This window comes from Erigeron canadensis, chromosome 5, assembly GCF_010389155.1.
Source record: "Erigeron canadensis isolate Cc75 chromosome 5, C_canadensis_v1, whole genome shotgun sequence".
NCBI classification, from domain to species: domain Eukaryota; kingdom Viridiplantae; phylum Streptophyta; class Magnoliopsida; order Asterales; family Asteraceae; genus Erigeron; species Erigeron canadensis.
In genome coordinates, this window is record NC_057765.1 from 10,362,528 (window position 1) to 10,434,616 (window position 72,089).

Here is a 72,089-nt window from a genome sequence, read left to right on the forward strand (position 1 = left end):
AGTACATTGATCATCTTTTCCTTAGAGTCAAATATGTCGTATATTGGGATAGTTATTTTTAGTATTTATGTTTGGTGATCGTGTATTATACCCTATTGGGCTTTAAAAAAACTTTGTTTTTTACGGATTATTCCAAGTAATATACTTTCATGTTTTTATTTAAATAAACTTTCGTGTTTGGTTTGCAATTATCATCGTCTTCTCACCTCCCATGTTTTATATTGTCATCATCACCAGGCTAGTTGATCTAAAGCGAATTGTTATTGTTTGAATAATGGAGGTTTTAAACATAAGGAAAGAGCGTAAGTCAAGATGTTACTTTATCCAACCTGCTTTATGAACTTTTGCACTTTAATCATAGACAAATGATATTGTTTACTTAAAGCTGCATAAAGCAAAAAGGTCATCCTCATAATCAGTGTAAAGCATTGTAAAGACTTTAAATTGATGCTCTCTAGTTTCTATCCGAGTAGAATGTCAACTGGGCTTCGCTGCCATTGTCATTCTCTATCTTCCACTTGTTGTCTTCGAATTCAATTGGAATGTCTTCAGGTTTGATCAGATCTCAATTGGAGGAAGTCTTCCGTTGCATTAACTGTACATCGCAACTGGACTTCAATATATTTCTGGACAAATCTTCTGGTCTCTAGATGCGACTGAAGACTGGCTAATTTCAGTCGAAACTGGACCTAACACATCAAAATGGTGTGAATTTTTTTGCACAACCCACCACCAACCAAGACACCAAAAGGATGCAAACTTTTGATGCAACACTCTTTACCATTGTATTTTGCTCCATATTGCTGTAATGCTACCACACCAAAATCTCATATAATTCACTTTATTATTATATAACTAATATATATATATATATATATATATATATATATATATGTATACATATAAGAAATATTATATTTCAAAACATATAAATATTTGGTATATAAATGCGCTCATTAGGGCAGCTTCAATGAATGTTGAGGAATAACTTGTTATTAAGTATAAAAGTCTTTAAGAGACTGTCTGGTTCACGAAATGTTTTTGAAATAATTGAAAATTGTTGGAGAAATTGAAATGTGAAGGAATTGAAATCTCAAAGTTTTACAATATGTTATTTATTTGGTGGACAGAAGTTAATGGAATCCAGTTAAATGCTATGGAATTTAAATTTTAGTAAATGACAAAGTTATCCTTTGTTAAGCGTTTATAATTTCTTTTTCATTTCAAACATTATAGGTTGTATTTGGTATGGATCATCTTATACAATAACAATAATAAAATAATAATAATAATATAGATCGATATATGTGCAGGCACTAAAAAATCGCTACAATTCAACTTCTCCACCTTCAACTTTTTTCTTTAATCAATTTTTTTTTCTACTGTCCTTTCTTTAATTATACCAAACAAGATCTTTTATTCATGAAACAAAGATCTTTAATTACAAATAATTGTTTAACATAACAATACAACGATGAAGAGATTTGAATTCCCTTGGCCCCCAATCATACGAAACGGTGGTGGCCAAAAAATATAAGCAACAGTGTTAAGGAAGTAGTTAGTCAGTGGCTCGGGTGGTTGGTGGCGGTGGTTGGCGACGGTTCAACAATAGATGTCGACAGAGATAGAACACTCAAGCGAAGGTTCGTATACTTTGAATGGTTTTTTTAGTCAAATTGTTTCAATTCCATTAGAATGGAAAACTTTCGATTGGTTTAATGAATTTATTCCGAATTCTGTATTTTAAAGAATTTGAAGGAATGTTTTAAATTCCAATTCCATCATTTTAACCAACCAAAGAAGAGAAATAATGAACTTTAGATTCCAATTACATCTGGAACACCCCAACAAGGCGGAATCATGAGGGTTACATACCAAGCACAACACGATATGGAAATTAAGTAGAGACAATTCTAGATGCATTAAAAGGATTGGAAATCCATACAAATCATTTAATTTCAAATACCGGATCATACAAAAATGCATAAGGAGCACGCCCATCAAACGTTTACAAAATAATAGTTCAAAAGATGGTAAATGATCCTAAGCATAACCCATAATCGGGAATTATGAATCGTGGATCCATGAAGTCAAAGTCCAATCCTAGCTCAAACAAGCAATTAATCATCCAATACATCTTTGGTTAACCTGTTCACCTGAAAAGTTTACTAAAACGTGTCAACATAAAGTTGGTGAGTTCGTAGGGTTAAACAGTTAAAATCATAGTTTCGGGATAACAACCATTATTGATATACAAGGATTAATAACGTTCAATAACGTGGGCTCAACAACCCATTACGTGGATATAGAAATACCCATAAGGTGGATATAGAAATACCCATAACATAGATTCAATAATCCATAACGTGGATATAGAGATACCCATAATGTGGATATAGAAATACCCATAATGTGGATTGAAAAGTCCATAACGTGGATATAGAGATACCCATAACGTGGATTTAACAATCCATAACGTGGATATACAGATACCCATAACGTGGATTTAACAACCCATAATGAGAACATGTATGCATAATAAACATTTCAATGCACAACCACATAACGTTATACATCACATATAAACGTTCAATAACACGCAACACAAGCAAACAATTAGGTTACTAATATCTCGTTTCTTATCATAATCAATCATATCAACCGACAAGCATTTAACAAACGAGTACACTTTCTACCCCAAATAAAGTAAATGTAGGGGCTACGAAACTCACATTTGCCTTAAGCGTTTGTAGTAGGTGACTAAGTGGGTAAGCGGGGAGCACAACGATCACGACCTAATTCTATCCTTAGTGCAGGGTTTGTTTATATAAATTAATTAACTTTAAGGGATATGTATGTTTATCCCATTGCTATCCATGGTGTAAACTGATGATTTTTGGCATTATCAAAATTTTCTGTATTTATTTGATATGAAGAATTATTAATGTTTGTGTTACTTAAAAAAATGAGAAAATAGATTAGACTAGCTAGGTGGGGACTTTTTGTACCAAATTGGCTACAAGTTATGAGGATTAATGTGTTTTTTAACCAATCAAGTGCATCATAAATTATGGTGGAATAATGTTTTTTTTATAGGAGCCAGTTACGTGTTTTTGCAACCGTGTTGGAACTGGTGATATTTCGTTTGGCGTCACAGGTACAAAGTTGCTGATTTTTCATTAGTTTCGTGTAGAGGTGGTGATCACTAATCAAGTGGTGGCTCAAGTAGATTATTCTGCCATGTTACTTGGGCCTCAATTTAGACCAATAGGTTGTAACATCAATTCTCATTCTTCATTTTCAATTCCTTTTACAACATGTATGTATTTTATGCTACCGCAAGTTATCGGTGTTTGTCATTAATGCAAAGTAGAGCCGGCAATACTGACCCAAAAATAATTGATTGGGCGATTCTAGATCACTTTTCATGATCTATGGGTGTGATTGGGTGGGGGTAATTATCCAAGCGGGTCAATTTGGATTAAATTGGGCAAAGATAAAAGTATGAACGGGTCAGAATGGGTGGTGGTGAAGATTTTCCGATCAATATTTTTCAGTGGGGGAAAGTTTTTTAGAAAGAGAAACTGTGTAATGAGCAAGAAATGGTGATGAAAAAAAAGAAGGGGGGGTGAAGGTCGGTCGTGTTTGAGGATGAAGATGATCTATTGCTATTTCCAGATTTAAAATTATTAAGTATAAAGATTGTTTACTTTGGTAAGTTGTACTTTATGAAGTAAAATCTGTAAATCAATTTAATAAGAAACGAATTCATAAAGGAAGTGTAAACTTTTGGACACAACTATTTTCTTTTTGCAAATTTTATTAATCTATACTATCTATATAAACAAACTATCCTTAAAAATTTAACACTTTACCTTTAAAATTTCTAATTTATCTTTTTAATCTATATTAACATCAAACACTTTATCCTTGAAATTTCAAAAACACCCTTACAAAAAAACCTTACGCGTGTCTCTTCCTTCCCTGAAATTGCTCACATAGTATACCAAAAACACACACATATATTACTGAATTTAATAATCAATCAACATAAAAAACGCTCACTCTAAAACAATAATGGCGGTTTGCACTTTCAGCCGGACTAAGAAACACTTAAGTTGAATCATACATTCATGTAATAACACGGTACCACTACTTAACCAGCGTTTTTTTTATGCCTCGCCGCATCGCGCGGGTACAAAGCTAGTATATATATAGAGGTTTCAGGTAAAAAAAACAAGTATATATTAAATTAAAACAAATAAAAAAATAGGTTTCTCTTCATTGAAAATACTGTGCATCATGAAAATCATTGTGAATCAAATGTTTCGTGAATCTTCGTACATCAAATTAACCATGATCTAAGGGTCAAGATCTTATCCTATATGTTTTACTTTAATACTTATTTTATAATACCCAACCCTTATATATATATATATAGATATATATATATATTTTTTGAGAACCATTTTTGTTCATTATTTTGAGAACCATTTTTTTTGTAAGAACTATAACAACTCTTAAATTATATATTTGTTCATATGTTTTTTTTGTTCATTCATATGTGAAATGATATTAAAATGTATGTTGTAGAAGAAACTTTTTGAAAAACATTCAAAATAGCCTTTTATGAACTTGGGAATGAATTTGTTCATTCACATGTGACAAACGATTATATATAAGGTTTTGAAAAAAAATATTTTTTTGCAACATATATTTTTATAACGTTTCACATGTGAATGAACAAAAAAAACATGTGATCCAATATAAAATTTAGGAGTTTTGACGTTTCACTTATTAAAAACGTACTAATTTCAGGTTAAAAAATGTTATGAAATAGTGAACAATGGGGGAGGGATGAAGGGATACAAGCTCTAGTTTTTGATGTTTTTTAAGGAAAACGTTTTCTACTCCACATGTCATATAGCGCAAGTCGTTCCACCCTTCAAAATCCACCCATTTCCAACTTTTTTCAAATGCAATTTTTTCTACGCCATATGGCGCAAGTCGCCCTTCTTCCCCCAACCTCCACTCATTTTAGTGTTAGGCTGAAGGAGTGGGAGAAGAAAAAGGGCGAACCACACGCCACATGAGCAAGTTTGCTTCGGGTTCGCCTGGAACACCGCACCCATTAGGGGAACCGGTGTCTAAGCAACCCTCACGACTCGCCCTCTTTTCTTTTGACCAACTCACATATCAACAACAATTCTGGCGTCTAATCTTCACCGCTGTATTTTACAACCGTAAGATTCAATAAAACTATTATTGAATCTTTACTTTCTCTATTGTGCACGCATGTTTTAGAGAAACCAACAACCACACTTTCTTTTATCTTTATATGATAACTTTTTCGTATTTTGTTTTATATATATTTATTTTTCCTTACCCGTTAAAAACCAAAAAAAGATGATGAAAAAAGAAAATGTTGCACATTTGTATTCAAATCCCGGATCAAGAACAAAGAACCACGAACCCGGTATGGTGGGAGGGTCGGCACCGACGACCACCGCCTGGTCATGTTTGGGGTTCGACGTAGGTTGCTCATAACCTATGCTCTAATATTAAAACCAAAAGTTCACCATATTGAAAGAGTTCTCATGAATTGAATAATAATGAGGGTTTCATATATGTTCCTTCGTTAATACAAAAACAACAAAAACGTAATTTGTTTATATCTTTTTGCTTAAGTAAAGATAACAATTTTTTATACTTACATATATATATATATATAAAGTTATATTTGTAGTCAAATGTTCATTTGAAAACTATAATTTTCTTTAAACCAAAATAATTAATGACTAAAAACTTAAAACAATGTATTCATAATTGTCTACCACCACCACCACCATCTCTCTCTCTATATATATATATATATCTCTTTCTATCTCTCTCTTTTTCTCTGCTCCCTCTCCGTTCCTCCGGCAGTACCACGACGGAACCATGACAGTAAAGGTAGCGCCCGTACTGTATCAAACCACCACACTATCTTTTGGATCGTCGTTCATCAAATCCACACCGGTCTCATATGCGTCGGGCTTTCAAGTCCCTTTTTATAAATGTCTCAAGGTAGGCTATTGAGAAGGGTGAAACCTATCTGAACAATGCAACCGTTCGATTCAGGGATTCGCTCGTGCCAACTCTCAGGACGAAAAATGAAAATTCATCTTACATCCATACTTTTTTTCTTCTTTCTACTCTTTTTTCTCCCACTAAATAATTAAACATCATAATAACCACAATCTCTATAATCACTATGTTTATCAAGAAAAAGAAAGTGAGATCAAGAAAAAGAAACGTGGTGATGTTAGCGGATATGGTGGCGGTGATGGTGGTGATAGTGACGTCTTCGGCTGCAACTTCGGCTTACAACATCAGCGGATAATATCCACACAACAAAAGGATTACAAAAAATGATTTGTTTTATCTAAAATAAAATAAAAATGGATCTTCAAGATTCTAAATCTTGTAGACTACAAAAACTCGTTTTTTTCCTTCCTCTAGATCTTGTAAGTTCATGCTAAAAGAGTATGCCCTTTGATCTTCTGTTGATTTTCATTTTGCCCATATATCTACAGATATTTATAATTATGGTTTATTTTTGTAATGAGTTGGATGGATGGAATTGGGGACGACTATCTGGAAACAAAAAACAAACAATATATTCATTGTAGTTGTTTATTTCCTATATATATGATTTGTGTGTGATTTCTGAGTTGTTTTAGATTTTGATGTACCTATAGATTTTATATATTTATATATATATATATAAATATTTTAGGTAAAATAAAACAAGTATATATTAAATTAAAATAAATAAAAAAATAGGTTTCTGTTCATTGAAAATACTATGCATCATGAAAATCATTGTGAATCAAATGTTTCGTGAATCTTCGTGCATCAGATTAACCATGATCTAAGGGTCAAGATCTTATCCTATATGTTTTACTTTAATACTTATTTTATAATATTCAACCCTTATATATATAATATATATATATATATATATAGAGAGAGAGAGAGTTTCCTTATTTTGAGAACCATTTTTTTTAAGAACTATAACAACTCTTAAATTATATATTTGTTCACATATTTTTTTTGTTCATTCATATGTAAAATGATATAAAAATGTATGTTGTAGAAGAAACTTTTTGAAAAACATTCAAAGTAGCCTTTTATGAACTTGTGAATGAATTTGTTCACATTTTTTATTCACATGTGACAAACGACTATATATAAGGTTTTGAAAAAAAAATTTCTCTTGCAACATATATTTTTATAACGTTTCACATATGAATGAACAAAAAAAACATGTGATCCAATATAAAATTTAGGAGTTTTCACGGTTATTAAAAAAAATGGGTTCTCAAAATAAGGGTCCCTATATGTATATATATATATATATGGGGTGGGTTATTTATAGTACATGCACTAAAAAAGGTAAAAAAAAGTACATGTGTAAGTTAACTTACTTCCTTCTTCTCCAGCGAGATTGCCGCCGCCGACTACCACCATGATCATTTCCGACCACCACCATGATCCTCCGGTGATGGCGACCATCTCCGGCGAGACTTACACATGTGTAAGTTAACTATACATAACTTACACACGTGTAAGTCTCGCCGGAAATGGTCGCCGTCGCCGGAGGATCATGGTGGTAGTCGGAGATGATCATGGTAGCGGTGGTGGTGGTCGAAGATGGAAGTAAGAAGGAAGAAGAAGAAAGTAAGTTAACTTAAACATGTAATTTTTGTATTTTTTTAATGTTTGTACTAAAATTAATTTTCTCCATATATATATATATACATATATATTTCGTCGGACTTTGACCGCTACTCAGACAATTGATTTTTAGAGTTTGATTTATAGGTTATCGAGGAAGATGAATACATCAGCAGATGGATTATTATAAAAATAGGGTTTTATTTTTTTTGGTTTTTATTTAATAAATAAAGTAAGTTGCAATTTTCATCTCTAAACATGTCACGTTTTTTGAGTCCCTTAGGTGTAACGAGAAAATGACATTAATACCCTCACGTGTTAGCATGTGCGTACGTTAATGGCCAAAAACGAACGCCATATAAGGGAAGGACCTTGATTGCAAAATTTTGTTAACTTTAAGGTAAAAATTGATATTTTTTACTTAAGGGACGAAAAATTAAAAACGTATTAATTTCAGGTTAAAAAATGTAATTTACTCTTTATTCTTCCAAAATATTTTTCCAACCTCTTGTTAGTAATTTTAGCAAATATAATTCACTATTCATTTTTGTGGTGTAAAAGGGTAAATTATAGTTTTAGTCCTTAAAGTTGTTGATAGAGCAATACATAATAGATTGGATATACTACCGTAATTATAAAGAAAAATTTGATTATTTGAGTCCAACAAACAGCTTTCCATGGAAGAACATAAGTTGCAATTTAGATCCCCGTGATTCCGTGAACGGCTTTTAAAAAGTGATTCCAGAGAAAATGGTGCTGACGATGTCTTGCATGCCATCTTAAATAATTGTTTTTTCTATATGTAAACTCTGATTTACATTTTTTATATGTACATTTTTTAATATGTATATTGTTTGACATCTATCTAATGAAGTTATATAAAACAAATATCCATTAAACTTTAAAATAATTATATCACCTCATTTTATATCAATTACTTTTGCATTTACAACCAAATTGCTACAGACGTCACCGGTCACCACAATTATCGCCGCCACCACCACTTAGAGTCACCGCATTATGCAAGTACCTTTTATATTAATTACAGTCTAGTTTGGATGTCAAACATAGTTTTTAAAATTATTTGTTCTCTAAATACCCTACAATAATTGCAATAATTAAGATGATTATTATACATTATATTCATATTCTTATAATAATTATTCATATTCCCAGAATAATTAATGAGAGTGATTGAATGTTATATTATATATAAACAAATAGTAATTAAGTGTTGGTTGAATTTTAATTTTAAATTGGTGCAGACGTTTCATGACGTTGTTAATCATAAAATACGAGGCCACCTATGAGTTGGTTGCAAAAGTCGACCAAAATGTGTATTTTGGGACATATGCCATATATTCTAAGTATAAAGGCATAAACAACCTTAACAATAACAAATTCAACCACCAACAAAAACACATTTAACAAATGGCAGAAATCAACACCCCTTTCACCTTTACTGTCTGGAGACGTGCACCAGTGCTTATCCGCCCCACTAAGCACAACAAAGGTGAACTAAAGCTTCTATCTGACATTGATGATCAAGACGGGTATCGGAATCAAATACCAGTGATTATGTTCTATCGTGGTAATCCTAAAATGAGAAATTATGATCCGGTGAGTGTGATCAAGGAGGCACTAGCAAAGGTTCTAGTCTTTTATTATCCGTTTGCTGGCCGACTCAAGGAAGGTCCTGCGAGGAAACTTATGGTGGATTGCACAGGCGAAGGTGTGTTATTTGTTGAAGCTGATGCAAATGTAACATTGGATCAATTTGGAGAGGCACTCGTTCCACCATTTCCTTGTTTTGATGAGCTGCTTTATGATGTTCCTAAATCTTCTGGCATCCTCAACTCGCCATTGCTACTTATTCAGGTGATTTTTTTTCTTGTTAATGCTATAAAATATTAACCTATATTTCATATATCTCTGTTGTGAAAATGTACAAATTTATTCTCATGCTCGACTTGTTGTCCCTTTTTAAACAAAGTTTCCATTTCATTACCCGCTATTGTTGACAAATTATATATCATATTACAACATATTTCTTGGCTTTTGAAACCTGGAAAGCAAATTAAAGTAAAAGTATGTATAGTCTCCGGTTTTAAAGATATATAATTAATTGAGACATGATTTTACATTGTAACTTTTTTTCAAATAATATGGTAGGTGACACGACTTTTATGTGGAGGTTTCATCTTTGCTTTACGACTCAACCACACCATGAGTGACGCATTTGGAATCGTTCAATTTATGAGAGCATTAGGTGAAATGGCACGGGGTGCATCATCACCATCAACTTTGCCTGTGTGGCAAAGGGAATTCCTAAATGCAAGGAATCCACCACGTGTGACATGTACTAATCATGCATTTGATGAAATCATAGACACCAACACGGATATAACCACACGAATGAATAGTATGGTTTTAAAACCTTTTTTCTTTGGGCCGATTGAGCTGTCAAACTTACGTAAATTTGTTCCGAAACACCTGAAATCTTGCTCTACTTTTGATGTGGTAACGGCTTGTCTATGGCATTGTCGTACCATGGCTCTCCAGCTAGATCCTAAAGAGGAGGCTCGGATTGCATTTGTTGTCAGTGCGCGTACCAAATTTAGTCCCCCCCTTCCAAAAGGATATTATGGAAATTGTATTGCCATTACCGTTGCCATTTCCACGGTCTTTGAGCTATTAAACAAACCCTTCAGTCATACATTAGAGATTGTGATGAAGGCTAAAACTTGTGTCAACGAAGAGTACATGAGATCTCTTGCTGACATGTTAGTAATCAAAGGACGACCCAATGTCACAATTTTTCAAAATAATATATTTTTTGTTAATGACTTAACACTTGCTAGATTTGATGTTGTTGACTTTGGGTGGGGGAAGCCGAAATATGGAGGGCCAGGAACAACAGGCCCTCTTGATTCTGGATTCTATTTTCCATATACAAACGCTAAGGGAGAGTATGGAATTGTGGTACCCATATATTTGCCGAGTGTTGCGATGGAAAACTTTGTCAAAGAGATGAATAAGATGTTGGCTGATCGAGATAATAATTTACATGCTCCTTCCAAACTATAAATTCCACGTTTTGGTTCAAATGGATATAACCAACTCCTTTTATTGTTTATAGATTGGTGACTAAGTAAGTGAACATGATGATGAATTTTAATATATGGGGTTTGTATTATATCGGTACTTGGAAAATGCAAATTAGAAGGCTACATTTTTATTTTTTCTTATGATGGAACTCAAGTTTTTTGTTTTCCAATTAATAAAAAGTGTTTGTATAATAAGTATGTGTTTTTATTTTACTTTTATGCTTGACTAATTGACAAATAGTGAGAAAGAGGCGATGAAATAAGAATTTTTACTATGTAAAGGAATTTATAATTGAAATGACATTTGTTGTTGATCAACTTATACATTAAGTATTTATTCCCTCCATTTTTTCAACTTTAAATAGTTGAAAATATCAAAATACTCGTGTCACTTATTCATTATACCCTTAGAAGAAATACTCGTGTCACTTATTCATAACCACTCATTTTTTCCTCTTTATTCAAATCTCAACCAATTATTTTTTTTTCTTCTCCATAAATCATTTTATTCCTCTAGTTCATTCAAAATCTTTTATCTCAAAAATCAGACATCGATAAATTATAAGAATTATATGGGTGTTCTTAAAATTTTATGCTCTTTCATTAGAGATGTCATTCGATACACTTTCGACGAAGTTTTAAATTCGAGGACGGAGCCCGTACGGCTAAAGCTCTTGGCTATCACACTCTATGAATGTAACATCCTGAACTTTTTAATTAACGATTGACTTGAGTCGTTAAGTCAACACAACGTGTCCGTTAAGTCTCTAGGAGATATAATGTTTATGTGTGATTAATGTGCGTTATGTGTAAGGTTTTAAAGCCTTAATGATTCATGTGTTAATGTGTTTAATATGATTAAATGAGATTAAAGTGTTAGTAACTATTCCTGTTAAGTCGTTTAAGCCTTAGATGTGAAGATGTAAAGTTAAGGGGCTTAAGTGTAAGCTTTAGAAAGTTGGTCCAGCTGATTAGGGTTCCTTTAGCCCTAATCATAATCAAAAATATCAGTTGTTGGCTTCTCCAAACCGTTCCTCCCCCTCTCCATTCGATTTCTTTGCAAAATTCTTCAAAACGTGTGATTTCGGGTGTGTTTGATCAAGTCTTTTGCATCCTTCTTGCAATCTACAGGTACTAAAGGTATAATAACATTGATTTTATATCATTTCAATCATATAATCAGATCCATAACTGATCTAGGTCACTAGAGGATCAATTGATGTCATAAACGAGTGTTTTGATCGATTCAGTAACCTAAAACGTTTGTTATTGTGATGCAAATAAAGTAGGCGTTAATCAATGATTTTATTGCATCATTATGGTCTTAAAATGGTAAATTTTGAGGCCCAAAAGTTGTTCATAAGGTTAGGAATCGTTTGGGATATATTTGGTTAAGTTTTGGAGGTTAAACAAGGTGATTTGTGCAGAAACCGGGTTTCATGCGCCGTAGTCACTAAATTGCGACGCAGTTTAAATCCAATGACTTTAACTGCTACGCAGTTTTGGCCACTGCGACGCATTTATGACAAAATTTTAAAATGGTCGTAACTTTTGAACCGTAACTCCGTTTTTGACAAATAAGCTATCCACGGAATAGTGAGAAAGTCTACTTTCTCATGGTAATATTTTTAAAAGATGATTGTGATGTCAAGTTTCTAGAAAGGTTAACTTAGTGAGTGAATGCCGAGTTTCGTCGAGTTATGTAAGCTCTAAAGTATTAATCGAATGTCCGATGCATCAAGACTTGTCATGGGTCATGTCTATAGATATTTAGGCTTGATTCATGAACATAAGTAAGTAGGTACTTGTTTAGCTCATTATGTCGTTTAATGATTATAGGTAGTCGGGAATACTTGCAAAGCTCGGTAACTTACGTTATCATTTGTTGTGTGCTTCAACAAGGTAAGATACACTACTTTGACACGCTGAGGGTTCAACAAAAAACATAGTTTTCATAAAATAACTTCCCCTAATGATATCTTATTTGATTATGGTTATTCGAGAGTATACGGGAGGAGATATGGGCTATGTAGATGTATATCGATGCCTAAAATGCTACCCCAAAGATATGTGATGATATGATATGACATGATATGATATGAAATGCTATGAAATGCTTTAAGATGTTATGAAATATGATATAATATGATATGTATTGTTATGAGATAATAGATGATATGCGAAGATATACGATATGAAATGAAAGACGATATGAAATGGCTTTTGATATGTGATGAACTATATGTGCATGTGTAGATGTGAAATGTGATGATTGCATGGCTTGTACATCTAGTTCACTAGACTTTGTAAGTTGCCATGACACGTGCACGTTTAAGGGCCTAAACGTTAATGTGAATTGATGTGATGTGATATATGTTAATGTTCAAGCTATTTTACAGAGATGAAAGTGTTAAGCTTAACCCGTACATTCTTTGCCAGGGTTGTACTATATGTGCATGTGTAGATGTGAAATGTGATGATTGCATGGCTTGTACATCTAGTTCACTAGACTTTGTAAGTTGCCATGACACGTGCACGTTTAAGGGCCCAAACGTTAATGTGAATTGATGTGATGTGATATGTGTTAATGTTCGAGCTATTTTACAGAGATGAAAGTGTTAAGCTTAACCCATACATGCCTTTTCCAGGGTTGTGTGTTTGATGTGGTTGTTTGGGTGGCTCCTTGCAACGAGGTACAACGTGAAGAGTTGTAACACCCGTCATTTAAAAACCTGGATTTTCAAAAACTTTCGCCTAACGACGTTTACTAATAGCGGAAAAGGATCTCATATAAATCTGCCCATCCGTAACCGGATGAAACATTTGAAAACATTTGGTGTTACTAAATATATCATCGAAATAATAAAAGAAAATCCAAGTCTTGGCACCAAAATAAATGCCCAGCATTATTACATAGTCTTTATTCATAATATCGTAAATTAAGTAGCCAAACAAAAGGCTAAGGGTAGTTTAAGCATCAAGATCATAAACGCTATCGTCTTTAATGTCTCTACCCATCCTCACCAAGCTATCCTTTCTCTAGCTCCAAACTCATCTAATCTGATGACACAACATTTTCAAAGAGTAAGTGTTAGCTAATAAGTTAGCTAAGTAAGAATAGCATATTTGAAAACAATTGCCAATTAGATATATTAACAAAATCATATCACCGTTATATGTTAATATCACATGAGCATCATAAACATCATAAACATAAGAAATATCATGAATATCATAAGCATCATATAGTATAACACATCAGGAATTTATCATAGTCCTAAAGGAGTCTATCATCATAAAGCTTTACTTTTCATCTTTCTTTACTTTCTTTATTTCTTTACTTTTCTTTTGCCTAGACGTAGGCTATGTGACATAAGCCACACATACTTAGGGATGTGTGGTTGTGTGTAGGCGATCATAGACCATACAGGGAGTCCTCACACCCGACATGCTGGGTAACCAATAAGGGGTCCATCGGCGTCGTTAAGGAAAGACAGAGTCATTTCCATCTGAATAAACTGTTTATGCCTTTACGCATTGGTGGTTAGTTACTCCACGCGAAATAAACAAACATAACTATGCCACAAGGAGCAACTCAAGTAACCACGTACGCACTAGCTTTACAACTAGCACGGGTTAAGCTTAACACAACTTTAAATATGCTCGAGACGTCTTTATTACATTAGTTTAGGCTACACTTTCACTTAAACTAATCACTTTTATCTTTACTTTATATTAACGTAGGCTACACTTTTACCTAAGTTAATCACATATCAACTTTACTTTAGGACCCTTAACGTGCATGTGAACATGGCAGTCCTAATCAAAGGACTAGTGACTAGGTGATCAAGCTACACATGTATTCATATCATAAAAATGTCACCATTTCGTGTTCACATATCAAAAGTATAACATTATATCATGATCATTTAGCTTAAGCATAGCATCGTATCATGATCACATAACATAAACATGACATCATATCATACTCACATTTCATAAGCATATCCTCATTCCATAATATGGGAACTTACCTTATGCCATTGCAACTTGCATATACATGTTATTCATCATAGAAAGGTAAGAATCATATCCCATATCAACCTCCCATAACCCCTTTACCTATCTTTTAATCATACATAAACGTTTGAAAGGTTTTACTTATGAAAAACGTGTTTTGTTGTACCACCAGATGACAAAAGATGTTATCTTACCTTGGTACAACTTATGAACCTATTATGAGTTGATTATAGTGCTTGCAAAGTGCTCTGGACTACCTAGAATGAGTACAACATCGATCTATAAGCTAAACGAAATATTTTGTACAACCTGAGCATCTGGTGCGTCGCACCTCCCTAGTGGTGCGTCGCACCAATCATATAGAAAATTCAGATCAGGTACAGGTGTGCCGCACCAACCCTTGGTGCGTCGCATATTGGCCAGTGGTGCGCCGTACCTGAGGTGCCGACCAGCAAACTCAATTTTGAAATTGCTCTAAACGATTCCCATTCAATCTCAAACCCTTAACCCGACCTGGGGACATAAGATTGACCTCTTTAACAACACTTTTGATGACTTTAATCCATCAATCAACCCTTTAATCCTTTACAACATAAATCAATCAATGAATCACCCGAATAACATGAAATCGGTAACCGTTTAATTAATTAACCCAACCCAAAACCCCATGGCCTGGATTGAATTCTCATCAATGACTCATAAGATCAGATTTCAAGGAGAAGATTACCTATATTACCTGTAGAAGACTTAGGGGATTTATAATCTTAGCAAAACTTAATCAATACAACACGAAACAATGAAATCTTGGAGGGAACTTTGCTTTGGAGAGGGAGGGGATCGGCTGGGGTTTCTCACGCACAAGAGCAAAGATTTTATGACAATAGGGGAGCCTAAATGCCTTCTAACCCCTGGCCATCAACCCTTTAAGTTACACTTAAGACCCCTCAACTTATGAACTTGACTTTCTTAGCTTAAACTTCTATCGGGAGTCTTAACATTCTAACAAGCACTTATTTACTCAACTTTACTTCAATTACTTTCATTAATCATCATATTAAACATATCATAATAAACACATATGCATTTATTCACATAATCCCATATAGGGCACAATAACATAACGGACCTAACGTTAACTAACGAAAAGTCAAATAGTCAAACATAAAATGTTTGAGATGTTACAAGAGTAGTACGGGAGGTCTTACTAACCCCACTTGTCTTGTGCATACGGATTACTCTGAGTGTGACTTATGTCACACTTATAAAGATGTATATGATATATGTGAGGAGTGGCTTGCCATTCCTTAACAACATTGATGTACAGCCATAAGGTTTGTCCATCTAGTCGGGTGTGACTTATGTCACACTTATAAAGATGTATACGATATATGTGATGAGTGACTTATGTCACACCTAAAGTAAGTGACTTATGTCACGCTATACGATGATGCTTATATGTTATATGTGAAGTAAAAGATGACTAGGCACATCTAGGGTGATTCAACCTATTATGATGATATTTGATGCGATGATATGTTATGGATGATGTGATGCTTTGATGTGATATGTGCCTTGACGATTTAAATGACTTTCATATAATGTTTTAAATGGACAAAAGCTTTATAAAGTAAGTGTTATCTTACTTAGCTAATTCGTTAGCTAACACTTGTTTCTTGAAATGTGTTGCTCCCTCAGGTTTAGCAAGCTTGAGCTAGATGATGATTAAAGTGCAAGGCATGAGTAGATTGGATTTGAGGATGACTATAGTTTACCCATAGTGGCTGCTCATTCTAGACATTTGTTTTATGTTAAGATGTTTATGCCTTGAATTGATATTGTGGCCAGTTGTTTAATGTTGGGCAACCGATGCGTTTCCAATTGAAGTTATTTTGATGATATTGCTAGTGACACCATTTAATAAATGAACCAAATGTGTTGGTACTTTCTCTCGTTATAAAGCAAATAGCCCCTTCTAACATTTTAAGTTCAACATTTATTTTCCCAAAATGTCTCTCGTATCTATTCTATATATCTATATCTATAATACATTATAAAATAAGAGCACCTTTTTTCAAATTCTCAAAAGATGATTGGAGTACCGAATATACTCATCTTATTTATTTACTAATTTAAACATCTCTACCTAATATACCTATAATACCCTTAAATATCAACTACTCATTTTTCACCCTCTCCTCAAATCTCAACCACTCATTTTTTTTTTCTCTCCTCTATAAATCATTTTATTCATCTAATTCATTCAAAATCTTTTATCTCAAAAATCGTATATCTATAAATTATAAAAATTGTATGGGTGTTCTTAATATTTCGTGCTCTTTCATTAGAGATGTCATTCGATATACTTTTGATGAATTTTTAAATCCAAGGGCGGAGCCCATACGGCTAAGGCATTTGGCTATCACACTCTATGATTTATCACCTTCTACGACCTATCACCCCACCATCTCACCGTCACAACGCGTGGGTACTTTCTCTCGTTTACCTAAAATAATTATAATACTCTCTCTCCTCAAATCTCAACCACTCATTTTTAATCTCTTTGTTAAGTCGAAAATCGACCAAGTAAGATTTGTTCAAAAATAGCTGAAGTTCAGTGAATAATACTTGTACAGAATTCTGAAGCCAGTCAGAATTAATTCACTGAAGCTTCACTTCAGTTCAAGATCAACCCAATCTGAAAAGCCTTGATTCTGAAGTCGGAGACTGAAGACTGAAGGAAGAGAAACCTCTCAGAAGCAGAGCTCAGAGAAGATTCTACCAGATCGAAGACTGAAGCATCTCAGTGTAAAAGTACTTACAACAATTTTACACTGATTACGAGGAAGCCCTTTTACTTTTCCATTCTTTACCTGGATAATAACATTATCTAGGAAAGCTTTTTGGTTAAGTCAAATGGTTGTGAATAAAGTGTGAACAGTCACATCAAAGTGACTTTTACACTTAACCTTAAAATACACGATTTAAGGAATCTTGTTGATTTCCTTAAATGTGTCTCAACCACGTATTGTACAGACAAGTCCACATCAGCATAGACTTTGTCTATAAATACAAGACTTCTCACAAATTGCATAATGTTGGAACTTTCTGTAACAACCCTCAATTTCTAATTAGGATTACTTACTTATATTTATCTAGGTATCTATCCCTAGAGGTTTATTAAGATAATCGACCTTCTAGACATTTAAGACAAGTGGTAATTGCCTCTAGTTTAACAGAATACCAAAAGATAGCTAGTTGATTTAGAAATGCCATTAACAATAACTATAATTATACAAGACAAACTCAAAGAGATTGAGTAATAACAACCTTACAAGTATGGAAACTAAACAATCAAGCATCTAAGAAGGCAAACAAATCAACATTTCAACTAATAACAATGTGCGTCAATAAAATTTACAATTCAATTACATATGTGTATATACATACATACACGACATACATATATATACAACTTTCACATAAGTCTCAAAGTTATGGGAAATACATTACAACTTAAAATATACATATATGTGTACATAAACTCTTGTAAAATTCACCAATCAACATACAACTAACCCACTTATTCTTACACTTAGACATAAATATACATCATATATACATATACATACACATAAACACTAGTTAGGACTTAAACCCAACACATACCACTTGGGTTAGCCAATGAATTCACTCCTAACCCACTACACCACCCCACACAACCAATTAGCTCACTCCTAGCTTCTTTTCTTCCTCTAAATCATGTGCTCTCTCCCCCTCCCTCTCTCATTTTCAGATTTTTCTCTCAAACCAACACACACACATGCAAGAACACTCTCTCCAAGTCTCTCAAATATTCTGCACTTCTTCCTCTTCATTTTTGGTTTAAACAAGGTAAAATGGAGCTTGAATAAAACTAATCTAATGCAATAATAAGTTCCCTTGATCATCCAACAACTAGAGTCATGAATGAGGGAAGCATGTAGTCGATTTGGAGGCAACAAGGTCACGAAATCAGCCCTCTAAGAGGCTGATCGAACAGCAGCAGAAACAGGAGCAAAACAAGCTCAATCTTCTTCCTTTCTTTTAATTTTTGATCATCAAAGGGTACCCAACTTGTTCCTTTGTTTGTTCATCATCCTTTCTTACATTTTGTAGCTCACATTCCCTTCTTTTCAAGCTTGCTACAGCCAACAAACAACTCTTGGGCAGCCATCAAGAACAAGACCCAACAACACTCTTGATCTTCTTGTTTTGATCTGCAAAGGTTGTTAGCTTCAACTCTCTTGAATCTCACCTTACTAATCCTTCATTTCTTAAACTAAAAACACATAGATCTATGCATGAATGCACATTTAAAATACTGATTTTAAAGAAAGAATTAAGAATGAAAGAGATAATAATGAGTTTAGTGTAAAAGTGTTAGATCATCACATGCATGTTAAGATTTGCACTAGTTTTGGTTGATTTTGATTTGGGATATGAGATGGATGAATGATGACTTTGAATTTGATAAGAAATATGTGTATTTGGTGTTAAAATCATAGGAAAAGGAGTATCAAACATGTTAGAGGTGAAATAAAGTTTAAATTAAGCAAGAAAGCCTATTGGTGAGTTGATATAATCAAGAACAATCTGACAGAATTAATCTTCTGTCTTGTAACGGGTAAACTGGGCATGTGAAGGCATTTTCAAGCAAAACTTTCAAAATAAAAGTTGTAGAGGAATGAGATAAGAATAACCACCAACTAGAATTACACAAAAATACTGAACCAAACGAAAGATATGATTTTTCTACTGAAATTGGTCAAAACTGTAATTTTGTCTGAATATTTTGTGAGCTTTGACAATTTTTATCTCCTAAACCAAAATGCTCCAGGAGGTCATACTTAGTGGAAAGTAATTTCAATGTATCCATGACTTAAAATAAATTTGTGGTATTTTTCTGAAGGTCATATCATTAAGAACTTTTATAAAACATTTCTAGTCGCACAACAGCAACCATTCTGACCAGTTTTAGTTTGGAAATTTTTAGAGGTAGCAAACAATGTCTAAAAATTAAGTAAAAATTTACAAAATTATAAGACATATATAGGTTGCTACACAAAAATCAGGAAGGTTCAAATAATTCGTCTTGACCCCAAAATAGTAGCTAACATTTCGTAAAAATAAAGTATAAAACAGAAAATTTGTAAGTAATCTTATAAATGACATAATGGACTATGTAATGAACTAAGGGCCTGTTTGTTTTTTTAACTATTAAGTGACTGAATTGATTAAGTGACTGAATAGATAAATAATGTCTGTATGGATTAAGTCAATACAGTTGTTTTTTGTTTATTAAGTCGGGAAAACAAACAATTTTGATGACTTAATGGATTAAGTTTTTTTGATTAAGTCATGACTTAATTTATTAAGTCCCAAACAAACACCACCTAAGAACCATAATGGGCAAACCCGGCCCAAATAACCAACCCATAAAACCACAAATCAGTAGGCCCACCTAGTCTAATAAGGTATATGGCCCAATAACCAATATAACCCATTAAGCACATAACCCAAATAAGGTGAAGCCCAACAACTAATGTAAGCCCAAAACATTTCAAAACCCATGACACTTTGGGCCTAATTGATAATGGCCCATAACACTTAAACGAATTTCATGAACCAAGTAATCGCAAGACAAATCGATAAATATACGAGTTGAAGATAAGTGTAATCAAAATAAACCAAAGATAATTAAGTGAGATAACCATAAGTAATTATGTTAGCCAAACTATATATTGACATCACAAATGCTAATTCGTGCTAAAGTTGGTTACACATCAAATGATGAATAAGGATAATATAACTTAATATGGCATTTATATATGATAACCTAATATGCCAAGTGAAACCACAAATGAAGTCAAGTTACCAAGAACCTAACAACTTATAACTACGCATGTAATAAAAGTAACCTTTTACACCATCAATCTCTACAACCAAAACGATGCGAGTGTTACCAATATACTTGGATCCCACAATTGAGAGCAACATAATGAAAATGACATTTTTAAGTGATGGCTTAAGATAGGAACTTACGTATATTAGTCCTATCGTAGGGATAGTCTTGGCTTGAAATATGATGGAGGAACATAATGGATATATGGTCAAGGAAGCTATAGATGGGAAATACCCATTTTGGATAGATGAGTATAATATGCGGCATATCAAGGTGAGTCATTGCCCCCTTTCAAACTATATTATGTGTTTAACTATCGGGGTGAAAAGCATGATATATAAATTAAATTGCTTTTATATATATGTATATGAAATGATTCTTGATATAATTATTATGAAATGAATTTGTTTCGTATGTTCAAGATGATAAATGTTTTATGATGAGCTTGAGTTCTGTCAACCCGTTTTCTTTCGGTACACTACTACTTACTCCGAAAGTGGAGGCCTGTAGTTAGAGAGTTGCGCAACTAGGTTGGTTGTCTTTGTGACGACCCCCACTTCCAGTCCGACCATAGTGGTGCTCTAGCTACCTTATATTTAAATGGTCGTCTCCATGGCACGACCCTATTATTATTAATACGGCACTTGATGGACAGCTTGTGCCATGAAATGAATTATATATATATTGTTGGACTTGATAAAATGGTAGTAGTAGTGGCTGAAGCATTTACTCATCAAAATTATGTAAATTATGCCTTTGTGGCTAAATGAAATTGATATTGAATTATGCCCTTGTGGCTAAGTGAAATTGATATTAATATTGTTGATATTTGGAAATTGTTTGACCATACGGATTGGGTATCGTCCCTCATATGATATCTTGAAAGACGTTGAAATTGGTGATATTGAAATGATTTTGGTAACCGAATGATTTTGGTATGATATACGATTAATCGATTTATATACTTTTTCTCTCATGATGATTTGACAAATGAGAACCTGAAATTTTACTATGGATTTTTCCAAGTCTTGATATGACATTATGGTATTTGGAAACTTGATAACATGATATGAAAATTTTGTCGGTCATATGGTTTGGATATTTCGAAATGTAATAGTAATCGGTTTTCTAAGTATTAAAACGGTGATGTACCAAGATTTATATAAAAACCTATGCACTCACCAACTACGTTTTTGTAGTTGACACTTTTTCTTCATGCTTTTCAGGAAATAAGCTTAAGCATTGAGGATTTATATGCTTCATGATTATTTGCATTGCACTTTGGAGTCAAAGATCAAACCTTGTGATAGGCAATGGAATCCGCCTTGATCATTGTAGTTTACTATTTCATGTGCTTGTTATTTGGTTCGTGGACTTAATATCCAAGTATGGTGGACGCATTTGTACTTAGAAATTGGTTCACATGTTTGTACATTGTAAATTCTTTTTATCAAATAAAGCTATGGTGAATGTTATTTATAATCCTTTGTTTTGAATACTCGACTTTCTGTACATCTCATTGTTCCGCCTTAGTTGGGGTGTTACACTTTCGACATTGCAACTTGTGAGATATACTCTAAGTAATTCTTACGAGTATTTCGAAGTTATTAGATCACTTGTATTTCAAAGTTGTTTAGATATTTTCACACTTATGATTATCTTTGTTCTGCAACAACCTTTTTATTTGTTTATATCAATAAATCAAATACATTGAAAAGTACATCGTGTCTCAATGTCAAATACTTGATTATATATATTATTTATATAATTTCAGCACTTTAGTTTCCTGCATTTACTTTCAGTTGTTTACTTCATTGTTTCATATCCATAATCTGGATCGCACTCTCTACTGGTCAATTTCCAGTTTAGTGTTGCTTACCAATCGGGTTTACTTGATATAAGTGTAGTCACCGTTATTTGGGACTCACATTTGGTATCAGAGAAGAAGGTTTGAACTATCAAACCTAGATCTGTTGTGATGGCTAACCCTGAAAACAATGAAGGATCTAACCCTAATTCTAACCCTAATAACAATATCTCACCCCTAATATCAACAACAATATACCTCTGCACAATGTCCTTATCCATTTTCCAAACAATCATATTCCAAAATTTGATGGCGACAGTGATTCCTTCATAACATGGAAAACATGCATGTTGAAGTATATTGTTGGTGTGGAAAGACATTTGACCACCATTTTGAAAGAAGGTCCCTTTGTTCCTATGAATGTTTCAACTATGGTCAGAAATGCTGATGGGACCTAAGCAGACACCTAAGGAGAAGGATCACTGGTTAGAAGAAGATCATAGGCTGGTAGATCTTGATACTAAGCTTCAGAATATGATTCTCTTTGCAGTTCCTGAAGATTTAAAACCCACTCTTGTCAGTCTTGAAAACTCTAAATTAATGTGGGAGGAACTAATGACACAGTTTGAAGGAACCAAAGAAACTGTTGTTACAAGAAAAGTTGCTTTAAACAAGAAATATGAAGCTTTCTTTGCATTTCCAAATGAAACTTTAACTCAAAGTTATATTAGATTTACAAATTTGGTTAATAAACTGAAAGCTTTGGGTGTCGAAAAAGATAAAGAAATCTTGTTGGAGAAATTTTGTGACATTTTACCTTCAAAATAGGAAAACTTGATTTTGGTTTTAAGACAGGGAAAAACCTTGTACAGTCACACTCTTGCTTCCTCTTATAGAGCCTTCAGATATATTGAAGAGAATAAAGCTGAGAGAGTTGTGGCTGACCAAGATGTGAAAAATCATGCCTCTACCAGTTCTGGTGTTGTTCAGTATTCTAAGCCACATGGAACTGCTTTACTATCTTCTGAGAGTGAGAAATCTGATTCAGTGAAGAAGATGGTGAATGAACTGATGAAAACTGGTAATTTTGATTTAGCATCTAATGAATGTGATGAAGATGACAATGATGATCTTTTTGCCATGTTGGCCAAAACGTTCAATCGTTTTATGGCCAAATCTAATCGATCTGGCAAACAATTTGCTTCTGGCACATCCATTGACAAGTCCAATATTGAATGCTTTAAGTGTGGGAAGAAAGGACATTTTATGAAGGATTGCAGATTTAGTCAACCCTCATCATCACATTCTACCCCTAATCATTCTATCTTTCAGAAATCTGATGAAAGCTATAAGGTGAAATACAAGAAGCTGAAAGCCCATATAGCTTTCATGGCTCAAGAAAATTCCAACAACAATAGTTGCATGGTCGCTGATGAAAAATGGGAAGATTCTGATGAGTCTTCCATATGATGAAAAAGAAGTAAAAGACATGTGCTTCATGGCTCGTGAGGATCAAGGTCATTTGGTCAATTCTGATGTTGAATCTGGTCGTTGGGTGGATATAATCATTGAGAGTAATGAAGAACAAAAACTGGATCTTTTAGTTCTTTTGGAAGCAGATATTTCATTTATGGAGACTGTGCGTTTAGAAAGTTTAAAAATGTTTGAAAACAATGCCTCTTAACTGAACGCCAGTTAGGCCAGACTAAAACAACTAAAAGATGTTCAGTTGGCCCTAAAAAGTTATTAGTCTTTAGTAGCCAAACTGGAAGTTGAAAAAGAAGAACTGAAAATGATTCTTGAAAAAGAACAAAAAATAATTAAATCATGGATGAAATCTCCAAACCTAGATGCTGCAATTAAAAACACTTTTGCAAATCAAAGAATAACATATGAATCTGGTGATCTTCATCTAGCATCTATAATAACTGATTTAGATGCTCTTCCAAAACAAATGCTACCTGAAATAATTTTTAAAGAAATTTGCAAAACAAAGACTGTGACTGAACAGACCTAGGAACAATCTGAGGGCAAATCTGAAGCAGGTTAGACCAATGCTTCAGAAAAGAAGACAAAATTCAAGAAGTCATTCCCTCAGTCTTCATCTCAGGTTCCAAAAGGCCAGAAGAAGAATAAAAATGTCTCCCCCACTGAGCCATCTACCTCAGATTCTGATAGGGCTCAGGTGTCTAAAGAAGAATCTATTTTGTTAAGGTTGGAAAGCCAATTTTAGTTGTTGGCTAGACAAGTGCAAAGCTGCAATGCACGCTTAAAGAATGTTGAAAGCACTCCCCTACAACCCTAACAAAATGCTAAACCTTTTTCTAAACAAATTAAGCAAAAATCTGAAAAGAAAAAGGTTGAAACTCCTATCAAACAAACTATTTTTGTGTCATCTGAAATGATGACTGAGATTCCTTTTGATCCTTCTATTCCTCCTGAAACAAAGAAATCTGAGACTGCTAAGGGAGAGTCTAGTGAACCCATCAAAAGATGGGTTCCCAAAAAGAACTAATTTTTGTGTGTGTGCAGGGAGACCGAAAGAAGTATATATGGTATATGGACAGTGCTGCTGGCAGAATCATGACTGGTAATAAAACTCTGCTAGAGGAATATAGGGTGCAAGAGGGGCCCTCAATAACATTTGGAAATGATGGAAGTGGACAAACTGAGGGATATGGTGTTCTGAATAATGGTCAAGTCAAATTCACAAAAGTTGCATATGTGAATGGTTTGAAATATAACCTGATCAGTGTCAGTCAATTTTTTGATGATGGCTTCAAGGTTTTATTTGATGTTTCTCAAGGCACCATATTCTACAGAGATTGGAAGGTAGTGTTGGTTGCACTAAGAAAAGGGAACATTTATGTCATTGATATGGAAAGTTCACCCAGTGAACAATGCTTCTATACAAAGGCAGATGAGGACACAAACTGGCTATGGTACAAGAGGTTATCCCATCTGAACTTCAAAAACATTAATAACTTGTCAAGAAAACAACTTGCTGATGGGATCCCTCCATTATCTTTCAATAAAGATAAGCCATGCTCAGGCTGTGAAATGGGAAAGAAGAAGAGAGCATCTTTTAAAACCAAGCAAAATTTCAATATCACTGAACCTCTTCATATGCTTCACATGGATCTCTTTGGTCCTATGAATGTTCAGACCAGAGCAGGAAAGAAGTACACTCTTGTAGTTGTGGAGGAATATTCAATATATTGTTGGGTAATCTTCCTCGGATCCAAAAGTGAAACTACTGCTGAGACCATTGCCCTCATCAAACAAATTGAACTCAAACACAAGCGAAAAGTTTTTCAGCTCAGAAGTGACAATGGCAATGAATTCAGAATTACCACTTTGGAGTCCTTCTGCACTGAAACTGGCATATCTCAGAACTTCTCCTTAGCTCACACACCAGAGCAGAATGGTGTTGTTGAAAGAAAGAATTGTACGCTAATACAAGCTGCTAGAAGTATGTTCAATGAATCTGGTCTTCCCAAGAGTTTCTGGGCTGAAGCTGTGGCAACTGCTTGCTACACTTAGAACAGATCGGTGTATATCAAAAGACACAAGAAGACTACCTATGAAGTCTTCAGAAATAGAAAGCCCAACATTGGATATTTCCATGTATTTGGATGTCCAGTGTACATTCTGAACGATTCCAGTCAGCTTGGAAAATTTGATGGAAAAGCTGATGAGGGTTACTTCTTAGGACATTCAACCATTCGCAAGGCCTTTCGAGTCTACAACAAAAGACTTGACAAGGTTGATGAGTCAATTCATGTTACCTTTGAAGAATCAAATTCTGCAAACTTCAATAAACCAGTCTCTGCACCACCCTCAGAAAATCCAATCAGTTTTGGTGAATCTGATCCAGCAGTTCAATCTGATCAGTCACTAGAACATGTTTCTGAACATCAGAGTTCAGAACCAGTTAAAATTGCACCAAGCAACATTCCATTTTATCCTTTAGTTAGTTTTAAACTACCTTCTGAACTAACTATTGGATCAAATGTATGTGCTGCTTCTCCTCGAATATCAGTTTCAATTGAAATACCCCAGAATGAAGAATTTCATGATGCAAATCATGATCTACAAGAAGAAGAAGATGGTGAGATTGAAATAATCTCTTCTGAAGCTCCTTCTGAAGTAAATCAAAGAAGTTCTTGCACTAATATCATTGTTCATCCTGGTCATTACTCTAAATGGACACAATCACATCCAATTGAACAAAGTATTGGAGATCTAAGTAGAGGGGTTCAGACCAGAATAGCCACAAGCGATCAATGCTTCAATGTCAGCTTCTTGTCACTGATAAAACCGAAGAAAATTGATAAGGCTAGGGATGTGTGGGAACTTGTTCCATGTCCTAACAATCTGAAGAAGGATCCAATAGGGACAAGATGGGTCTTCAGAAACAAGATGGATGAAGATGGACGTGTAATTCAAAACAAAGCCAGACTTGTTGCAAAGGGTTACTCACTAGAAGAAAATGTAGATTTCGATGAAACTTTTGCTCCAGTTGCTAGACTAGAAGCTATCAGAATTTTCTTAGCTTTTGCTGCTCATCACAAGTTCAAAGTCTATCAGATGGAAGTTAAAAGTGCCTTTCTGAATGGTGAATTAGAAGAAGTTGTTTATGTATATCAGCCACCAGGAATAGATAACACCTTCTGAAGCCATTCAGAATTAATTCACTGAAGCTTCACTTTAGTAAGATTTGTTCAGAAGTAGCTTCAAGTAAGATTTGTTCAGAAATAGTTGAAGTTCAGTGAATAATACTTGTACAGAATTCTGAAGCCATTCAGAATTAATTCACTGAAGCTTCACTTCAATTCAAGATCAACCTAATCTGAAAGCATTCATTCTGAGGTCGAAGACTGAAGACTGAAGGAAGAGAATCATCTTAGAAGCAGAGTTCAAAGAAGATTCTACCAGATTGAAGACTAAAGCATCTCAGTGTAAAAGTACTTACAACACTTTTACATTGATTACGAGGAAACCTTTTTACTTTTCCATTCTCTACCTGTATAATAACATTATCTAGGATAGCTTTTTGGTTAAGTCAAATGGTTGGAAATAAAGTGTGAACAGTCACATCAAAGTGACTTTTACACTTAACCTTAAAATACACGATTTAAGGAATCTTGTTGATTTCCTTAAATGTGTCCCAACCACGTATTTTACGGACAAGTCCACATTAGCATGGACTTTGTCTATAAATACAAGGCTTCTCACAAATTGCAAAATGTTGGAACTTTCGACATTGCAACTTGTGAGATATACTCTAAGTAATTCTTACGAGTATTTCCAAGTTATTAGATCACTTGTATTTCAAGGTTGTTTAGATATTTTCACACTTGTGATTATCTTTGTTTCGCAACAACCTTTGTATTTGTTTATATCGATAAATCAAATACTTTGAAAAATACATCATGTCTCAATGTCAAATAATTGATTATATATATTATTTATATAGTTTCAGCACTTTAGTTTCCTGCATTTACTTTCAGTTATTTACTTCATTGTTTCATATTTATAATCAGGATCGCACTCTCAACTGGTCAATTTCCAGTTTAGTGTTGCTTGCCAGTCGGGTTTACTTGATATAAGTGTTAGTCATCGTTATTTGGCACTCACACTCCTTCCTCCATATATCTTTTTATTACTCTTATTCATTTAAAATCTTTTATTACAAAACCGTATATCGATAAATTATAAAAAACAATTTATGGGCGTTCTTAAAATTTCATGTTCTTTCATTAAAGAGGTTATTCAATATACTTATGATGAATTTTTTAAATCGATGGCGAATCCTGTATAGCTAAGGGCGGAGCCCGTCTCAACCCATCACCGCCACCGCCATTACATCAGCACCTCGCCTTCACCTACATTACCGCCGCAACATGCGAGTACCTTTCTCTTGTTTTAGTATAACTTACTTAAGTGCTTACAATTTTCATAAATAAATAAAATGAGCACGACAATAGTCAATAACATATAGTAACTTGCTTAGTTTTTACCTCGTAAATAGATTAAAACATCTATCATATTGATCTTGATCAATTCTTTTATACGCATCTAGTTAGTTGAAATACTTTGTTAACTAGGGTTCGTAAAATTATTTCTTAGATTGGTCTTTCTGGTTTCAAAGATAAATAATCTTACCTGGTGAATCGGTCGATTTAAACTTTTATAAAGCATCATGATGAGTTGGCTAAATTGATTAACTAATTGTCTTAATTTTCTAATTGTTATTATTCTTGCACACAATGTGTTTGTCAAAATGGTTGAATGAGTATAATTGAATAAGTGTTTGCCTTTTCTTGTTCTTCAAAATGTAGACAACTTCTCTTTCTTGCATGACCGAACATCATCCAGTTGATATTGGTTTAATTGTGAGTTAAATGCAAGATTGCTTTACGTGGTTTGCTCATTTTTGCAATGGGGTCCCTTTACAAGTTCACACGATATGTGTGGTTAACGAAATGTGCGAAAAAATTACAATTTTTTATTAAACGACGTGTTAGTTGGTTAGTGGTTCGAACCCTCGCAGTGACATTCAAGCATGCAGTATTGTTAGAGGTTGGAACCGAAGACACCCCTAGAGACTAAGGGTGCGATAACACGGTCCGCACACGTCTCAAGAGGTAAATGCCCAATTTATAGTTCTCATATACTCGATTATAATTACTAGGTCATAATTTCGCTTTGCCTTCTGTTGGTTGTCTTTATAGCATGGCGCATGTAATCTTTTTTATTCTTCTTCCTAACCACTCTATCGTTTCTCCTTGTTAACAATAATTTTCCTTTTATTGGTCATTTAAAGGGGAAAAAAAAGAATTGAATTTTGTTCCCAAAATGCGAAGGAATAAATTTTTGTAGAACATTTAGTTTTCAAATTTGTGCCATCACTTAAAATGGTAGTCCATTAATTGTGCAGTAGACTTTAAGTCATCTTTTTAATTGGTCATCATAATTGCTTATGTGGGGAAGTTGTAAAATGTTTTTCGCAGTTAATTATTTTGGATGAACAAAGTTAATGTCCAGTCTTAAGTATTTGTGTGATGTAATACCCTTCAAAGATTATGCAGTTTTTTTAGTGACCAGGTCCATTAATTTTGGTTCGGCTATATGGTAGTTTATAGTCAAGTAGTTGGTTAATTTTGGTCAAGTAATATGTGTGGTCCAAGTCTTCAATCGTTTTTGCGTGGAATGTTTAAACTAGTTGGTTTGAATGTGTATGTTTTTAGTTGTGTTGTTTTAAATGTTTACACTCCGTTCTGAATTCATTACTATACCTTAGTCTTTACACTCTATGCTGGTGAACACCTCATGTAAAGTCTGAACAACTCTTAACATTGTGTGCGGCTGAAAGTTGTGTCCAGTATGAACTAAGTGCAGTCTTAACATTGTGTGCAGTATAAACTAACTGCAGTCTTAACAATGTGTGTGGTATGAGCATTGTATGTGGTCCGAAGAATGTGTTGTCTTAAAAAGATTACAGAGTAGAATTGTTAGATTGATTAGTTCAAATAACTATTTAGTGGGATGGTTATTTCTCTAATAAATGTCAAAAATTAACGTTAGTATATCCCCATTGTTATTTGGTTATTTTCAATAGTTTGTTTCTGGGACCGAGCCATATATATTCTTAGGAGGGGGCAAAATAAAAAATAAAAATACTAATTCGCGTATTTCAAAAACAGGAACATTTGGTACTCGACCCAAAAATATAAATTGACTCTTAAAATAAAAAGTCAAAAACAAAATATAAAAACATAATATTACAACAATAAATATAAACATTGTTAATATAATATAATTAGTTTATAATATATAACTAACCATCAAAGTTTTAACCTTGAGTTATGTAAGTTTATTTATGCTACTAGTCTTCAGACCCGTCCGATGGACGAGAAGTTTCAAAAAACAGCTTTTAACTTTCGTTTTAGTACGTATATGTAGATTAGATTGTAGAATATATGGAACACATAAATTTTGTTTCAACCAAATAAAAAACATATAATTAAAAAAAACTATAAGGTGGAATGATGATAAATAAAATGCAAATAATCCAATGAAATGAATACCGAAAATGGATCATGAACGATCAATTAACATGCCGTTAGATGGTATCCTTGTACGAACATTACGAATAGGTGGTTGATCATCCGTAACGATTTGATGCAGTTGTGGAGTCGTGGCTCTCCTCTGTATCTTTAGAGTCAAAATGTTTTTTCTTATCTTTCTCGCGGTTGCAGCTGTTTGTTTCTCGCCGTGTCCTCAGTATTCAGTTCAAGGAATTGGTTGAGTTAGCACACATAGGCATCCCAAAGTGTGCAGTCAATTTGCATACTACTAAGCAAATTATAAGAAAGTCAATGTTAATGCACAATACATAATGGATACACAACAGATGATTACATATAAAGAGAATTGGAGATTGAAATGTATTCTGAATCTTCAAGCCTTAGTACTCGTCTTTTGTTGTTTTTGTTATTTGCATATACACGGCCTTAGCAGCTTACTGGCATGAGAAGATGGAAAAATGTGATTTTATTGCATATCAAGTATAATATTCTGCCTTCATCCTCCTTTTGATGCAAAACAAAAGCTCACACACTTTAGGATGAAAACTAATATGCATAAGCCTCAAATTGCTTTTCAAAACACATGACAAATCCTTTTTATAATGACATAGCTTTTTGAAGTTTGAGACTTTTAGTTGATAAAGTAAATTCATCTATAGGTAGTAAAATTCGTAGCCTATAATATAGTGTTGTAGAAATACACTAAATTTAACCCCTTTGGCTTATGTGTGCTGACTGTCAACACATTTAGCATATCCAAGGGCTTTTTTAGCACTTCTATAATCAATATACGTACATAAGAATGAGCAATATATAAAGCAATAATGAAACTGAAAAATCAGCATCATCAGCTTATCAATGAAGGGTCAAACATGATCACGACTACAAATGGAACCCTAATCCTTTTATTCCCTAGTTTTTTCAATACACATAACTTGAATTGAAATTCAGCCATAAACATCCAAAGCAATGATAGTAAAGAAAAAATTGCATTATCAAAACATATCAATAAAGCATAAACTAAGAAACGAAAATATACTTAACGGGTAAAAAAACATGCTTATAGACTCATCGTTTCTCATTCAGGCATTATAGCAAACACTTTGTGAGCATTCAACCCCTTAGCATAAAATTCATCCATAAGTGATACCAAATATTGTTCACCTAAGTATTTCCTCCAACAACATGTCGCGAGCATCATCTCCATCAACAACAATACCGATTTAGGGTTTTTAATGGTTTATAGTAATTGTATGCATAATCAAACGTAAAATAAATTGGATGGAGAACAAAGAATAATAAGTGACTGAATGTTTTGAAGAGGATTTCAATAAAGTAATAGGTTGAATCGTTGAGAAGAGGTTGAAGAAGAAAGATTGAAAGAAAGTTTTAGTTCTAATGGTTTTTTTGTATTAGGTCAGAGAAGGGGCTCCACTTATATTTTTTATTTTTTTTGGTAAAAAGAAACGTGGAAAATAAAATAGAGGGATGGGCGGAAATCTAGTCTCAGGAGGGGCTCTGGTGGCTCCAAGTACTTCTTCAGCCTCCTGTTTTAGTATAGTTATAGATGTTAGCTATAATAAAATAAAGATATAATAAATAATTTAAAAATAATAATAATAATTCTTATAATAATAATAATAATAATAATAATAATAATATGATTAAAAGCTTCCCTCGTGGTATGTCTTGTGGTCGGGATGGGTTACGTGCTCAACACCTGTTAGACTGTTTAAATGGTGCTGCTGTGGCAATTTTCAAGGAGTTAGACGCTTCCATCATCCAAGTAGTTAATCTTTTTCTTGATGGTAAATTCCCCATGACCTTAGGTGAGTATATTGCTAGTCCCCCTCTCACCACGTTGATCAAACCCAGGGGAGGTATCCGTCCTTTTGTTGTTGGGACAGTTTTGAGGTGTTTAGTTTCCAAGGTTTGTGCTGTTATGATTGGAAACTCTCTGGATGGGTACTAAAATGAACTACAATTCAGTGTTGGGGTTTCTGGGGGAGGAGAGGCTATTTGTAACACCCCGAGCTAGGCTCGAAATGTACTGAAAAGCATGACACAAAATGGAATTATCATACAACGAGACTATATCAATTTAAAGGATTCCATGAACCCAACAACTAGAATACAAAGTCACAAAAGCATACAGAGCATACAACCATCAAAAGTTTACAAAAATAACATCAAAAGATGGCTAATGATCCTAAGTTAGTCCCATCAACGGGTATTGAATCACGGATCCATGGTCATAGTCCAAAATCTAGCAATGCACATCAAGCTCTTGGGTTCTCTTGATTACCTGAAAAGTGTACTAAACAATGTCAACACTAAGTTGGTGAGTTCGTAGGAAAGAAAGGACAAGAACACGTACCAATGCCATCCAACATATAAGCAAGCATAAAGAATGAGAATTTGAAACCAATTAAGTATCTAACATGTTCTATGATTTCACACTTGTACACAAAGTCCCTGAATTGACCACATGTCATCCATAATGTCATCAAGTACTTAAAGTACCAGTATAATGTCATCAAACACTTCAAGTGCCCGTTGTATTGTCATCATGTCCCTCATTGTTCTCAACACACCACAAATTGATCATCAACGACCATCTATGTCCACATATTGCCTATACACCATGTGTATATACTTCGTACGATACTACTTTTAAAAAGCCATTGATGCTTATATATAGGGTCGCCCGCAGCCTTCCCACCACATCTACAACCTTTCAAAGGTATTAACGTCTTCCATATATACATTACTAACCAAATAAACACCTAATGATGCACATACAATAATCATATAACAACCACATATTTGCACGTCAACAAATCCATCAAACAAACATTCAATTCAAAAATGTCATCATAAACGTAAGTACACTTTTAAGCCCGACTCTTAAAAGAGCAAGGGAAGCTACGAAATGTCCAACGATCGTCAAATGTCCACGACCGTCAAATGTCCACGACCGTCAAATGTCCACGACCAAAACTTCAACAACGATCACAACCTACTATACCATTACTATATCAAAATATCACAAGCTATTCGAACGGTAAGGTCTAGTTTGTTATACAATTTCACAATCCCCAAAAGTATATTAGAAGTGATTTCGGAACGCTTGGGTAACAAACGAAGAGTTTTAGTTAAACACATTTTGATAACTTGGCACCTAAATTTCACATGAAAATCAAAAGTGTTCAAATTTGTGTTTTAACAACTTATTTGACATATGTTTGATGATATAAGACTGGTATATAAGTATCGGACCTTGAAGAGGTCGACGATGACCAAACGAAAAAAGTACAAAAAAGGACAGTAGAGCGCGTTCTATGTTGAAACACAGAGAACGCGCTTCCAACCTTAGCACACCCGCTTCAAACACAGTGCACGCGCTCCCATTTTCAGGGCTAAACTCAATTTGTAATGGTCTAAAACCCGTTCTTATACATTATTAAACATAAATAAACATAATTATACACCATTTGACAAAACCCATTTCATAAATTCAATCCATAACCTCAAGCTTGTGTCAAAGAATCATTTGACCTCCAGATTACAAGTGTAAAAAGGTGAATTTAAGTTATGTTTGACTTGCCAAATCTTCCACTAGATGATGAAACCCGAATTTGAGCTAGATGGGGAGATTTCTTGCACCTTAAGTTCTGAATTTTTGACATGTTGTAAGAATGATGATATAAATGATGATTTTGTTATTAATTTGCTTGAAACAACATTAAATGAACTAGAATTTGGAGAGAGGGAGGAGTAAATGTTCTTGCATTTAGTTAGATAGAGAGTGTGTGTGTGAGAAATGAATGGAGGATGGAGATAGGGTAAGAGTTGGGAGTGGATAGGGTTGGGTAATCTTAATGGGTCATGGGTTATGGGCATAACCCATGGAGGATCCATATTTCTTTATACTAATTAATTTGTATGTTTTCAAAGAATCGATTAGCACAACTAATGACCTTGACTAGCACATAAGTCCCAAAACTAACGATAAATTGATCTATATGAACACATTGCACTTAAATGAACTCCAAATTACACTTGAACTATATTGGCCCACTCAATAATTATTCAAATTGTACATGTAGTCAAATGGTCAAAGTCACAGTTGTTACATCATTCCCCCGTTAACGGAATTTCGTCCCGAAATTCGATAGAACCCTAATCACAAAACAAATGCGGGTATTTAGACTCTTCCCGCTCCCAAGTGAATTCAGCTCCACGCCTAGCATGCCATCGGACTTTGACTATCGTGTATCGTTTGTTCTTCAATTTCTTGACCTCTCGTTCTAAAATCACTACCGGTTCCTCCACAAAATTGAGCTTCTTGTCCACTTGGATCTCGTTCATTGGTATATGTAGTGTAGGATCCGCCAAACACTTTCTTAAGTTGCAAATATGAAACACGTCATGTACATCACTAAGTTCTTGACGTAACTTCAATCGGTAAGCCATTTTGCCCACTCGTTTAATGATCTCTTTAGGTCTAATGTATCTTGGTCCAAACTTGCCTCTCTTAACAAAACGTACAACACCTTTCCACGGGGAGACTTTTAAAAGCACATGATCACCAACATTGAACTCCAATAGTTTACGCCTCACATCGGCGTATTTCTTTTGTCTCTCTCGGGCCAATTGTAATCTCTCTTTAATTTGAGAAACCACTTTTGTCGTTTCGACTACTATTTCCGGCCTAATGAGTTGGCTTTCACCAATCTCCGCCCAAGCGAGTGGAGAATGACACTTTCTACCATAAAGTGCACTAATTCGTGCCATTTGAATACTCGCATGATAGCTATTATTATACGAGAACTCAACCAACGGTAAATGATCTTCCTAACTTCCACCAAATTCAATTGCACAAACCCTCAACATGTCTTCAAGCATTTGGATGGTTCTCTCGGTTTGTCCATCCGTTTAAGGATGAAACGTCGTACTCATGTCAAGTTGAGTACCCATTGCTCGTTGAAAAGCTTCCCAAAAATTTGATTCCAACCGGGTATTACTATCGGAGATGATAGAAACATGTACCCCATGTTTAGACACCATTTTTTTAATGTACAAACGAGCTAGGGTGTTAAATTTATTGGTCTCACGAATAGCTAAGAAGTGGGCCGACTTAGCCAATTGATCCGCAATTACCCATATAGTATCACAACCATTCCTTGTCTTGGGTAACTTCATGATGAAGTCCATTGCAATCCGTTCCCATTTCCATTCCGGTGTCACCGGTTGCACCAATAAACCGGGAGGCTTCTTATGATCGGCTTCACTTGTAAGCAAGTAAAGCACCCAGTCACATATTTAGCCACATCGCGTTTCATGCCCGGCCACCAATAGAAGTCTTTTATATCAAAGTACATCTTATCCGATCCCGGGTGGACCGAATAAGCCGACTTATGGCTTCATTCATAAGAAATGTTCTCAAATTGCCGAAGATGGGAATCCAAAGCCTTTCAACTAGGTATAGCCCATTGTCTTATTTTCGATCGAATTGTTGCTCCATGCCATTTAATCTTTCATTTCCAAAGTTTTCCAGTAAAATAGCTTGTACTTGAGCTTCTATGATGCGGTCACAAATACTTTGTCCCACAGTGAGGATCATGGCTCTCACTCTTCTTGGCTTGACCCTTTCCTTTCTACTCAATGCATCAGCTAAAACATTAGCTTTGCCCGGATGGTAGCGAATGTCACAATCATAATCGCTAAAAAGTTCGAGCCATCTTCTTCGTCTCATCTTCAACTCACTTTAATTAAAGATATGTTGAAGACTTTTATGATCGGTGTAGATCACACATTTGGTGCCATAAAGGTAATGTCTCCAGCATTTCAAAGAGAAAACAACTGCTCCCAATTCCAAATCATGAGTGGGGTAGTTTTTCTCATGCACTTTAAGTTGACGGGAGGCATAAGCAATGACGTTGCCTCTTTGTATAAGCACACACCCCAATCCTTGACCTAAAGCATCACAATATACCACAAAATCTTCAATCCCATCCAGAAGACTCAAGATAGGAGCATCACACAACATGTTTGGAAGGCAATTTCTTGTTTCTTTCCCCTTTCAAATTTCTTCTCCTTTTGAGTTAAAAGTGTAAGTGGTTGTGCAATTTTGGAGAAATTTTCAATGAACCTTTGATAATAACCTACCATTCCAAGAAATTGACGAATCTCAGATGGTGTTTCGGGTCGTCTCCAATTCTTGACCGCACAAAATCTTAAATCCCATCCGGAAGACTCAAGATAGGAGCATCACACAACATGTTTGGAAGGCAATTTCTTGTTTCTTTCCCCTTTCAAATTTCTTCCCCTTTTGAGTTAAAAGTGTAAGTGGTTGTGCAATTTTGGAGAAATTTTCAATGAACCTTCGATAATAACCCACCATTCCAAGAAATTGACGAATCTCAGATGGTGTTTCGGGTCGTCTCCAATTCTTGACCGCTTCAATCTTGCTAGGATCTACATGAATCCCGTCTTTGCTAATCACATGACCAAGGAAGTGAACTTCTTCCAACCAAAACTCGCATTTAGAAAATTTCGCGTACAACTTCTCTTTTCTAAGCAATTCTAGCACCTCACGCAAATGCTCGGCATGATCTTCCTTTGTTTTTGAGTAGAAAAGTATGTCATCAATAAAGACAATAACCGATTTGTCCAAGTAGGGTCAACACACCCGGTTCATCAAATCCATGAATACCGCCGATGCATTAGTCAACCCAAATGACATAACGGTAAATTTATAGTGGCTATACCTTGTACAGAACGCCGTCTTTGGTATGTCATCTTCATGAACTCTAAGTTGATGATAGCCTGAACGAAGATCGATTTTTGAGAAATATTTGGCACCTTACAAATGGTCAAATATCTCATCAATTCTAGGAAGTGGATACCGGTTCTTCACCGTGAGCTTGTTCAATTCCCGATAATCGATAATTGTAACGATAGCACTGTAACACCCCAACTAAGGCAGAACGATGAGATGTACAAAAAGCCGAGTATTCAAAACAAGGATTAGAAATAACATTCACCATAGCTTTATTCGATAAAAAGAAGTTACAAATGTACAAGCATGTGAACCAATTTCCAAGTACAAATGCGTCCACCATACTTGGATACTAAGTTCACGAAACAATAACAAGCACATCAAATAGTATACTACAATGATCAAGGCGGATTCCATTGCCCATCACAAGGTTTGATCTTAGACTCCAAAGTGCAATGCAAAAAATCATGATGCATATAAATCCTCAAAGCTTATGCTAATTCCCGAAAAACATGAAGAAAAAGTGTCAACTACGAAAACGTAGTTGGTGAGTGCATAGGTTTTATATAAATCTTGGTACATCACCGTTTTAATACTTAGAAAACCGATTACTATTACATTTCGAAATACCCAAACCATATGACCGACAAAAATTCTCATATCATATTATCGAATTTTTCCCAAATACCACAATGTTATTTAAAACGTTCAAAATCCATGGTAATTCTAAAGTTCTCATTTGTCAAATCTTCTTGAGGGAAAAATATATCAAATGATTAATCATATATCACATCGAAACCATTCGGTCATCAATATTTCAATATCGACAATTTCAACAACTTTCAAGATTTCATATGAGGGACGATACCTAAACCGTATGTTCAAATCAAAATATCCAAACATATTAATATCAATTTCATTTAGCCACACGGGCATAATTTAATATCAATTTGATATAACCACAATGGCATAATATAATATCAATTTCATTTAGCCACAAGGGCATAATTTACATAATTTTTGATGAGTAAATGCTTGAGCCACTACTACTACCTTTTCATGTCCAAACAATATATTATTTCATTTCATTTCATTGCACAAGCTGTCAATCAAGTGCTTTAATTACAATTGGGGTCGTGCCATGGAGACGACCATTTAAATTTAAGGTAGCTAGAACACCGCTTCGGTCGGACTGGAAGAGAAGGTCGTCACAAAGGCAACCAACCTTCCACCGTTACGCTCCGGGTGGGTGGACGAAACCTAGTTGCGCAACTATCTAACTACAGGCCTCCACTATCGGAGTAAATAGTAGTGTACTGAAAGAAAACGGGTTGACAGAATTCAAGCTCATCATATGACATTTATCACATTGAACATACGATATAACTTCATTTCATAATCGTAATCTCAAGAATCATTTCATAAATATATAGAAAGCAATTTCATTTATATATCATGCTTTTCACCCCGATAGATAAACACATAAAATAGTTTGAAAGGGGGCTATGACTCACCTTGATATGCCGAGCATTATATCTATTTATCCAAAATGGGTACTTCCCATCTATTGCTTCCTTGATCATATATTCCATCATGGTCTTCATCCACATTTCAAAGCCAAGACTATCCCTACGAGAGGACTAATATACATAAGTTCCTATCTTAAGCCATTACCTAGAAATGCCACTTTCATTATGTTGCTATAAATTGTGGGATCTAAGTATATTGCTAACATTCTCATCGTTTTGGTTGTAGAGATTTACGGTGAGAAATGTTACTTTCATTACATGCGTAGTTATAAGTCGTTAGATTTTCAATAACTTGGCTTCATTTGTGATTTCACTTGATATATTAGGTTATTATATAGAAATGCCATATTAAGTTATGTTATCCTTATTCATCATTTGTTGTGTAACCAATTTTAGCGCGAATTAGCATTTGTGATATCAATATATAGCTTGGTTAACATAATTACTTATGCATATCTTACTTAATTATCTTTGTTTTATTTTGATTACCCTTATCTCATGAAATTCGTTTAAGTGTTATGGACCATTATCAATTGGGCCAAAATGTGATGGGTTTGTAAGTGACTTGGTTTTAATTTAGTTATTGGGCTTAACCTTATTTGGGTTATGTGTTTAATGGGTTATAATGGTTATTGGACTTTATGGTTTGTTGGGCCAAGTGGGCCTATTGATTTATGGTTCTATGGGTTTAGTATTTGGGCCGGGTTAGCCCATTATGGTCTTTAGTACACCTTTTAGCCCATTATACAAATGGTTAGTTTCCTTTCAAATTTTCTTGTTTTAATTCAGATTTTTATGAAATGTTGGCTACTATTTTGGGGTCAAGCCGAATTATTTGGACCTTCATAATTTTTACACAGTGACTTATATGTATCTAGTATTTTTGTGAATTTTTAGATGATGTTTGGTGTCCTTAAAAATTATTCAAACACAAAATATTCCGAATGGGCACTGCTTGCGACATCAGAAGTTTTTAAAAGTTCTTGATGTTCTGATTGTTAGAAAAATCCCATGATTTTATTTTAAGCTCACGACACATTGAAATTACTTTCCACCAAGGATGACCTCCTGGAACCTTATGGATTAGGGGATAAAAATTGTTAAAGTTTATTAAATATTCATACCAAATTACAGTTTTGACCAGTCTCAGTAGCAAAATCATATCTTTCATTTGGTTCAGTCTTTTTGAGTAATTCCGGTTGGAGGTTAATCTTAACTCATTTGTCTACAACTTTTATTTTGATAGTTTTGCTTGAAAATGCCCTGACATGCCCAGTTTACCCGTTCTAAGACAGAAAATGGTTCATGTCAGATTTGTTCTTGATCATATCAACCCACCAATGACCTTTCTTGCTTAATTAACACTTTAATTTATCACTTACAAGATTATCACTCTTTTTGTTTTATTTTATCATCAAATTTACAGATTCTTATTATCAATTTCAAATCATCAATCATCATCCAAAGATCCATCTCAAATCCCAAATCAAAATAAACCTAAACTAATGCAAATCTTATCATGCATACACTAAATCCATTATTATCTCTTGCATTCATAATTATTTCTTCTAGATCAATCTTTTAAATATGCATGCATGTGAAGATCTATGTGTTTTTAGTGTTAAAAATGAAAGATAAAGAGAGTGATAATCAAAAGATTACAAGTTATCAACCTTTGAAGGTCAAAACAAGAAGATTAAGAGTGTTGTTGGGTCTTGTTCTTGATGGTTACCCAAGAGTTGTTTGTTGGCTATAGCAAGCTTGAAAAGAAGGGAATATAAGCTACAAGATGTAAGAAAGGATGATGAACAAACGAAGGAACAAGTTGGGTACCCATTGATGATCAAGAATCAAAAGAAAAGAAGGAGATTGGAGATGTATTGCTCCATTTTCTGCTGCTGTTCGAGCAACCACTTTAGGGGCTGATTTCGGGTGGTTGTTGCCTCCAAATCACCTCCAAGCTTGCACCATACATGACTCTAGTTGTTGGATGATCAATGAATCTTATTATTACATTAGATTAGTTAGATTCAAGCTCCATTTGTCTTGTTTGAACCGAAAATGTGAAGAAAGAGTGCAGAAAATTAGAGAGTTGGAGAGGTGTTTCCTTGGTGTGTGTGTGTTTTGAAATGAAGAGTGAGGTATGTGGGAGGGCAGGAACACGTGAATAAGGGCAAGAAAAGGAGTAGGGGGCTTGGTCATTGGTGGAATGAGGTGGTAGAAAGGTGGCTATTGGTTAACTAGTGTGGTGTGGTGTTGGAATAAGGTTTTTAAAATATTTTGTATGCATTTGTATGTGTTATTAGTCTAGGTTCATACATGAATACTTGTGTATGTATAAATATATATTTGTGTTTTTACTTGTTACTTAATCTTATTAGTTATAAATTTGTATTTATATTAGACATATGTATTTACTCATTATTACTTAAGCTCATTTTATATACACACTAGTTTATAAATAAAATTTTGAGTTGGTAATTATATTTTTGTGTTCAAATGTACTTTGATTAGTTTAGTAATTGAATTATTGGATATTTGTAAGGATTTCTAGTTGCTATCACAACTTATGAACCTTATATGATTATTTATGTCATCTTAACTTCTCAAATAAAACTTTTTGGTTCATTGACATTTCATCAAGTTCAATTAGAACTAATATATAGCTTGAGATTGTCTTGAATGATTATAGTAATTGTTTATGGCATTTTTAAGACAACTAACTTCCTTGGCATTCCATTGAGCTAGAGGGCACATATCACTATGCTCTAAATTTCTAGAAGGTCAATTCTCTTAATAAACCTCTAGAGATAGATACCTAGATAAGTCTAAGTAAATTGTCCTAGTCGTAAATTGAGGGTTGTTACAAGCACTAAAAACCTTAGAATCAGAGATATCAGATGTTTCATGTAACATCCCAAATTTTATTTACTTGATCCATTAGTAAAATAAATTGGCATTCCATGAAGTAGCTTCATAAGTGTTAGAGAAAATTATTTTAAGAATAATTATGGTGTTTTATGGATGCTTAAGATATATGACCAAGTATTTACTATTAAATTTGCTAATATGGTAGCTTATTATTAGCGTAGTCCAAAGATGAGAAATCATTAGATGATATTATATAAAATTGTCATATAATAAATTAAGTGGGGTGCTGTATGAAAAATGGTAAGACTAAATCCTTATTATGAGTATATATATATATTTATCTTAATCCTAAAGTTCCATTCGTCTCATTGTCGTCGAAATCGAAAAGAAAGAAAACCCAAAACGGTAGGGCCGAGAATATATATATATATTCTATAAATATCATGAATAATAATAGTAATTTATAAGTTGGAGCTGCGGTGGAATCTTTGATCACATCGAGAAAACGAAAAAAAAAGGGGTTAAACAAATTATTGCAATAGGTGGACGGTAGTAGCAACTAATCAAGTAAGAGATACATTGTTCTTTTTGTTTTTTTCTTTTTATGTCCATAATATATTATATTGTACTAAAATATGGTCTTGCGATCTTTAAAACTGGTGAATTATAAATTGAAGAAAGACAACAAAAATTATTAATTGTCATCATGATGTAGTCCAGTATTAGAGGCCGAACTATAAGGAAAGTTTTATAAAGTTTGTATATTATTTTATGTTGCCTAGCCATAATATACAGAATAATGATTAAAAAAAGATGTTTTGTTGAGTCTTGGTACTATGAGTCCAACAAAGAGAGGAAAATAGTTTTGCAATTAAAAATTCATTGTTTGTAGCTATTCTCATCAGGAGCTACATAAATACAAATATTTATATGTATATGAACTAGAGTCTAATAAACAAAAGGAAGAAACAAAAGTTTCTTTTGTTCTCTGATGTGGTCGACTAAACAAGAAAAAGAGAAACAAACAAATTGTTTTGATGGTTGGTTTGTTTGTTCAAAATAAAAGAAAGACTTCAAATCACAAAAATTGTATCTGGTGGTACTCTTGTTGTCGATTAAGATTCAAGAGGAGTACAAAACATTTATTATTTTATTAGTTTATTATCATAGTGGGCAAAGACATGGAAATTGTTTGAAACTTGTTTCTTCCAAGACCCCTGACAAAATAGTGTCAAACTTGGAATTGTTTTATGCTTATTTTTTTTATGATCACTAAAGATACTTTGTAGTTGGTTAATGTTTTGGGTAAATCGCGAGAATATTTGCAATACACTGTTCGGTTTCGTTTCATATAAACAAACAATTAGTCAATAAGTTATTCGGCCCTTAATGATTCGATATGTAGGAACTTTTAGTGTTTGTATTTCGTTAATTCATTCTTTAATCATTGGTCACATATAGGTTGTTGAGAATACATAGCAAGCTCGATAAACGTATTATAGTTGTTTGTGACGCCGTTAAGGTAAGATACACTACTTTGACACCTGAGGGTACAACAAAACATAGATTTTCAAATGTTAACATCCCCGTAGTATCTTTATACAAGGTTTGTGGGTTCGGGTTCATATGGATTCATATGGGTAATATTATGATATGTTATTATGCATTTTTATTTACCTTATGATATTGAATGTATGTATATGCATATGTTTGTATATAGTTCTAATGATGCTTAATGTATGATTGTATGCATGTGGTTATGTGATATGTATTGCATATGTGGCATATACATTTAGTTCACTAGACTTGTAGGAATGCCATGACACATGTACGTTTAAGGGCCCAAAACGTAAAATGACAATATGTGATGATTAGTTTAGGAAAACATGGACACCTAAACTATATATATGATGAAATGCTCGAGCTAATTGATGTGTAAGTGTTAAGCTTAACCCGTATTAGCCTTGTATGGGCTAGTGTGTGATGTGGTCACTTGAGTTGCTACTTGTGACGTGGACGAACGTGTTTGAGTATTTTCGGGTAGGTCTAGTCCACCACCAATGTCTATGACAAACGATATACTCCTGGATTGGCTCTGCCTTTCCTTAACGACAAAGATGGACCACCGTAAGGTCTACCCATCAAGTCGGGTGTGAGGTTTCCTGTAAGGTCAAACGACCGCCTTCACACAACCCCCACCTTATATGTAATAAGTGACTTATGTCACACTTAACGAGATGATATGAGATAATGAATGTGATGTAAATGTGAATAGGCACATCTAGGGACATGATATATGTATTTTATAATGCTAAGGTGATTATAAATGTTTAATGATGATATGTGTGTTAAGATCTAAAATGGAACTTTTTGCTAATGCTTTAAATGGACAAAGTTTTTAAAATTATGTGATATCTTACTTAGCTAATTTATTAGCTAACACTTGTTTTCTTAAAACATTGTGCCTTCAGGATAAGCAGGTTTGAGATGATGAAAGCTTATGTGAGGCTGGGTAGTTGCTCGAAGATGCTTAGCTCCCGCTAGTAGCCTTACCTTTAGACTTTATTATGATTTATGTTTTTATGACTTTGTTATGTCTTGGATTAATCAAGACAAGACCTATGTAATAGCTTGTGGCATTTGTGTTGGTGCCTTTGGATTTTCATTGAATTGATGCGATGATATTGATTAGTAACACCAGTTTGAATAAAGGACATTTTCCTTCCGCTATGTTTTGACACCGTTAGGTGAAATTTTTTGAAAATCCATATTTTTAAATGTCGGGTGTTACATTTCACCTTGGACTCTAAGAATCTTACCGTTAGTCAATGGTATTTTGACCACCCTTTCACCACAATCAATGACCGCATTTACCGCCTTCATCCAATCCATGCCCACAATGATGTCAAAACTTCCAATGTCGAAAGGCATAAGATCAATGAAGAATTCGACGTCGTTTAAAGTCAAGATACAATCACAAATCACTTGACTAAATCTAGTTAAAGCACTATTGACCATCTTAAAATCAAGCACATAATTTAAGGCACAAGGATGAACATCTATCAAAGGAACAAAACTATGGGACACGAAACTATAATCAGCTCCGGAACCAAACAACACCATGGCATAATGACCGTTAAGAAGAAATGTACCAGCCACCACATTAAGATCATTGCGGGCTTCATTTGCATTCACCGCAAAGGCTCTACCCCTAGGTTGTACTTGATGGCCTTGTTGGCCACGGTTTTGGTTAGGACCGGCGATTTGAAGTTGATTTGGATGAACCGCCACTTGAACATTTTGTCCTACCCATTGAAGGCAACCATTACGGTAATGATCGGTGCTTCCACATTCATAACAACCTCCCCGTTGACCCCTTTGATTGTTAGCTTGAGGAGAAAATGCTTGGAGGTGAACCGCATGAGTAAAAGTCACTCTCGGGGCCCTACAATCTCTAGCAAGATGGCCAATTTGTTTACAATTATGACATGTTCCACAAGGAGTGGTGAGAGCATGATGTCGGGAACATCTATTACAAGGTGGATAAGGACCCACATAAGCTTTCTTTGCCGGTTCAATTACCGCAAACACTTTCCCTTTATTAGGGCGTTTAGGGTTAAACCTACCCATTTTCTTCACCCTACTTAACTCCGGTGCATCCTTCCTTTTTGAAGATAAAGCTTTGCTTTACTCACTGCTTCTAAGTAGGTCCTCAGTAAAACTACCGGCTCGATTTATGGCTTCCGTCATGGAGGTAGGCATGATATTATTCACCAAGTGTCCGACTTGTGGAGTTAAGCCCATAACAAACTTTTCAATAGCACGGGCCTCAGCGGACACCAAGTGTGGGATGAGAGTTGAAAAATCTTGAAATCATCGAATGTACCTTAATAATCCACCCCATTCATTTGGAGTTGCACGAATTCCAATGTTAAAGTTTGTAGCTCATAAGGAGGGCAAAATTTTGCCTTAAATAGGACCTTGAATAGGTCCCAAGGTGTAGCATGGCCCGCCGCGACTCCCTTATCCACCAACTCAATGCATCACCCCTGAACATAACGGTTGAGTAGGTAACTTAATCATCATAAGTACAATGGCTCCTAGCAATCACCGCTTCAATCTCTTCAAGCCATCTTACACAAGTCGTGGGACCCCCACTCCCATCAAACTCAGGGGCTCCATAACTCTTCAAGTCTTTGAAAGTGCACCCTTGACGGTATACTATGTGTTGATTGAACATTGGGACTTAGTTATCATGCATTACCGATGCCTCTTCTTCTTCCACTACTACCGGTTGAACACCCTCATTGTTCAGATTCACTTGAGCTTCAACATTTGGCATCGGATTGTTGGGTGCTTGGAGAGATGCCATGACTTGGGAAACTATAGTAGGCATGATTTTTGTAACCGCTTGAGTGATCGCGGTTGCCAAGTTGGGTGTTGGTGATTCACTACCACCTTGAACTCTCTTTTGACCTCTTCCACGGCCCCTACCTCGGCCTCTACCACCACCTCTACCTCTACCACCGCCACGTCCTCTTCCTTGAACTCCCGGTTGTGGATCTGGAGTGTTCTCCCTATAAGTAGTCATGGATCTTCTTGGCCTCACCATTACTAATTAACAAGGAACACGTCGACTTAGTCTCAAAATGCTCACATGTTAGTCACACAAGTAGTTAATGCTCTCATGTCGACATATCATACATAAATCAATCATTACACTAAGGCAAAAGTACTAATGTTCTAGGGGAATGATGTGCCAAATCGAGCTTTAATATTTGTAAACTAAAACTACCAAAGAACTAACTATTACGCACTCACGGGCAGTGGACCCAATCGTTTGTAATATAGCAAAGAGGTAAGTCTGAGTTCGTTCTTAGGGACTGTGAAATGATTAATTGCTTGTTAAATGGTTTGGAAAACAGGTGTTGCTCGAAATTCCCTTTGACAATTAAACAAATTGATTTGCCAATTGATTGCATAAAATTAAAGAAAGATTCAGACAAAATAATTAAAAGTCATCCACCTTGACTTCCCTTGACTTCAAATGTGATTGCATTTGATGAGGAACAAATTCTTAAGAGTTTGAAAGGTAGTCGTGACAAGATTAAACTATTCACGTGGTACCACCATCCATGAATAATTTATCGATCCACCTGACTAGTCTAATTACCCAAGCCGGTACCACCAAGACCAAGACAATTCTTCTAACAATCAGTTTTTATCTACTTATCAAATTATCAATTGAACCTATGTGACAATAACGTGGTACCACCAACCGATATCAATCACGTTGACAAATTTAATCTTTACTTAAATGATATTCACTATCATACCATGAACTAGTGATAATTACTTATAGACAAGTAACCGTTTTAAAATCACATACACATTCGACTGGTACCACCAACGAAGAATCATATGCAACCAATATCGATTTTAATTAAATGAAAAGAATTAAAACCATCAAGATCACGGAACAACGATAATTAAATAAACCCTTTTAAATTAAAAATATAGCAATCACATTATCCGTCTAGTTTCATCAAGGTGGATGATTAAACAGTTAGCCACTCATGATCAATTCACAATAATCAAAGAAACGGAAAAGAAACATGAAGTACCAATTGTTTGAAGAAAATAATTTGCAAGACAATAATGTAGATACGATCTAGATGGGTGCCCGTAATATCTTCAATGAGTCCGCCTAAGTGAAACACTTGATTGGAGAAGGAAGAATCCTGATAGAGCAGCTCCTAGAAAGAGTTTGAATGCCTCGAAATTCGTGCCTAGGGTTTATATTTATACCTCTTGAAAAATAAGGCTTTAAGTCGGCCGTTGACTTTTGTTGACCAGCCTCCCACTGCGGCGCAGTCGTCATGTGAAGGCCTCCACTGCGTCGCAGCCAAATATCACTGGAATTCCCTTCGTATGCAACATGGATGACTGCGGCGCAGTGGGATCGTGCATGCCATACACTGCGGCGCAGCCAAATATCTCTGCCAAATCTTCGCGTGCAAAATGGGTGACTGCGGCGCAGTGGGCTCGTACACACCCACCACTGCGGCGCAGTCGTGCCCTACGACTTGTCTCTGTTGACTTGCTTGATCACTGAGGCGCAGTGATCCTCGATTACGACCACTGCTGCGCAACCAAATCTCACTGGACAAAAGTCACTCGTGCATGAATAACCACTGCGGCGCAGTGGGCAAATGTGCAATTCCACTGCGTCGCAGTGGACACAAAGACTTCGACAACTTCGTTTTCAACTTTCAACTCGCCACTTTCATCATTTCTTTTGCATAAATCAACTCTCGACTTCATGAATTATTGTATTAGCCAATAGTCTTCCAAATGCGAGCCAAATGACTACGTAACCTGCTAAGCGCCTGAAACTACTAACAAACACCATAAACGCGCCAAATGCACACAAAGTAGACTTAAAACATATAAATAAATGGCCAATAATGATGTGGGTAATGGGTATAAATTAGTCACATCAAATCCCCCCACACTTAAGCATTGCTTGTCCTCAAGCAAATCCAAACTTAAAGTAAACATTCCTTGACAATCAAACTATCAAACAAATGACAAGTTTCAAAAGAAGCAACACCAAGCATGTCAAATGACAATAAGGTGGGTGAAGCAGTTTTAATCTTAAATGAAAACTCGAAATGTTTGACAATACCTGAACAATCCGTAAGCCACGATAATCAACTAAGCATAAATGAAACAAACGATCCTACCAATATCATTCTACTCCAACAAACTTACATTTGGTGTTGAATATATGAAGAAACCCTCATAGCTTAGTCGTGATGTATACTTTTTTACCATAGGCTTGAACCAGGATCGTCACTTCACCATTACGGCGTAAGGATCAAGTACATCGTCAAAATAGGCATTGAGGATGGGTGTATAGTTAAACTAAAGCTAGTTATATGAATATGTTCAAATGGAATTTATGGATGAACGTTGATGCTAATTGTGAAAAATGAAAAAGTATATAATGGATATGTTAAGTGTACAAACTAGTCTAATATAAATTCATACCATTGATTGTCATCAAACCACAAACCCAAACTAGCCAAGCAAAACCCGACACACTGTGGTGTATCACTTCAAACAACCAAATCCTCCAAAATAATACAACAAACTTCCTAGACATTTGGAAATGAGAAATATTTACTAGTAGCCCGAGTTCTCCTTTTTTTTTCCTATTATTCCATTCTCTTTATTCTTTTAGAACCATTTTTACTCTACTAGTAAATAACCTCTTACAATGATAACATGTCTATAACTCTTCACTTTCTTTGTTTGAACAACCCAAGATAATCTTCAATAACTTAACCCGTTCACGTATCCTCATAGACAAGAATATTTCACAAATCAACCCATGAAACTCTCCCAAACATCCAAACAACCATGACAATCAACGGGCCCCCAGATTATAGGTATAGTGAGGTTTAGTTTACAAGTATGAATGGGAATTTACAGTGAAGTTGTTAAGTTACAAGGATATGTGAATGTACAAGGAAAGGTAAAAAAGTTGTATGTATAATTGTATAAGGTTGTATAAGGGTGTGGATATACAAAAAAAATTTGAAAGAAAGAAAGAAAGATGTGTAATCAAACCTAAATGCCAATTCGTCATCCAATGTACTCATCACGATCACCAGGCCAAGTTCTAGAATCAACACATCACCTGCACACTCTTATCAATAGAAAAACCCGGAAATGGCATAGAAATACCTCAAACACGCACATCCTAGTGCAAGGCATCAAAAATGATTACCCTTACTCCCGAATAAATCCAAGAGCCTAAGAGAGGGACGTATTTACGAGGCAAACAAACCAAAACCATCATCTGAACAACTATATATGAAATGATGAAATCTCACATTTGGGTGTTTTGGATATATATGAGTATGCAAGTAATGATATCAATCCCGAAGGACTAGCCAAATAACCGTTCAAGACACACTTCGCCAATTAAAAATTTGTCAAGGAAACAGTTTGTAGTAAAATTGCTTAATAAGTAATCAATTAAATGTCAAAAGCAATTTACCACAAGGACAAGTTCAACTCAAGTTTAAAAATCAATATCAGCTTCTATTATCCCGCCAAATTGATAATACCAGTTTCAAACATGCACATCACAGTTAAGAGTTCAAAAGAGAAACTCAAACCCCTGGATAGAATCCAAAGGCCTATGTGAGGGACATATCAACAAAACCGATAGGAATCTCAATGACAAAACAACAAAAGTGATATACCCGGGTAGCTTAAACCTATTTGCCACCCCCCCCCCCCACTTAAGATGGACAATGCCCTCAATGTCCGTATTCGGTCACAAAAGGAAATAGGGGTAAGCGAAATCGAAAAAATAAAAGCACATACCGGAATAAGGACACATTTCGTGTTGAAACAAGTTATCGACCCCGTATAGCAAATGGCACTTCCGAAATAGGAAGGACACTTTGGTGAGCGGGATAAACAACTTGTGCCAAAACGGAATGTGCAAAAGTCGAATACATCAAACATACCAAACACAATGCGGCGCTGAACTTACTGCCAGCATATGCATGTCATCACACAATCAACAATTAAGGGGTCCCCCCCCCACACTTGGCGAAACTACAACCATCCATACCTGTTGCATAACACATCAACAATGAAGTCATAATAATAAGCCCATAACAACCTATTGTTCTTGCAACCAACATACAATCCGAAGAAAAGAAAAAAAAACAAGTTCAACGTCTCATCTCCCCGTAGGGTGGATACTACAGAAATAAAGAGGAAAGGGAGAAATAGTGTCAAGTACATTCATCCAAAACACCAACATGAAGGAATACCAATTAACCATCACATGACCCCATCCCACGGATCTGGACGGAAGTCATCACACGCTAGCATCATCAATCATAATGGCCGGGACGCGTGAAACTGGGCGGTGCAAAAAGATCTGTCACCCAGTTGCGGTCCTCTTCCTGTCCCGATCCACTACCTCCATAACCTGTAGCTGACTGATCACCAACATGTCCAGAACCAGTAGCAGCATCAGCAAATCCCGAACCAGTACCTGTAAAAAAAGAAGGCATAGAAGTAGAAATGCCACCATCCCCACCCGTGTAACGCCCAAACTGGACCGGCCCCCTAGGAGAGCCTCCCAAATCATGGGGATGAGAAAAGAAATCCATCTGAGCAGGTGTAGAAAAATAAGATCCGCCATCCTGTCTATAGGGTGGCACACGGACTGGTGGTGGGTCAAAAGTAGGAATCTCCGCTGGTGGCACATACTGTCTCCCCTCGAACTGGGTCTGCCACATCGGCTGATAATATCCAAGTGTATAGTCAATGCGGGCATTCTATGAACCCAACCATGAGACCTCCATATCCATACGGCGCTGATAATCTGCAAAAGCTCGAGCACTAGACTACTGACCCTCGTATATGTCCTGCAACTGCGTGGTCAAAGATGTCAAATCAATATCAGTATGGCCACGCCTCCTCGGTGGTTGTGGCGGTGGCTGAGGCTGAGGCTCCTGCGGAGCATCTTCCATATCCTCATCATCCTCGTCCTCCGATGGCGGTGATCTGATCTCTCCTACATCTTCAGCCAATCTATTAGGAATATTCCCTTCCTTCTTCCTGAGAATCCTCGCCCTAAGCAAATCCTGACGAGTAAACTCAACCTGATACACTGGAATGGACAAATAGGTCTGACAATCCTCCGAATCGAAAATCCCCATATACTTGTAGATCCAAGTAATAAAGTGCCCCAACACAAGATCGGAATCAGAATGATTACACATCCGATCCAACAAAACCATAGGGGGAAGAGCAAACTTCCGGGGAGAACCTTCCATGAACAACTTCATCAACCATAAATCTAACATGTACGCCTTATCCCAATGTGACGACCTCTGAATGAATGAGGTCACCAATATCCGATGTAACAAGCGCAATCTTACACTTTGAATCTTATTCACACTAACATAACCTCCCGAAACCCATTGATCACCACCCGAGATCCGAGACCAATACGCCGGAATAGACTCACCATCTTCCAAATCCGCTTTTACACGATACCCCTTCCTCAACAATTCCCTAAAAGCTGGGGTACCAAGCTCCTGCATAGTATACATGCCCACATATGCTCCAAACTCGGCTATTGAAGCCCTCCTTTGAACTCCCTCGCACATAAACATAACGATCCTTTCCTCGAAAATATCTCTCACTTTACTTAACTCCTTAGTCAATCTCAACGTGGAATAAAACTCCAAGCAAAGTTCCCGATAAACCGACTCGCGATTCAAGAAAACGTTATCCCAAATATTACAGTTGACAACTCTATTGCTCACTCGCATTCCAAGCGAAAACCACTCCTTAAAATCATCCACAAGCCCAAAGTACTGAATGTAAAATTGAGACAAAAACTTTGGTGGGCACACCTTGTGCCTAAAGATCTTGTACAACTTGTTCAAATAATTGTTCTTGTGGGGCTGAGGTATCTGCTCGAAATTCAAGTATGCATGCCTTTCATTTATCTCGTCAAAACAAAGCAAAGCCGACGTTTGAACTTGCTTTCGAGATCTCTTAGGAGCGGGACGGCTCCCTTGACCTTCTTGTGCTTGACGGCGTTCTTCGGCGGTCTGCAAATATACCAATTAAACAAAGAAATATAAGAGAAGTGCAACGCAAGACCATATTTCAACAAAACCGAAAAAAAACTGAAAATTACGAACAATTTCATCCCACTGCGGCGCAGTGGGCTCACATCACCCCTCACTGCGGCGCAGTGGGGTCTAAAATACGTGCAAGGAAAAAAAAACAACCACTGCGGCGCAGTGGTTTGTGCACACCCGCCACTGCGGCGCAGTGGTGTGGATGTTCAGGGCAAATTCGACATTCAAACGACACAAAATCAATTTTCCCGAGTAATCTATTATCTTTACAGTATCATTAATCCTTTGCCAAAACACTTATTCAGTTAGTAATCCTCCCCCACACTTATTTATCAAAAATCCCCAAACTTTCAAAACCCTAGTCTCTAATTTAAAATCAAATCTGGAACAACAAGTGTTTTCAAAGAGAGATGAACCATCCCATTGGCTTTACTAACATCAAACTAACCAAAACCATCAATCAAATTTACAATTACAAAGCTAAAACTTAAATAAAAACGAAAATTAAAGAAAAGAAAAAGAAAAGTCAAGAAATCTTACCTCTCTTGCCATGAAAGATGAGAATGTATGATAATCTAAGATATGAAGAATCAAACTAGCAGATTTGAGGGTGGATTAGAGGGTTTTTCGGAGGCTTGTAAGGAATTTACTGTAGACCCGAACGTTTCTTTTGTTTGAGAGAAAAGGGAAGCTTTGAATTTTGTGGTAAAAAATAAAACTTATCCTCTTTCCTTACTTTATTACCCAACCCTTTGACCAGTCAAACATGCCCACTGCGGCGCAGTGGGCTTCGGCCATCACCCACTGCGGCGCAGTGGGTCACAAAGCACTTTGGACACAAAAGGTGGGGATTGCGGCGCAGTGACCCTGTTTACACCCTCACTGCGGCGCAGTGAGGGTTTTGGCAAAAATCCCATTATGATTAGTATGGCTGCGGCGCAGTGGCCTAGTTACCTTGACCACTGCGGCGCAGCCAAATATTACTGTTCCGAAACCAACCTTTTCACTTACAAAAAATTTTTCTAACTTACTTACCTTTATCAGTTTCACCTCAAATTTTGCACTGCTGCATAACACAAAAATTCAGCCAAATATTACTGTGTACGAGCCCACTGCGCCGCAGTCACCCATTTTGCACGCGAAGATTTGGCAGAGATATTTGGCTGCGCCGCAGTGTATGGCATGCACGATCCCACTGCACCGCAGTCATCCATGTTGCATACGAAGGGAATTCCAGTGATATTTGGCTGCGACGCAGTGGAGGCCTTCACATGATCACTGCGCCGCAGTGGGAGGCTGGTCAACAAAAGTCAACGGATGACTTAAAGCCTTATTTTTCAAGAGGTATAAATATAAACCCTAGGCACGAATTTCGAGGCATTCAAACTCTTTCTAGGAGCTGCTCTATCAGGATTCTTCCTTCTCCAATCAAGTGTTTCACTTAGGCGGACTCATTGAAGATATTACGGGCACCCATCTAAATCGTATCTACATTATTGTCTTGCAAATTATTTTCTTCAAACAATTGGTACTTCATGTTTCTTTTCCGTTTCTTTGATTATTGTGAATTGATCATGAGTGGCTAACTGTTTAATCATCCACCTTGATGAAACTAGACGGATAATGTGATTGCTATATTTTTAATTTAAAAGGGTTTATTTAATTATCGTTGTTCCGTGATCTTGATGGTTTTAATTCTTTTCATTTAATTAAAATCGATATTGGTTGCATATGATTCTTCGTTGGTGGTACCAGTCGAATGTGTATGTGATTTTAAAACGGTTACTTGTCTATAAGTAATTATCACTAGTTCATGGTATGATAGTGAATATCATTTTAAGGAAAGATTAAATTTGTCAATGTGATTGATATCGGTTGGTGGTACCACGTTATTGTCACATAGGTTCAATTGATAATTTGATAAGTAGATAAAAACTGATTGTTAGAAGAATTGTCTTGGTCTTGGTGGTACCGGCTTGGGTAATTAGACTAGTCAGGTGGATCGATAAATTATTCATGGATGGTGGTACCACGTGAATAGTTTAATCTTGTCACGACTACCTTTCAAACTCTTAAGAATTTGTTCCTCATCAAATGCAATCACATTTGAAGTCAAGGGAAGTCAAGGTGGATGACTTTTAATTATTTTGTCTGAATCTTTCTTTAATTTTATGCAATCAATTGGCAAATCAATTTGTTTAATTGTCAAAGGGAATTTCGAGCAACACCTGTTTTCCAAACCATTTAACAAGCAATTAATCATTTCACAGTCCCTAAGAACGAACTCAGACTTACCTCTTTGCTATATTACAAACGATCGGGTCCACTGCCCGTGAGTGCGTAATAGTTAGTTCTTTGGTAGTTTTAGTTTACAAATGTTAAAGCTTGATTTGGCACATCAAGTTTTTGGCGCCGCTGCCAGGGATTGTGTGCCTAATTAGTTGTTTATTTTATGGTTTGATCCTTCCTCACGCGTGAGGAAGTTAATTGCTTTATTAGTTTTGATTTTTTTTATTTGAATTATCACAGGTGCATTTGACGCGTGGTGTTAGTTGTGTTTTGCAGGATACTGCAATAGTTGATGATTTTGCGTTCTTCGGGGAGACCTCTTTTTAGTCCACTAAAAACTCCACCTAGACGTAGGATCAACTACACGGCACCACCAGATTGGGACGAAGAAGGCTTCTTTATTGAGGAATTCTTTGACCTTGCACTTGTAAAAGAAGAGATGGCTGATAATCCGCCAATTGATCCGAATGATGTCAAGTATGGAGACCGAACCCGAAATATCCCTTCAGCTCGTGGTTCTGCCGTTAGAACACCAGCGGTCGATCAGAACTTTAATTTGAAACCAAATCATTTAAAGAGCATTGAGGAACAAAAGTTTGATGGAAAAAAGAAGTGGGATCCATATAAGCACTTGGAGAGGTTTGAGAAGTTGGCACGGCTATACCAATATGGTCAAAACCAAATGAATGCCGTGAAACTTGAAACTTTTCCTATCACTCTTACCGGGGAAGCCGAGGATTGGTTTAATGATCTTCCCGAAAATTCAATTACAACTTGGGATCAACTCAAGGAAGCTTTTATCGGAGAGTTCTACTCGGTTAGGACTCAAAGGCAATTGGAAAACTTGATTAGGTCTTTCATGCAAGAAGAAGGGGAAGATGTGGCAGATGCATGGATCCGTTTTAAAGAAATGTTGAGGAATTGTCCGGGTCATGATTTGACCAAGGAGAAATATGTTGAATTGTTCTTCGATGGATTGACCAAGGTTTCAAAAAGAGAGATGGGATATGCTTTTGGTGGAAGTTTTAGCAAGATCACTCCAAATGAAGGTTTTGACATTTTGGAGAGGATGGTGAAGGATAATGCGGCCATGGATGATAAGAGGTTTATGAAGAATGTGAGCCGATTCAAGCAAAACAAGGTTGCAAGGGCCGATGGAAGCAATAGTTCTAGTGTAATTGATGAGATTCAAGCTTTATCGGCAAGGATGGATAAAGGTTTTGCTAACCAAGAAGCGAGGTTTGGGTATCTAGAACGAGATGTGAAGGTGCTAGCTGATGGATGTGACCATTGTGGAGACATACACTATTCAGAAGAGTGCCCCAACCGGGGACCTAAAGATGTCAACTTTGTTCAGAATCAGCAAGGAGGTTTTCAGAGGAACACCGGTTTTCAGAATCGGACATCAGGTAACAATTCCTATAACTCTTCTTTTCCTGCTAATAGTTCTCGTTTTTCTGGTAACAGGTGGCAAAAGAGCAACTATCAAAGTCAGCCACAGCAGCAGGAGATTAGGCAAGGCCAAGGATCGAGTTCTCCCTCTTCTATTACCGATCCTAATGCCGAGCTGAGAGAGATGATGAAGCAAATGATGAGTAATCAGATCGAGACGAATACAAGTATCCAGAACATAAGGGAGGATACTCGGGAGTTGAGTGAGAGGATAGACAGGATTAATGGCAAGGTGGAGATGAATGCCAAGAATCAAGATATTAACTTCAAGGATCTTGAAAGTAGGATGGCTGCTCTAACTAGGCCCCAGGGGTCTTTGCCTAGTAATACTCAACAGAATCCAAAACAGAATCAAGGATCTAGCAGTAATCAGAAGTACACTCCACCACCTGTTCGTCAGGAGCAAGCGAAGGCTATTACTACTCGTACAGGTAGATCCTATGCTCCTCCTCCTAATCCTAATGTTGTTGTCTCAGATGTGCAGGATACAGGAAATGAAGAAGCTGAAGATGTGGACGAGGAGATTGTGATGAAAGATCAACCGACTGTGAAGACTTCGGTTACCCAACCGGAACCGGCGGTGATACCCGAGGCTAAGCCATATAAGCCTAAGGTTCCATTTCCACAGCGGTTCAGGAAGGCCAAATTAAAGGAACAATATGATAAATTTGTTAACATGATTAAAAATGTTCATATTAATGTGCCTTTAGTTGATTTGATACAGGGAATGCCCAACTATGCGAAGTTTATCAAGGAACTCGTTACGGACAAGGGAAAGATGGATGAGGTGAAGGCGACATATCTTAATGCTGAGTGTTCTGCTATCTTGCAGAATCAACAGATTCCGCCTAAGCTTGAGGATCTAGGGAGTTTTCTTATAACTTGTTCCATTCGTACTTTGACTTGTAAGGCGTTAGCAGATTTAGGTGCAAGTATTAATTTGATGCCTTACTCGGTTTGGAGTAAGTTGGCTTCCGGTATTTTGAGACCCACTCGTATGAGTATAAGACTAGCTGACCACTCTTTTCAGTATCCCATTGGAATTGCTGAGAATATGACTGTCCAAGTAGGTCATATAGTCTTTCTTGTTGATTTTGTGATCCTGGAAATGGAAGAAGACACTAAGGTACCCTTGATTTTAGGTAGACCATTCCTTAACACCGCGGATGCTATCATCCGGGTGAAGGATAAGGAAATTTCATTGGGTGTGGGTACAGATAGAATAGTGTTTAATGTTGAACGATCTATTAAGCATTCTTACTCAACTGATGAATCTTGTTTTAGGATTGACGTCATCGATGATGCTTTGGATCAGGAGTTTCAGGAGTTCATGGAGACAGAAGTTGATGAGGAGCTTGTTTGCTTGGGAGCTGGGGACATTGATGATGATGACTTGTTTGCAGAGGTGATGGCACTTGATATGGATGAGACACCTCCAGAAAATGAGAGTTTTGAAGAAGTTGTCGCTGATGGGAGCTCAAGGGTGCCAAACTCGGTTGATTTACCCCCTACTGATCTGGAGCTCAAGCCATTGCCTGCCCACTTGGAGTATGCCTACTTGGCAGGTAAATCCTCTTTACCCGTTGTCATCTCGTCCGCACTTTCGAGTGACGAGAAGAATCTTCTTTTAGCCGTGCTTAGAACTCATAAGCGGGCTTTTGCTTGGAAAACCACCGACATTCCAGGTATTAGTCCTGAATTTTGCATGCATAAGATAGATTTTGTTGATGATGCTAAGCCCGTTGTCCAGAGACAAAGGAGGCTTAACCCGAATATGAAGGAGGTGGTTAAGAAGGAAGTGATTAAGCTTTTAGATGCGGGGATCATTTTCCCGATAGCTGATAGTTCTTGGGTAAGTCCTGTCCACTGTGTTCCCAAAAAAGGGGGCATGACGGTCATTGAAAATGAAAATAATGAACTTTTGGCCACTAGGACTGTCACGGGTTGGCGGGTTTGCATAGATTACCGTAAATTGAATGATGCCACCCGTAAGGATCATTTTCCCCTCCCTTTTATTGATCAAATGTTGGAATGACTTGCCGGAAATGTATATTTTTGTTTCTTGGATGGGTTCTCCGGGTATTTTCAAATACCCATCGACCCGAAAGACCAAGAAAAGACCACTTTCACATGCCCATTTGGCACCTTTGCTTACCGGCGAATGCCGTTTGGTTTGTGTAATGCCCCGGGCACCTTCCAAAGGTGCATGATCGCTATTTTCCAGGACATGCTTGAAACCTCAATGGAGGTTTTCATGGATGATTTCTCGGTTTTCGGGGATTCCTTTAGGTCTTGTTTGCATAACCTAGATAAGATGTTGACTAGGTGTGAAAAGGCTCGTCTAGTTTTGAATTGGGAGAAGTGTCACTTCATGGTGACCGAGGGAATCGTTCTAGGTCATAAGGTGTCGAGGGCCGGAATAGAAGTGGATAGGGCTAAGATTGATGTGATAGCCAAGTTACCCCTACCTTCAAATGTAAAAGGGGTACGTAGTTTCCTTGGCCATGCCGGTTTCTACCGGAGATTCATTAAAGATTCTCTAAGATTACTCGTCCGATGACCCACTTATTGGAGAAGGACGTCCCTTTTGTTTTTGATGATTCTTGTTTGAGTGCTTTTCAGGTGTTGAAGGATAAGTTGACCAATTCTCCTATTATGGTTTGACCGGATTGGAATTTACCGTTTGAGCTGATGTGTGACGCTAGTGACTATGCGGTTGGAGCTGTGCTAGGGCAAAGGGATGATAAGCATTTCAAGCCGATTTACTATGCTAGTAAAACCTTGAATCCCGCCCAGCAAAACTACACCACTACAGAGAAGGAGTTACTAGCGGTAGTCTTTGCATTTGATAAGTTTCGGTCATATCTTGTACTAAGTAAAACTGTTGTTTTCACTGACTACTCTGCTTTGAAGTATTTGTTTTCTAAGCAAGATGCAAAGCCTAGATTGATTCGATGGGTTCTGTTGTTGCAAGAATTTGATATCGAAATCAAGGATAAGAAAGGTGCCGAGAACTTAGCTGCTGATCATTTGAGCCGGTTAGAAGACCCGGACCGGGAGGAGCTTCAAGATGGGGAGATTAAGGATCACTTTCCCGATGAATATTTGAATGTGATTTCTAGTTCTGATGAAGCCCCTTGGTTTGCTGATATTGCTAATTATTTGGTTGCAGGTGAAATACCAAATGATTTTTCGGGTCAACAGAAAAAGAAGCTCATATCGGACGCTAGGCATTATTACCGGGATAACCCATATCTGTTTAGAATTTGCGCAGATGCTATGGTCAGGAGATGCGTTGCAGGAGCTGAGACTAGAGAGATTTTGGATGCTTGCCATTACGGGCCAACCGGAGGCCACTATGGTCCGTCAGTCACAGGTAGAAAGGTTTTTGATGCAGGTTTTTAATGGCCGACGATTTTCAAAGAAGCCCAAACATTGGTTGAAACTTGTGACATTTGCCAACGCCAAGGAAGCATAACAAAAAGGGATGAAATGCCACAGCAAGGGATTCAGGTATGTGAAGTTTTCGATATTTGGGGCATAGACTTCATGGGACCATTCCCACCGTCTAACAAATCCCAGTACATCCTAGTTTCTGTTGACTACGTGTCTAAGTGGGCTGAAGCCAAGGCTTTACCTACAAACGATGCGCGGGTAGTCATAGATTTTTTAAAACAGTTGTTCAGTAGGTTTGGTTGCCCTAGAGCCTTAATTAGCGATCGTGGGACGCATTTTGCTAATCATCAATTAGATAAGGTTCTTAAACGTTATGGTGTTCATCATTACTTCTCAACTTCTTATCACCCACAGACCAGTGGTCAAGTGGAGAACACCAACAGGGCTTTGAAAAGAATTTTGGAAAAAACGGTCGGGGATAACCCCAAGGTTTTGTCAAAAAAGTTAGATGACGCCTTGTGGGCATTTAGGACCGCTTTTAAGACGCCTATTGGCACGACGCCATATAAGTTGCTCTACGGTAAGAATTGTCATTTACCGATTGAATTAGAGCATAAGGCGTATTGGGCTTTGCGAAATTTGAATCTGGACATGATGGAGGCCGGTGAACTTAGGTTGTTGCAACTCCATGAGCTCGATGAGCTTAGATTGGGAGCTTATGAAAATTCCCGGCTTTACAAAGAAAAGACCAAAATTTATCATGACAAAAGGATCCGTAGGAAGGAATTTAAGGTTGGTGCAAAAGTGTTGTTGTTTTTGTCAAAGTTTAAAATTAAACAACCGAAATTGACTTCTAGGTGGATAGGTCCTTTTGTGATTAAACATGTGTACCCGTCCGGTTATGTTGAATTGTTTAAAAGAGATGGGAATGGATCTTTTATTGTGAATGGTCATCGTTTGAAATTGTATGTGGAAGAAGAACGGGAGGAAGGGACGATTGAGGAGGTTCCTATTTTTGAATCGGAAACTTAGAAGTTGGTTGAGTCTAGCTCTAGACTCGTAAATAAATTAAGCGCTTCTCGGGAGGCAACCCGTGTTTGACTTTGTTTCATTTTCAAATTTTTTTAGTTAGTTTAACTTGTTTTGTCAAGAAAAGTGCAGGTGCAAAATGGGTGACTGCGGCGCAGTCGTGCCCTACGACTTGTCTCTGTTGACTTGCGTGATCACTGCGGCGCAGTGATCCTCGATTACGACCACTGCTGCGCAGCCAAATCTCACTGGACAAAAGTCACTCGTGCATGAATAACCACTGCGGCGCAGTGGGCAAATGTGCAATTCCACTGCGTCGCAGTGGACACAAAGACTTCAACAACTTCGTTTTCAACTTTCAACTCGCCACTTTCATCATTTCTTTTGCATAAATCAACTCTCGACTTCATGAATTATTGTATTAGCCAATAGTCTTCCAAATGCGAGCCAAATGACTACGTAACCTGCTAAGCGCCTGAAACTACTAACAAACACCATAAACGCGCCAAATGCACACAAAGTAGACTTAAAACATATAAATAAATGGCCAATAATGATGTGGGTAATGGGTATAAATTAGTCACATCAGGGAATCATTATGTATCAGGCCATCATACCAAGTTCATAATAATTGTTTATCATCCAACACATACTTATGTTCCATGCATCACACAACCAAGCAACTAAACAAGCGGTCTAAAGTATAATCCAAATCCGATATGCTCTTTAGTTATTGGCCGGGTATGTATACAGGGTGTACCAGCGGCTAACCCTCCACCCATCCAACTCCCATTAAGCATATCGGTTCCTTATTATACCCTAAGCCAAACATGTGCAATCCGTGATGCCATTAACTTGTTATAATACCGGGTACCATAAAATAGCTGATCAAGCTCTTTTAGGGTTGCCACAATATTATATCATGTTAATGCCATAACTTCATTTTGACCTAAACCATCAAACACATCAATTCAAATCATCTCAATCCAACAATATGCACATGACCTCATTGACCTCAAATAACCACATTGACCTCATGCACTTGACCACCACACAACAACACATTGATCACGCCAAGCCAATTGTACTCATGTTGTCACATATAATGAACCTTCCTACGAATTCCAAGCGTACACTTCTAATGCTCATATATTTCACGTTGCATACAAGGTTCCTAATCATGCATTATATATGAAGAGTTTTACTTCAGTCGTAGTCTAGGTCAAGCCACCTAATTCTCTACGACCATGCATTAGGCCACCATTCTGTAACACCCCGAGCTAGGCTCGAAATGCACTGAAAAGCATGACACAAGATGGAATTATCGTAGAACGAGACTATATGAATTTAAAGGATTTCGTGAACACAACAACTAGATTACAAAGTCACAAAAGCATAAGAAGCATACAACCATCAAAAGTTTACAAAAATAACATCAAAAGATGGCTAATGATCCTAAGCTAGTCCCATCATCGGGTAATGAATCACGGATCCATGGTCATAGTCCAACATCTAGCTATGTACATCAAGCTCTCGGGTTCTCTTGATTACCTGAAAAGTGTACAAACACTGTCAATACTAGGTTGGTGAGTTCGTAGGAAAGAAATGACAACACATACCAATGCCATCCAACACATAAGCAAGCATAAAGAACGAGAATTTGAAACCAATTAAGTATCTAACATGTTCTATGATTTTACACTTGTACATAAAGTCCCTCAATTGACCACATGTCATCCATAATGTCATCAAGTACTTAAAGTACCCGTATAATGTCATCAAACATTTCAAGTGCCCGTTTTAATGTCATCATGTCCCTCATGTCCCTCATTGTTCTCAACACACCACAAATTGATCATCAATGACCATCTATCTCCACACATTACCTATACACCATGTGTGTATACTTCGTACGATACTACTTTTGAAAAGCCATTGATGCTTATATATAAGGTCACCCGCAGGCTTCCCACCACATCTACAACCCTTCAAAGGTATTACCGTCTTGCATATATACACAACTAACCAAATAAACACCCAACCATGCACATACAATAATCATATAACAACCACATATTTGCATGTCAACAAATCCATCAAACAAACATTCAATTCATAAATGTCATCATGAACATAAGTACACTTTTCAGCCCGACTCTTAAAAGAGCAAGGGAAGCTATGAAAACTCACCTTGATTAAATAACAACAAGTTAATATCAAGCTACAAATGTCCAACGATCGTCAAATGTCCACGACCAAAACTTCAACAACGATCACAACCTACTCTACCATATCAAAATATCACAAGCTATTTGAACGGTAAGGTCTAGTCTGTTATAAAACTCCACAATCCCCAAAAGTATATTAGAAGTGATTCCGGAACGCTTGGGTAACAAACAAAGAGTTTTGGTTAAACATGTTTCGATGACTTAGCACCTAAATTTGACATGAAAATCAAAGTGTTCAAATTTGTGTTTTAACAACTTATTTGACATTTGTTTGATGATATAAGACTAGTATATAAGTTTCGGGCCTTGAAGAGGTCGACCGATGATCAAACGAAAAAAGTACAAAAAAGGACAGTAGAGCGCATTCTATGCTGAAACCCAGAGAACGCGCTTCCAACCTCAGCGCACCCGCTTCAAACACAGCGCACACACTCCAATTGTCAGGGCTAAACTCAATTTGTGATGGTCCAAGACCTGTTTTATATAACTATACACCATTTGACAAAACAAATTTCATAAATTCAATCCATAACCTTAAGCTTGTGTCAAAGAATCATTTGACCTAATTTAAATAACCACAAAACCCTAATTTCAACCCTAACCCGTTTTTAAGCTCAATTGGACCAAGAATACTTAGATTTTATCTACAAACCTGATTACAAGTGTAAAAGGTGAATTTAAGTTATGTTTGAGTTACCAAATCTTCCACTAGATGATGAAACCCGAATTTGAGCTAGATGGGGAGATTTCTTGCACCTTAAGTTCTAAATTTTTGATATATTGAATGATGATTTTGTTATTAATTTGCTTGAAACAACATTATATGAACTAGAACTTGGAGAGAGGGAGGAGTAAATGTTCTTGCATTTAGTTAGATAGAGTGTGTATGTGTGTGAGAAATGAATGGATGGATGGAGATAGGGTAAGAGTTGGGAGTGGATAGGGTTGGGTAATCTTGATGGGTCATGGGTTATGGGCATAAACCATGGAGGATCCATATTTCAATTTACTAATTAACTTATGTCTTCAAAATGTAAGAATCGATTAGCACAACTAGTGACCTCGACTAGCACATAAGTCCCAAATTAAACGATAAATTGATCTATATGAACACATTGCACTTAAATGAACTCCAAATTGCACTTGAACTATATTGGCCAACTTAATAATTATTCAAATTGTATATGTAGTCAAATGGTCAAAGTCACAATTGTTACACTATTCTTCATGCCATGAATCGTTTGATTGAGGATTGTGGAGATGAGATGGTTCTTTCAATGTTGTTGGTAGATTTCAAGAATGCCTTCAATTTGGTGGATCGGTTTGTTATGCTAGAAGAGGTCGGCCTTCAATGCCACATTATTTCACGTTGGATGGAATTTTTTTACTCTAGCCCAGCTAGATTATATTATGGGGAACACACCTTATGGTCACACCAAGGTGTGCAACAAAGTGATCCTCTTGGACCCCTACTCTTTGCCTTAGTGCTACATCCTTTAGTTTGCAAGATTAGAGATTCCTTTAGCCTTTCTTTTCATGCTTGGTATCCGGATGATGGGCTCTATTATTGGAGATACTTTGGTCGTGGGGAAGGTTTTAGAGCTTATTATGGTGGATGGACCGTGCTATGGTTTGCACCTCAATGTTGATAAAACCGAGGTTTTTTAGCCAAATGAAGATCATAGAACTAGGATTTTGGGTGTTTTTCCCTCTAATATTGCACGACCCTTGCTTGGTGTTAAATTACCGGGTGGACCTGCCAGCGTAGACTTTAATTTTAGTAGTGAGCTCGTTATGAAAAGGGTTGTTAAAACAATTGAGCTTATGGATTCTGCTGCTAAGATTAATGACCTTCAATGTGAGTTGTTGCTACTTCGTGCTTGCGTCGGTTTTTACAAGTTATATTTTGCTATGCTCACATGTTCTCCCTCGGTCTTTCAACGTGCTCAGACTTCATTTGACGGGGTACTACGTTCTTCTTTGGAGCGTATTGTCACTGCTTATGGACCTGGCTTTGGTGATTGGCAATGGAGGCTTACCACCTTACCCTTTTCTATTGGTGGGCTTGGTGTTCTGCCAATTTGCATACTAAGTTGCTTTGACATTCTGGGATTGTTACTTATGGGCCTTCCTTTAATGATGCCTTGTATGCTTCTAATGTGAAAATGAATATCGACCTTTTGAGCAATCCATGTATGATCGCTGCCCCCAAACTCATGAAGAAACTGGCAGATATATATTTCACACGTGTTACCCATATGGCAAAATCCACTTTTTCCTTATCCTCTCGACGGATGGCATTAGGGAAATCTCAAATGGAGGAGTGCACTTCGGATTGGCTTAGGGTGATTCCAATCTCTGGACTGGAACAGACTATGAATGCAGGATTTAACGGTGTGTTCTATGTTATCGGTTAGGTATTCCTCTATTTACCGTTCCTACGCAGTGCTCAGCTTGTTCCAAGGTATTTCCAAGGGATATTTATGGGGACCATGTCGTATCATGCGCAGGTATTGTTGGTACTAAAAATCGACATAACATCTTACGTGACACCCTTGTTGACATCTGTTCTCGGTATGGGGTTTCAGTTCGTAAAGAAGTTGATATCGGACTTATTGGAGGAAAAGACAACCATTTGCGCCCGACTGATTTGCTGCTTTATTCGTGGGACGGAAGGGTTGATGTATGTGTCGACTTGACAGGGTCATCTCTCGTGACACTGACTGGTATGGTTGACTTTGTACCTGTCCGTGCGATGATTGAGGCTGCTTAACGTAAACGTGTCAAGTACGAGGCTAAGTGTGTGGATATTGGATATGGGTTTCTCCCCTTCTCATTCTCTTCCTTTGGGGAACTCGAGAAGGATGCAGTGACCCTATTAAAGCAAATCTATTAAAGCGAATCTGAAGGTTCACTATGGCTCAAGACACTAGTGCAAGTGCTACTAGTCATATATTTAGTAAGATTAGTTTTGTTATTGCTAGAGGGATTGGGGCTCAGATTGTATCTCGGCTTCCTACCAATTTATTGTAAATCCTCCTAATTTCTAATGAAAGTGATTTTTATTTAAAAAATAATAATAATAACAATAATAATAATAATAATAATGATAATAATAATAAAGATACAAATGTTCAAACTTCCAAAGCACATGTCAAATACTATAAAAGTGGTCCGAAATATACACACCCCTTTTACTTTAGAAACCTAAAAGGCTATACTTTTTTAATAAAAAAAATCATATATATTTGTATATATCCATTCATACATACGCATTCATATAATATCATCCATTTCTGCTTCTTTCGGTCCTTTTTGATCAAATCAAAAGAACATATACTACACTATTTTCTTGTAGAGTAATAATACATACACAATCATTCAATTTTAGTCACCTTCTACATTTAAAATGAAGATTCACATCAGATCTCGTCAATCAAAAGACGATTTTCGTGTCTTAACTCATATTCAAACCTCAAGGCTAATCATCATCTCCAATGAAATCCGACGAAACCGGAACAGATTTTCTGTTTCGATATTAGTCATCATCATCTTCTTCATCTCTTAAGCATCATCACCTAAATATTCTCTATTTATGAATTTTTTTTTTGGAGTAAAAGCTCAAATATATTGTTGGTCACAAATATGGACTTATGATTTAATTAGTTAAAACAATTGTCTAAGTAAAATTTTATCAATGGGAAGTGATCATCATCAAGTATCAGCATAAATAGACAGTCAGCAGAAGTCAAAGATAGAAGCTGATAAAGTGACCTTAAAGATTTGTGGAATAAATCTTTAAGTCTAAATGATTACTTACAGATACATGAGAAGAGTCACTGAAAAGTAGAGATTTAAGCTCAATTGGTGCTCTAATGGTGAAATTAAGGTTAGTGTATGAAAAGGTGTTTGTGTGTGTATGGAGGTTGAAGATGGAGATGGAGAGAGAATAATTAGAGTGAAATGGAATGATTAATGTGTAAATGGGAAAAAGGCTTACAATTAATGTGTGGAAGGGGGCTATTTATATCATAAATCTAAGTTTCACTAATGCCCCGTCTACCTCTAAAACATTTACATTTTAACACCATTTTTAGTTCTAACAGTCACCAACAGTTCTTACAGATATCTACTGATGACAAGTAAAAAAAGACTTAGAAGATTTTGAGGTTTCAACATACTTCTAAGATTACTGTTGGTTCATCAGCCGGTGCTGATGAATAAAGACAAAGTTGTCCTATCCAGAAGAAAAGACAAAAGGAACACAAACGCATGGGTCCTAAAGTGTCAGAACATGCACTTGTCAAATCATAATTGAACAAGTGGCATACATCAATTCCAAGTGAATCTTTGTCTGTAAAGGGAAGGCTACTTATTAGAGGAAAGTGTTCGTCCAATCCACACATAATTATATTTGTCACTCTGTGTTTTACAAATATAAATTCTCTCAAGAACTCTGTCCATCAGCAGTTCTTAGTGTTTGATAAATTTTGTATTTATCAAACATAATTTGTATTTAGTGACGAGTGATTTAGAATTAGAGTTTGTCTTTTAATCATTTTATTCCGCATTACTCGTTGTAATTCTTTGATTATTCATTAATAAAGAATTCCATTGAAAATTAAAGTTGAGTTCTTATTTAAAGTCAATTTGTTGTTAAATGTTTAATCATTCAGTAAACGATCAGGACCTACATATATCATAAATATAAAAAATTTTAGCATGGGGGCAGTTGACCCCAGTGCCCCATGCTAAATCCGTCCCTGGTTGGTTTGACATATAGTGGTTTATTTTGTTGCGTTTAGACTGTTTTTTAGAACCGTTTGTTATCAGATCATAAGTGTGGACATCTTGAGTCCCATAAAGCATCTGAAACGGAGTTTCTTATTGAAACCTAATACCATTTGACTACATTTAAATGCAAAAATAACAACCTAATGTCGTTGTTCATGGGTTTAGGTCTCAATATTTCGACGGTATATGAGTCTAATTAAAAATGCAAGTCATGATTTATTAATTGGCCATACTTTCTTATTAGATATCAATAGGGGTGGATATTTAGATACTAGTCACTCTACTTCAAGATATTAGATATTATATTATGATATTAGATATTATATTATTTTTAGATGAGCTACAGAATTTGAGTGTCCTTTCTTTAACCTTGAAATTGTGGAAATATTGGAATATAATGTAGCTCACAAGTAACCACGTGAGTCTTTAATTTCATTTCTAAATATCTCAGATTAGTTCAATGGATTTGGCATTTTTGCTTACGTTATGCTGCCTCCGTTCCAATAGATGTGTCATGTTTTGATTTTTGAAGTCTTTATTCTTCAAATTTGACCTTAAATATTTTTGTTTGTGTTATATAGTATTTGATAAAAGTTATATGCATTGATTGAGTTTTAGATTTATTTTCATTAGGTATAATTTTTGTCAAATATCATATAACAAAATATATATATATTTAAGGTCAAATTTTAAAAAATGAAGACTTTTAATATTCAAAATGTGACTTCTAATGTGACAGGGGGAGTATACTGTTTTTTATCGCCGAAATCATTAAGGATTCCTTAATCTTTAGACGTTGTTTTAATGTATTAATATTAATATTAATTATTAATTATTAACCAAAATCTGTTATATACCCAAACATATATAGTGATGTGTATTTACCATTATACCCTTGTAATTATATAGTCTATATACATAGAGACTTAACACTAACCCTTGTAAGAGACATTTTTGTTCCAATAAAAATATTCTCTTCTTTCTTTTCTCTCTTACTTCATCATCTACTATTTACTACTATCATTGTTCTTGATTGTTTGTGTCATTGTTATTGTTGATCCAAGATTAAGATATTCACAACAAAATTTTTCAATAAATACTTATTTTTATTCAATTTATTTTTATATTCATTGTTTGTCAACGGAATTTTTTTTTTATATAAATACTTATTTTTTCATTACTTTTATTCTCAACTTTCCGCGAGTTGATGCTACGGACAATCTTTTCTTTTCATTATTTATATTTATATTCTTATTTTGTTTTTTTTTTATTTATTGAAACGTGAGATCGATTGACCATACACCTGGTTATGTTTTAAGGGCAAAGCCCGTAGCGAATCACAATTTCTAGCTGTGATGACAACTATTAAAGTAAAACAGATAAAACAACTTGTTCTTTGTTAACAGATCCTTATGCATCATGTTTCATTTCGATAAGTTACTTGTACCTTGGGGTTTCCCACCAAGATTCATGTTGGAAATTCTGAATAAAACACTTGTCATTGTTTTACTAATTATAATACAATAAAAATAAATATGTAGAGTAAATAACAATAACAAGAATATGAAGTGAAACCGGATAGGAGTAACAACAGGTTCGAATCTTGTAGAAAATAACAAAACATAAACAATGAGAGGCTTGTGTGAAGCGTATTGTCGCATACACAAAAGGCAGACGAGTTCAAATCCATCGTCGTCTACCTTGAGCCAGTAGACTAAGTACGTTTCATGAGCGAAAGGTTCAAAGGGTAACACCAACCTTTCGTATGCAAGATTCAACTGTTGAGACTTGAATGGAACACTGTTGTTTCTGAGATTGACCTCCATTCATGTGGAGGATTGTTGGAAAAAGTGGGTATTTTCCTAACTTTGGACATCGATAGATATATGATCGAATGACATATATTGACATCCATTCATGTAGAGGATTTGGACCGTCTGGGATGGTGGACTCCTTGTGTCATTTAAACCTTACGCTACCCAAATGCTAAATTCTTCTGTGTTTCGCCGCCATGCAAGACGGTGAAACCGTGCTTTCCAGGCCACCGTCTGGACGGTGGCTGGACCGTATTTTACGGTAGTCAAGTTGAACCAGCGTCTGGGACGCCACACAGACCATCTCGCACGCTGCCCTCCATTTTTAGATTTCCAGATTTTTGTCTAGCCTTGTTTTCCAATTTCTTGGTTCGAGTCATGCTGTCAGTTGAATCCTTCCAGGGTTTTACAAGTGTTCTAGTTACTCTCTAGTGTCATCTAAAGTTCGAAGACTTTAGACTTTTGGAATATAAATAATGGTAGGTCAAAGACTTTTGGCCAGCGTGGGACCTACATAGTGTCATATTAATTCGTCATAGCCGAACCAAGGTGAGTTCGTAGCCCCTTTTCTTTACATGATTTTGGGGTGAAAAGTGTACAACGTGTTTTCTTGGTTGTTTGATCGTTATGTGTTCGTTTATTTAAGTAGTCAAGGTTATATGATCGATTTACTACTTTATCAATGTTATATGTTCGTTTATGTAAGTAATCAAGGTTATATGATTGTTTGGTTATTTTATCAAGGTTATATGTTCGTTTAATTGGTGAATCAAGGTTGTGTGGTTGTTATATGTTCGTATCAAGGTTATAAGGTTCATTAAATGATCCAATAAAGGTTTCAAGGTTTTGTGATCATTTATCGATCCAAATTATGAGATCATTTAATGACCCAATCAAGGTTTCAAGGTTATGGAATCGTTTATCGATCCAAATCAAGGTTATGTGTTCGTATCAAGGTTATGTGATCGTTATGATGTTAACCAAGTCTAATGGTTGTTATCCCGACACTTGTTTCTTATAGTCAAAACCTATGAACTCATCAACTTTATGTTGACGCATCTTAGTACACTTTTCAGGTAATAAAGTGAATGAAAGACGTGATAAATGATTGCATTGCATGTGTTAGGATTGAGCTTGGACTTTTGTGGATCTGTGATTTATTGCTCCCGATTATGGGTTATGCCTAGGATCGTTAGCCATCATTTGAACTATCTCTTTTGTAAACTATTGATAGTGTTGTGCTCCTTGTGCATTATTTGATTCGTAACTTGTATTTGTACTTAAATTATGTATGGATTGCTCTAATCCTTGAATGCATTTAATGGTCTCTACTTAATTTCCATGTCACACTGAGCTTTTTTATTAATACCTCATATTTCCATCTCGTTGGGGTGTTAGAAAACCACTCACATATTAATAAGTCAATGGATTAAAAATTAAAAACCAAAGTTACATGTTTATTTTGTAAATTAAATTAAAAAATTTAATATATAAGTGATCATTACATGCCTAACAAGTAACAAAAACATATTAAATTTCCATACTATATATGTAAGCAATTAATAATTAAGTAGTGTTACATGTATTTAAATTGCTGCAAGATGCCTACTACATCATTTGCTGACGATGTTAACCATAAGCCAACTAGGAGATAATTAGTTAGAAAGCCACTCAAATTAAGAGATTAATTAGTAATTAAGTGGTGTCAGTTGATATTTAATGCTACAAGATGCCCTAATGCCCACTATAGTTGCTGACGGTGTTGACCATAAAACATGAAACCTACCAAGAGTTTGTTAGAAAGTCAATCAAAAAATGTATTTTAGTATATGTCATATATTTTTATAAAGTATAAGAGTAATAACATGCATGTAGATTTTTATCATTTCTATTATGCTTAGATAAAAAAAATCCTTAACATACCAAGTTGAAGCACCAACAAAAACATATCCAAGAAATGGCCCAGATCAATACTCCCTTCACTTTTAAAGTCAAGAGACATGCACCAGAGCTTATCCGTCCGGCTAAGCACACCCCACATGAACTAAAGCTTCTATCTGACATTGATGATCAAGATTTTCTTCGATTTCAAATACCTGTGATTATGTTTTATCGTGAGAATCCAAAAATGAGAAATAAGAATCCAGTGAGTGTGATAAAGGAGGCTCTGGCGAAGGTTCTAGTCTTTTATTATCCGTTTGCTGGCAGGCTCAAGGAAGGTCCTGCAAAGAAGCTAATGGTGGATTGCAGCGGTGAAGGTGTGTTGTTTATTGAAGCGGATGCGGATGTGACGCTGACGCAATTTGGAGAGTCACTTCACCCTCCGTTTCCATGTGTAAACGAGCTGCTTTATGATGTTCCTGGATCTTCTGGCATCCTCGATTCGCCGTTGCTGCTAATTCAGGTGAATTTATTTTTTTATTCTTCATGTTATTAAATAAAATTCTACGTTTCTTATATATGTATTGTCAAAATGTACAATTTTATTCTCAAAAAGCTTTATCAAACACGACTTATTGTCCCTT

The 72,089-nt window shown here is 36.0% G+C and overlaps 3 protein-coding genes across 3 annotated transcripts in view; 2 read left to right on the forward strand and 1 right to left on the reverse strand.

Moving 5' to 3' along the window:
- The first annotated feature begins 9,150 nt into the window (after positions 1–9,150).
- On the forward strand, positions 9,151–10,806 carry LOC122602260 (benzyl alcohol O-benzoyltransferase-like). Its single transcript, XM_043774969.1, has 2 exons — positions 9,151–9,597; positions 9,892–10,806. The coding sequence occupies exons 1-2, from the start codon at positions 9,151–9,153 to the stop codon at positions 10,804–10,806; spliced, it is 1,362 nt and encodes a 453-aa protein (XP_043630904.1).
- A 24,063-nt stretch (positions 10,807–34,869) lies between these two features.
- On the reverse strand, positions 34,870–35,484 carry LOC122601183. Its single transcript, XM_043773948.1, has one exon. The coding sequence runs from the start codon at positions 35,482–35,484 to the stop codon at positions 34,870–34,872; it is 615 nt and encodes a 204-aa protein (XP_043629883.1).
- A 36,037-nt stretch (positions 35,485–71,521) lies between these two features.
- Positions 71,522–72,089, forward strand: part of LOC122599756 (benzyl alcohol O-benzoyltransferase-like) — a 1,807-nt gene continuing 1,239 nt past the window's right edge. The window contains exon 1 of the mRNA XM_043772318.1: positions 71,522–71,968. Within this exon, the coding sequence (XP_043628253.1) occupies positions 71,522–71,968 (447 nt within the window). The remainder of the gene's footprint in view (positions 71,969–72,089) is intronic.

Excerpts from the sequence above, each read along its gene's own strand:
- LOC122602260 (XM_043774969.1), top strand. The coding sequence starts at position 9,151 with ATGGCAGAAATCAACACCCCTTTCACCTTTACTGTCTGGAGACGTGCA. Across the intron at positions 9,598-9,891 it reads CGCCATTGCTACTTATTCAG|GTGACACGACTTTTATGTGG; the intron begins GTGATTTTTTTT and ends ATAATATGGTAG.
- LOC122601183 (XM_043773948.1), bottom strand. The coding sequence starts at position 35,484 with ATGGCACGAATTAGTGCACTTTATGGTAGAAAGTGTCATTCTCCACTC.